Genomic DNA, 72089 nt, shown 5'->3' with positions numbered 1-72089 from the left:
CAGTAGGATTCAATTCAGCTAGAAAACTTAACTTTTGACACACAGCTCAGGTATGCAAAAGAAACGTATATTCATGCACCCCACAGTCTGAGAAGCCCAAAAAACAGTCAATTTTTTCAAATCTGAGCTTTCCCTGAGCAGATAGAACAAAGTGCATCTCAGAATGGGCAGTACGGCTCAATTCAGCCAGAAAACTTAACTTTTGACACACAGCTCAGGTATGCAAAACAAACGTATATTCATGCACCGCACAGTCTGAGAAGCCCAAAAAACAGTCAATTTTTTCAAATCTGAGCTTTTCCTGAGGAGATAGAACAAAGTGCATCTCAGAATAGGCAGTAGGACTCAATTCAGCCAGAAAACTAAACTTTTGACCCAAGCTCAGATTTTCAAAAGAAACACATGTTCATGTTACGCAAAGTATGAAAACACCTAAAACACACAATTCTCAAATCTGAACTTTACCTGAGGATCTGTATCTCAGAATAGGCAGTAGGATTCAATTCAGCTAGAAAACTAAACTTTTGACACACAGCTCAGGTATGCAAAAGAAACGTATATTCATGCACCCCACAGTCTGAGAAGCCCAAAAAACAGTCAATTTTTTCAAATCTGAGCTTTCCCTGAGGAGATAGACCAAAGTGCATCTCAGAATGGGCAGTAGGGCTCAATTCAGCCAGAAAACTTAACTTTTGACCCAAGCTCAGATTTTCAAAACAAACACATGTTCATGTTACGCAAAGTATGAAAACAGCAAAAACACACAATTCTCAAATCTGAACTTTACCTGAGGATCTGTATATCAGAATAGGCAGTAGGACTCAATTCAGCCAGAAAACTTAGCTTTTGACACACAGCTCAGGTATGCAAAAGAAACGTATATTCATGCACCCCACAGTCTGAGAAGCCCAAAATACAGTCAATTTTTTCAAATCTGAGCTTTCCCTGAGGAGATAGACCAAAGTGCATCTCAGAATGGGCAGTAGGGCTCAATTCAGCCAGAAAACTTAACTTTTGACACACAGCTCAGATATGCAAAACAAACATATATTCATGCACCCCACAGTCTGAGAAGCCCAAAAAACAGTCAATTTTTTCAAATCTGAGCTTTCCCTGAGATAGACCAAAGTGCATCTCAGAATGGGCAGTAGGCCTCAATTCAGCCAGAAAACTTAACTTTTGACACACAGCTCAGATATGCAAAACAAACATATATTCATGTACCCGACACTCTGAAAAGCCCAAAAAACAGTCATTTTTTTCAAATCTGAGCTTTCCCTGAGCAGATAGACCAAAGTGAATCTCAGAAATGGCAGTAGGGCTCAATTCAGCCAGAAAACTTAACTTTTGACCCAAGCTCAGATTTTCAAAAGAAACACATGTTCATGTTACGCAAAGTATGAAAACACCAAAAACACACAATTCTCAAATCTGAACTTTACCTGAGGATCTGTATCTCAGAATAGGCAGTAGGATTCAATTCAGCCAGAAAACTAAACTTTTGACCCAAGCTCAGATTTTCAAAAGAAACACATGTTCATGTTACGCAAAGTATGAAAACAGCAAAAACACACAATTCTCAAATCTGAACTTTACCTGAGGATCTGTATCTCAGAATAGGCAGTAGGATTCAATTCAGCTAGAAAACTTAACTTTTGACACACAGCTCAGGTATGCAAAAGAAACGTATATTCATGCACCCCACAGTCTGAGAAGCCCAAAAAACAGTAAATTTTTTCAAATCTGAGCTTTCTCTGAGCAGATAGAACAAAGTGCATCTCAGAATGGGCAGTACGGCTCAATTCAGCCAGAAAACTTAACTTTTGACACACAGCTCAGGTATGCAAAACAAACGTATATTCATGCACCGCACAGTCTGAGAAGCCCAAAAAACAGTCAATTTTTTCAAATCTGAGCTTTTCCTGAGGAGATAGAACAAAGTGCATCTCAGAATAGGCAGTAGGACTCAATTCAGCCAGAAAACTAAACTTTTGACCCAAGCTCAGATTTTCAAAAGAAACACATGTTCATGTTACGCAAAGTATGAAAACACCTAAAACACACAATTCTCAAATCTGAACTTTACCTGAGGATCTGTATCTCAGAATAGGCAGTAGGATTCAATTCAGCTAGAAAACTAAACTTTTGACACACAGCTCAGGTATGCAAAAGAAACGTATATTCATGCACCCCACAGTCTGAGAAGCCCAAAAAACAGTCAATTTTTTCAAATCTGAGCTTTCCCTGAGGAGATAGACCAAAGTGCATCTCAGAATGGGCAGTAGGGCTCAATTCAGCCAGAAAACTTAACTTTTGACCCAAGCTCAGATTTTCAAAACAAACACATGTTCATGTTACGCAAAGTATGAAAACAGCAAAAACACACAATTCTCAAATCTGAACTTTACCTGAGGATCTGTATATCAGAATAGGCAGTAGGACTCAATTCAGCCAGAAAACTTAGCTTTTGACACACAGCTCAGGTATGCAAAAGAAACGTATATTCATGCACCCCACAGTCTGAGAAGCCCAAAATACAGTCAATTTTTTCAAATCTGAGCTTTCCCTGAGGAGATAGACCAAAGTGCATCTCAGAATGGGCAGTAGGGCTCAATTCAGCCAGAAAACTTAACTTTTGACACACAGCTCAGATATGCAAAACAAACATATATTCATGCACCCCACAGTCTGAGAAGCCCAAAAAACAGTCAATTTTTTCAAATCTGAGCTTTCCCTGAGATAGACCAAAGTGCATCTCAGAATGGGCAGTAGGCCTCAATTCAGCCAGAAAACTTAACTTTTGACACACAGCTCAGATATGCAAAACAAACATATATTCATGTACCCGACACTCTGAAAAGCCCAAAAAACAGTCATTTTTTTCAAATCTGAGCTTTCCCTGAGCAGATAGACCAAAGTGAATCTCAGAAATGGCAGTAGGGCTCAATTCAGCCAGAAAACTTAACTTTTGACCCAAGCTCAGATTTTCAAAAGAAACACATGTTCATGTTACGCAAAGTATGAAAACACCAAAAACACACAATTCTCAAATCTGAACTTTACCTGAGGATCTGTATCTCAGAATAGGCAGTAGGATTCAATTCAGCCAGAAAACTAAACTTTTGACCCAAGCTCAGATTTTCAAAAGAAACACATGTTCATGTTACGCAAAGTATGAAAACAGCAAAAACACACAATTCTCAAATCTGAACTTTACCTGAGGATCTGTATCTCAGAATAGGCAGTAGGATTCAATTCAGCTAGAAAACTTAACTTTTGACACACAGCTCAGGTATGCAAAAGAAACGTATATTCATGCACCCCACAGTCTGAGAAGCCCAAAAAACAGTCAATTTTTTCAAATCTGAGCTTTCCCTGAGCAGATAGAACAAAGTGCATCTCAGAATGGGCAGTACGGCTCAATTCAGCCAGAAAACTTAACTTTTGACACACAGCTCAGGTATGCAAAACAAACGTATATTCATGCACCGCACAGTCTGAGAAGCCCAAAAAACAGTCAATTTTTTCAAATCTGAGCTTTTCCTGAGGAGATAGAACAAAGTGCATCTCAGAATAGGCAGTAGGACTCAATTCAGCCAGAAAACTAAACTTTTGACCCAAGCTCAGATTTTCAAAAGAAACACATGTTCATGTTACGCAAAGTATGAAAACACCTAAAACACACAATTCTCAAATCTGAACTTTACCTGAGGATCTGTATCTCAGAATAGGCAGTAGGATTCAATTCAGCTAGAAAACTAAACTTTTGACACACAGCTAAGGTATGCAAAAGAAACGTATATTCATGCACCCCACAGTCTGAGAAGCCCAAAAAACAGTCAATTTTTTCAAATCTGAGCTTTCCCTGAGGAGATAGAACAAAGTGCATCTCAGAATAGGCAGTAGGACTCAATTCAGCCAGAAAACTTAACTTTTGACCCAAGCTCAGATTTTCAAAAGAAACACATGTTCATGTTACGCAAAGTATGAAAACACCAAAAACACACAATTCTCAAATCTGAACTTTACCTGAGGATCTGTATCTCAGAATAGGCAGTAGGATTCAATTCAGCTAGAAAACTTAACTTTTGACACACAGCTCAGGTATGCAAAAGAAACGTATATTCATGCACCCCACAGTCTGAGAAGCCCAAAAAACAGTCAATTTTTTCAAATCTGAGCTTTCCCTGAGCAGATAAAACAAAGTGCATCTCAGAATGGGCAGTACGGCTCAATTCAGCCAGAAAACTTAACTTTTGACAAACAGCTCAGGTATGCAAAACAAACGTATATTCATGCACCCCACAGTCTGAGAAGCCCAAAAAACAGTCAATTTTTTCAAATCTGAGCTTTTCCTGAGGAGATAGAACAAAGTGCATCTCAGAATAGGCAGTAGGACTCAATTCAGCCAGAAAACTAAACTTTTGACCCAAGCTCAGATTTTCAAAAGAAACACATGTTCATGTTACGCAAAGTATGAAAACACCTAAAACACACAATTCTCAAATCTGAACTTTACCTGAGGATCTGTATCTCAGAATAGGCAGTAGGATTCAATTCAGCTAGAAAACTTAACTTTTGACACACAGCTCAGGTATGCAAAAGAAACGTATATTCATGCACCCCACAGTCTGAGAAGCCCAAAAAACAGTCAATTTTTTCAAATCTGAGCTTTCCCTGAGGAGATAGACCAAAGTGCATCTCAGAAAGGGCAGTAGGGCTCAATTCAGCCAGAAAACTTAACTTTTGACACACAGCTCAGATATGCAAACCAAATATATATTCATGTACCCCACAGTCTGAGAAGCCCAAAAAATAGTCAATTTTTTCAAATCTGAGCTTTCCCTGAGGAGATAAACCAAAGTGAATCTCAGAAAGGGCAGTAGGGCTCAATTCTGCCAGAAAACTTAACTTTTGACCCAAGCTCAGATTTTCAAAAGAAACACATGTTCATGTTACGCAAAGTATGAAAACAGCAAAAACACACAATTCTCAAATCTGAACTTTACCTGAGGATCTATATCTCAGAATAGGCAGTAGGACTCAATTCAGCCAGAAAACTTAACTTTTGACACACAGCTCAGGTATGCAAAACAAACGTATATTCATGCACCCCACAATCTGAAAAGCCCAAAAAACAGTCAATTTTTTCAAATCTGAGCTTTCCCTGAGGAGATAACCAAAGTGAATCTCAGAAAGGACAGTAGGGCTCAATTCAGCCAGAAAACTTAACTTTTGACACACAGCTCAGATATGCAAACCAAACATATATTCATGTACCCCACAGTCTGAGAAGCCCAAAAAACAGTCAATTTTTTCAAATCTGAGCTTTCCCTGAGGAGATAGACCAAAGTGAACCTCAGAAAGGGCAGTAGGGCTCAATTCAGCCAGAAAACTTAACTTTTGACCAAAGCTCAGATTTTCAAAAGAAACAGATGTTCATGTTACGCAAAGTATGAAAACAGCAAAAACACACAATTCTAAAATCTGAACTTTACCTGAGGATCTGTATATCAGAATAGGCAGTATTACTCAATTCAGCCAGAAAACTTAACTTTTGACACACAGCTCAGGTATGCAAAACAAACGTATATTCATGCACCCCACAGTCTGAGAAGCCCAAAAAACAGTCAATTTTTTCAAACCTGAGCTTTCCCTGAGGAGATAGACCAAAGTGCATCTCAGAATGGGCAGTAGGGCTCAATTCAGCCAGAAAACTTAACTTTTGACACAAAGCTCAGATATGCAAAACAAACATATATTCATGTATCCGACACTCTGAAAAGCCCAAAAAACAGTCATTTTTTTCAAATCTGAGCTTTCCCTGAGCAGATAGAACAAAGTGCATCTCAGAATGGGCAGTACGGCTCAATTCAGCCAGAAAACTTAACTTTTGACACACAGCTCAGGTATGCAAAACAAACGTATATTCATGCACCCCACAGTCTGAGAAGCCCAAAAAACAGTCAATTTTTTCAAATCTGAGCTTTTCCTGAGGAGATAGAACAAAGTGAATCTCAGAATAGGCAGTAGGACTCAATTCAGCCAGAAAACTAAACTTTTGACCCAAGCTCAGATTTTCAAAAGAGACACATGTTCATGTTTCGCAAAGTATGGAAACACCGAAAACACACAATTCTCAAATCTGAACTTTACCTGAGGATCTGTATATCAGAATAGGCAGTAGGACTCAATTCAGCCAGAAAACTTTTGACACACAGCTCAGGTATGCAAAACAAACGTATATTCATGCACCCCACAGACTGAAAAGGCCAAAAAACAGTCAATTTTTTCAAATCTGAGCTTTCCCTGAGGAGATAGACCAAAGTGAATCTCAGAAAGGGCAGTAGGCCTCAATTCATCCAGAAAACTTAACTTTTGACACACAGCTCAGATATGCAAACCAAACATATATTCATGTACCCCACAGTCTGAGAAGCCCAAAAAACAGTCAATTTTTTCAAATCTGAGCTTTCCCTGAGGAGATAGAACAAAGTGCATCTCAGAATGGGCAGTATGGCTCAATTCAGCCAGAAAACTTAACTTTTGACACACAGCTCAGGTATGCAAAACAAACGTATATTCATGCAACCCACAGTCTGAGAAGCCCAAAAAACAGTCAATTTTTTCAAATCTGAGCTTTCCCTGAGGAGATAGAACAAACTGCATCTCAGAATGGGCAGTATGGCTCAATTCAGCCAGAAATCTTAACTTTTGACACACAGCTCAGATATGCAAAACAAACATATATTCATGTACCCCACAGTCTGAGAAGCCCAAAAAACAGTCAATTTTTTCAAATCTGAGCTTTCCCTGAGGAGATAGACCAAAGTGAATCTCAGAAAGGGCAGTAGGGCTCAATTCAGCGGAAAAACTTAACTTTTGACCCAAGCTCAGATTTTCAAAAGAAACAGATGTTCATGTTACGCAAAGTATGAAAACACCTAAAACACACAATTCTCAAATCTGAACTTTACCTGAGGATCTGTATCTCAGAATAGGCAGTAGGATTCAATTCAGTTAGAAAACTTAACTTTTGACACACAGCTCAGGTATGCAAAAGAAACGTATATTCATGCACCCCACAGTCTGAGAAGCCCAAAATACAGTCAATTTTTTCAAATCTGAGCTTTCCCTGAGGAGATAGACCAAAGTGCATCTCAGAATGGGCAGTAGGGCTCAATTCAGCCAGAAAACTTAACTTTTGACACACAGCTCAGATATGCAAAACAAACATATATTCATGCACCCCACAGTCTGAGAAGCCCAAAAAACAGTCAATTTTTTCAAATCTGAGCTTTCCCTGAGATAGACCAAAGTGCATCTCAGAATGGGCAGTAGGCCTCAATTCAGCCAGAAAACTTAACTTTTGACACACAGCTCAGATATGCAAAACAAACATATATTCATGTACCCGACACTCTGAAAAGCCCAAAAAACAGTCATTTTTTTCAAATCTGAGCTTTCCCTGAGCAGATAGACCAAAGTGAATCTCAGAAATGGCAGTAGGGCTCAATTCAGCCAGAAAACTTAACTTTTGACCCAAGCTCAGATTTTCAAAAGAAACACATGTTCATGTTACGCAAAGTATGAAAACACCAAAAACACACAATTCTCAAATCTGAACTTTACCTGAGGATCTGTATCTCAGAATAGGCAGTAGGATTCAATTCAGCCAGAAAACTTAACTTTTGACCCAAGCTCAGATTTTCAAAAGAAACAGATGTTCATGTTACGCAAAGTATGAAAACACCTAAAACACACAATTCTCAAATCTGAACTTTACCTGAGGATCTGTATCTCAGAATAGGCAGTAGGATTCAATTCAGCTAGAAAACTTAACTTTTGACACACAGCTCAGGTATGCAAAAGAAACGTATATTCATGCACCCCACAGTCTGAGAAGCCCAAAAAACAGTCAATTTTTTCAAATCTGAGCTTTCCCTGAGGAGATAGTCCAAAGTGCATCTCAGAATGGGCAGTAGGGCTCAATTCAGCCAGAAAACTTAACTTTTGACACACAGCTCAGATATGCAAAACAAACATATATTCATGCACCCCACAGTCTGAGAAGCCCAAAAAACAGTCAATTTTTTCAAATCTGAGCTTTCCCTGAGATAGACCAAAGTGCATCTCAGAATGGGCAGTAGGCCTCAATTCAGCCAGAAAACTTAACTTTTGACACACAGCTCAGATATGCAAAACAAACATATATTCATGTACCCGACACTCTGAAAAGCCCAAAAAACAGTCATTTTTTTCAAATCTGAGCTTTCCCTGAGCAGATAGACCAAAGTGAATCTCAGAAATGGCAGTAGGGCTCAATTCAGCCAGAAAACTTAACTTTTGACCCAAGCTCAGATTTTCAAAAGAAACACATGTTCATGTTACGCAAAGTATGAAAACACCAAAAACACACAATTCTCAAATCTGAACTTTACCTGAGGATCTGTATCTCAGAATAGGCAGTAGGATTGAATTCAGCTAGAAAACTTAACTTTTGACACACAGCTCAGGTATGCAAAAGAAACGTATATTCATGCACCCCACAGTCTGAGAAGCCCAAAAAACAGTCAATTTTTTCAAATCTGAGCTTTCCCTGAGGAGATAACCAAAGTGAATCTCAGAAAGGACAGTAGGGCTCAATTCAGCCAGAAAACTTAACTTTTGACACAAAGCTCAGATATGCAAACCAAACATATATTCATGTACCCCACAGTCTGAGAAGCCCAAAAAACAGTCAATTTTTTCAAATCTGAGCTTTCCCTGAGGAGATAGACCAAAGTGAATCTCAGAAAGGGCAGTAGGGCTCAATTCAGCCAGAAAACTTAACTTTTGACCCAAGCTCAGATTTTCAAAAGAAACAGATGTTCATGTTACGCAAAGTATGAAAACACCTAAAACACACAATTCTCAAATCTGAACTTTACCTGAGGATCTGTATCTCAGAATAGGCAGTAGGATTCAATTCAGCTAGAAAACTTAACTTTTGACACACAGCTCAGGTATGCAAAACAAACGTATATTCATGCACCCCACAGTCTGAGAAGCCCAAAAAACAGTCAATTTTTTCAAATCTGAGCTTTCCCTGAGGAGATAGAACAAAGTGCATCTCAGAATGGGCAGTACGGCTCAATTCAGCCAGAAAACTTAACTTTTGACACACAGCTCAGGTATGCAAAACAAACGTATATTCATGCACCCCACAGTCTGAGAAGCCCCAAAAACAGTCAATTTTTTCAAACCTGAGCTTTCCCTGAGGAGATAGAACAAAGTGCATCTCAGAATGGGCAGTAGGGCTCAATTCAGCCAGAAATCTTAACTTTTGACAAACAGCTCAGATATGCAAAACAAACATATATTCATGTACCCCACAGTCTGAGAAGCCCAAAAAACAGTCAATTTTTTCAAATCTGAGCTTTCCCTGAGGAGATAGACCAAAGTGAATCTCAGAAAGGGCAGTAGGGCTCAATTCAGCCAGAAAACTTAACTTTTGACCCAAGCTCAGATTTTCAAAAGAAACAGATGTTCATGTTACGCAAAGTATGAAAACACCTAAAACACGCAATTCTCAAATCTGAACTTTACCTGAGGATCTGTATATCAGAATAGGCAGTAGGACTCAATTCAGCCAGAAAACTTAACTTTTGACCCAAGCTCAGATTTTCAAAAGAAACACATGTTCATGTTTCGCAAAGTATGAAAACACCAAAAACACACAATTCTCAAATCTGAACTTTACCTGAGGATAAGTATATCAGAATAGGCAGTAGGACTCAATTCAGCCAGAAAACTTTTGACACACAGCTCAGATATGCAAACCAAACATATATTCATGTACCCCACAGTCTGAGAAGCCCAAAAAACAGTCAATTTTTTCAAATCTGAGCTTTCCCTGAGCAGATAGAACAAAGTGCATCTCAGAATGGGCAGTACGGCTCAATTCAGCCAGAAAACTTAACTTTTGACACACAGCTCAGGTATGCAAAACAAACGTATATTCATGCACCCCACAGTCTGAGAAGCCCAAAAAACAGTCAATTTTTTCAAATCTGAGCTTTTCCTGCGGAGATAGAACAAAGTGCATCTCAGAATGGGCAGTATGGCTCAATTCAGCCAGAAAACTTAACTTTTGACACACAGCTCAGGTATGCAAAACAAACGTATATTCATGCACCCCACAGTCTGAGAAGCCCAAAAAACAGTCAATTTTTTCAAATCTGAGCTTTCCCTGAGGAGATAGAACAAACTGCATCTCAGAATGGGCAGTATGGCTCAATTCAGCCAGAAATCTTAACTTTTGACACACAGCTCAGATATGCAAAACAAACATATATTCATGTACCCCACAGTCTGAGAAGCCCAAAAAACAGTCAATTTTTTCAAATCTGAGCTTTCCCTGAGGAGATAGACCAAAGTGAATCTCAGAAAGGGCAGTAGGGCTCAATTCAGCGGAAAAACTTAACTTTTGACCCAAGCTCAGATTTTCAAAAGAAACAGATGTTCATGTTACGCAAAGTATGAAAACACCTAAAACACACAATTCTCAAATCTGAACTTTACCTGAGGATCTGTATATCAGAATAGGCAGTAGGATTCAATTCAGCTAGAAAACTTAACTTTTGACACACAGCTCAGGTATGCAAAACAAACGTATATTCATGCACCCCACAATCTGAGAAGCCCAAAAAACAGTCAATTTTTTCAAATCTGAGCTTTCCCTGAGGAGATAGTCCAAAGTGCATCTCAGAATGGGCAGTAGGGCTCAATTCAGCCAGAAAACTTAACTTTTGACACACAGCTCAGATATGCAAAACAAACATATATTCATGCACCCCACAGTCTGAGAAGCCCAAAAAACAGTCAATTTTTTCAAATCTGAGCTTTCCCTGAGATAGACCAAAGTGCATCTCAGAATGGGCAGTAGGCCTCAATTCAGCCAGAAAACTTAACTTTTGACACACAGCTCAGATATGCAAAACAAACATATATTCATGTACCCGACACTCTGAAAAGCCCAAAAAACAGTCATTTTTTTCAAATCTGAGCTTTCCCTGAGCAGATAGACCAAAGTGAATCTCAGAAATGGCAGTAGGGCTCAATTCAGCCAGAAAACTTAACTTTTGACCCAAGCTCAGATTTTCAAAAGAAACACATGTTCATGTTACGCAAAGTATGAAAACACCAAAAACACACAATTCTCAAATCTGAACTTTACCTGAGGATCTGTATCTCAGAATAGGCAGTAGGATTGAATTCAGCTAGAAAACTTAACTTTTGACACACAGCTCAGGTATGCAAAAGAAACGTATATTCATGCACCCCACAGTCTGAGAAGCCCAAAAAACAGTCAATTTTTTCAAATCTGAGCTTTCCCTGAGGAGATAACCAAAGTGAATCTCAGAAAGGACAGTAGGGCTCAATTCAGCCAGAAAACTTAACTTTTGACACAAAGCTCAGATATGCAAACCAAACATATATTCATGTACCCCACAGTCTGAGAAGCCCAAAAAACAGTCAATTTTTTCAAATCTGAGCTTTCCCTGAGGAGATAGACCAAAGTGAATCTCAGAAAGGGCAGTAGGGCTCAATTCAGCCAGAAAACTTAACATTTGACCCAAGCTCAGATTTTCAAAAGAAACAGATGTTCATGTTACGCAAAGTATGAAAACACCTAAAACACACAATTCTCAAATCTGAACTTTACCTGAGGATCTGTATCTCAGAATAGGCAGTAGGATTCAATTCAGCTAGAAAACTTAACTTTTGACACACAGCTCAGGTATGCAAAACAAACGTATATTCATGCACCCCACAGTCTGAGAAGCCCAAAAAACAGTCAATTTTTTCAAATCTGAGCTTTCCCTGAGGAGATAGAACAAAGTGCATCTCAGAATGGGCAGTACGGCTCAATTCAGCCAGAAAACTTAACTTTTGACACACAGCTCAGGTATGCAAAACAAACGTATATTCATGCACCCCACAGTCTGAGAAGCCCCAAAAACAGTCAATTTTTTCAAACCTGAGCTTTCCCTGAGGAGATAGAACAAAGTGCATCTCAGAATGGGCAGTAGGGCTCAATTCAGCCAGAAATCTTAACTTTTGACAAACAGCTCAGATATGCAAAACAAACATATATTCATGTACCCCACAGTCTGAGAAGCCCAAAAAACAGTCAATTTTTTCAAATCTGAGCTTTCCCTGAGGAGATAGACCAAAGTGAATCTCAGAAAGGGCAGTAGGGCTCAATTCAGCCAGAAAACTTAACTTTTGACCCAAGCTCAGATTTTCAAAAGAAACAGATGTTCATGTTACGCAAAGTATGAAAACACCTAAAACACGCAATTCTCAAATCTGAACTTTACCTGAGGATCTGTATATCAGAATAGGCAGTAGGACTCAATTCAGCCAGAAAACTTAACTTTTGACCCAAGCTCAGATTTTCAAAAGAAACACATGTTCATGTTTCGCAAAGTATGAAAACACCAAAAACACACAATTCTCAAATCTGAACTTTACCTGAGGATAAGTATATCAGAATAGGCAGTAGGACTCAATTCAGCCAGAAAACTTTTGACACACAGCTCAGATATGCAAACCAAACATATATTCATGTACCCCACAGTCTGAGAAGCCCAAAAAACAGTCAATTTTTTCAAATCTGAGCTTTCCCTGAGCAGATAGAACAAAGTGCATCTCAGAATGGGCAGTACGGCTCAATTCAGCCAGAAAACTTAACTTTTGACACACAGCTCAGGTATGCAAAACAAACGTATATTCATGCACCCCACAGTCTGAGAAGCCCAAAAAACAGTCAATTTTTTCAAATCTGAGCTTTTCCTGCGGAGATAGAACAAAGTGCATCTCAGAATGGGCAGTATGGCTCAATTCAGCCAGAAAACTTAACTTTTGACACACAGCTCAGGTATGCAAAACAAACGTATATTCATGCACCCCACAGTCTGAGAAGCCCAAAAAACAGTCAATTTTTTCAAATCTGAGCTTTCCCTGAGGAGATAGAACAAACTGCATCTCAGAATGGGCAGTATGGCTCAATTCAGCCAGAAATCTTAACTTTTGACACACAGCTCAGATATGCAAAACAAACATATATTCATGTACCCCACAGTCTGAGAAGCCCAAAAAACAGTCAATTTTTTCAAATCTGAGCTTTCCCTGAGGAGATAGACCAAAGTGAATCTCAGAAAGGGCAGTAGGGCTCAATTCAGCGGAAAAACTTAACTTTTGACCCAAGCTCAGATTTTCAAAAGAAACAGATGTTCATGTTACGCAAAGTATGAAAACACCTAAAACACACAATTCTCAAATCTGAACTTTACCTGAGGATCTGTATATCAGAATAGGCAGTAGGATTCAATTCAGCTAGAAAACTTAACTTTTGACACACAGCTCAGGTATGCAAAACAAACGTATATTCATGCACCCCACAATCTGAGAAGCCCAAAAAACAGTCAATTTTTTCAAATCTGAGCTTTCCCTGAGGAGATAACCAAAGTGAATCTCAGAAAGGACAGTAGGGCACAATTCAGCCAGAAAATTTAACTTTTGACACACAGCTCAGATATGCAAACCAAACATATATTCATGTACCCCACAGTCTGAGAAGCCCAAAAAACAGTCAATTTTTTCAAATCTGAGCTTTCCCTGAGGAGATAGACCAAAGTGAATCTCAGAAAGGGCAGTAGGGCTCAATTCAGCCAGAAAACTTAACTTTTGACCCAAGCTCAGATTTTCAAAAGAAACAGATGTTCATGTTACGCAAAGTATGAAAACACCAAAAACACATAATTCTCAAATCTGAACTTTACCTGACCATCTGTATATCAGAATAGGCAGTAGGACTCAATTCAGCCAGAAAACTTAACTTTTGACACACAGCTCAGGTATGCAAAACAAACGTATATTCATGCACCCCACAGTCTGAGAAGCCCAAAAAACAGTCAATTTTTTCAAATCTGAGCTTTCCCTGAGGAGATAGACCAAAGTGCATCTCAGAATGGGCAGTAGGCCTCTATTCAGACAGAAAACTTAACTTTTGACACACAGCTCAGATATGCAAAACAAACGTATATTCATGTACCCCACAGTCTGAGAAGCCCAAAAAACAGTCATTTTTTTCAAATCTGAGCTTTCCCTGAGCAGATAGAACAAAGTGCATCTCAGAATGGGCAGTACGGCTCAATTCAGCCAGAAAACTTAATTTTTGACACACAGCTCAGGTATGCAAAACAAACGTATATTCATGCACCCCACAGTCTGAGAAGCCCAAAAAACAGTCAATTTTTTCAAATCTGAGCTTTTCCTGAGGAGATAGAACAAAGTGCATCTCAGAATAGGCAGTAGGACTCAATTCAGCCAGAAAACTAAACTTTTGACCCAAACTCAGATTTTCAAAAGAAACACATGTTCATGTTACTCAAAGTATGAAAACACCAAAAACACACAATTCTCAAATCTGAACTTTACCTGAGGATCGGTATATCAGAATAGGCAGTAGGACTCAATTCAGCCAGAAAACTTTTGACACACAGCTCAGGTATGCAAAAGAAACGTATATTCCTGCACCCCACAGTCTGAGAAGCCCAAAAAACAGTCAATTTTTTCAAATCTGAGCTTTCCCTGAGGAGATAGACCAAAGTGAATCTCAGAATGGGCAGTATGGCTCAATTCAGCCAGAAATCTTAACTTTTGACACACAGCTCAGATATGCAAAACAAACATATATTCATGTACCCCACAGTCTGAGAAGCCCAAAAAACAGTCAATTTTTTCAAATCTGAGCTTTCCCTGAGGAGATAGACCAAAGTGAATCTCAGAAAGGGCAGTAGGGCTCAATTCAGCGGAAAAACTTAACTTTTGACCCAAGCTCAGATTTTCAAAAGAAACAGATGTTCATGTTACGCAAAGTATGAAAACACCTAAAACACACAATTCTCAAATCTGAACTTTACCTGAGGATCTGTATATCAGAATAGGCAGTAGGATTCAATTCAGCTAGAAAACTTAACTTTTGACACACAGCTCAGGTATGCAAAACAAACGTATATTCATGCACCCCACAATCTGAGAAGCCCAAAAAACAGTCAATTTTTTCAAATCTGAGCTTTCCCTGAGGAGATAACCAAAGTGAATCTCAGAAAGGACAGTAGGGCTCAATTCAGCCAGAAAACTTAACTTTTGACACACAGCTCAGATATGCAAACCAAACATATATTCATGTACCCCACAGTCTGAGAAGCCCAAAAAACAGTCAATTTTTTCAAATCTGAGCTTTCCCTGAGGAGATAGACCAAAGTGAATCTCAGAAAGGGCAGTAGGGCTCAATTCAGCCAGAAAACTTAACTTTTGACCCAAGCTCAGATTTTCAAAAGAAACAGATGTTCATGTTACGCAAAGTATGAAAACACCAAAAACACATAATTCTCAAATCTGAACTTTACCTGACCATCTGTATATCAGAATAGGCAGTAGGACTCAATTCAGCCAGAAAACTTAACTTTTGACACACAGCTCAGGTATGCAAAACAAACGTATATTCATGCACCCCACAGTCTGAGAAGCCCAAAAAACAGTCAATTTTTTCAAATCTGAGCTTTCCCTGAGGAGATAGACCAAAGTGCATCTCAGAATGGGCAGTAGGCCTCTATTCAGACAGAAAACTTAACTTTTGACACACAGCTCAGATATGCAAAACAAACGTATATTCATGTACCCCAAAGTCTGAGAAGCCCAAAAAACAGTCATTTTTTTCAAATCTGAGCTTTCCCTGAGCAGATAGAACAAAGTGCATCTCAGAATGGGCAGTACGGCTCAATTCAGCCAGAAAACTTAACTTTTGACACACAGCTCAGGTATGCAAAACAAACGTATATTCATGCACCCCACAGTCTGAGAAGCCCAAAAAACAGTCAATTTTTTCAAATCTGAGCTTTTCCTGAGGAGATAGAACAAAGTGCATCTCAGAATAGGCAGTAGGACTCAATTCAGCCAGAAAACTAAACTTTTGACCCAAACTCAGATTTTCAAAAGAAACACATGTTCATGTTACGCAAAGTATGAAAACACCAAAAACACACAATTCTCAAATCTGAACTTTACCTGAGGATCGGTATATCAGAATAGGCAGTAGGACTCAATTCAGCCAGAAAACTTTTGACACACAGCTCAGGTATGCAAAAGAAACGTATATTCCTGCACCCCACAGTCTGAGAAGCCCAAAAAACAGTCAATTTTTTCAAATCTGAGCTTTCCCTGAGGAGATAGACCAAAGTGAATCTCAGAAAGGGCAGTAGGGCTCAATTCAGCCAGAAAACTTAACTTTTGACCCAAGCTCAGATTTTCAAAAGAAACAGATGTTCATGTTACGCAAAGTATGAAAACAGCAAAAACACACAATTCTAAAATCTGAACTTTACCTGAGGATCTGTATATCAGAATAGGCAGTATTACTCAATTCAGCCAGAAAACTTAACTTTTGACACACAGCTCAGGTATGCAAAACAAACGTATATTCATGCACCCCACAGTCTGAGAAGCCCAAAAAACAGTCAATTTTTTCAAACCTGAGCTTTCCCTGAGGAGATAGACCAAAGTGCATCTCAGAATGGGCAGTAGGGCTCAATTCAGCCAGAAAACTTAACTTTTGACACACAGCTCAGGTATGCAAAACAAACGTATATTCATGCACCCCACAGTCTGAGAAGCCCAAAAAACAGTCAATTTTTTCAAACCTGAGCTTTCCCTGAGGAGATAGACCAAAGTGCATCTCAGAATGGGCAGTAGGGCTCAATTCAGCCAGAAAACTGAACTTTTGACACACAGCTCAGGTATGCAAAACAAACGTATATTCATGCACCCCACAGTCTGAGAAGCCCAAAAAACAGTCAATTTTTTCAAATCTGAGCTTTCCCTGAGGAGATAGAACAAAGTGCATCTCAGAATGGGCAGTACGGCTCAATTCAGCCAGAAAACTTAACTTTTGACACACAGCTCAGGTATGCAAAACAAACGTATATTCATGCACCCCACAGTCTGAGAAGCCCAAAAAACAGTCAATTTTTTCAAATCTGAGCTTTCCCTGAGGAGATAGAACAAAGTGCATCTCAGAATGGGCAGTATGGCTCAATTCAGCCAGAAATCTTAACTTTTGACACACAGCTCAGATATGCAAAACAAACATATATTCATGTACCCCACAGTCTGAGAAGCCCAATAAACAGTCAATTTTTTCAAATCTGAGCTTTCCCTGAGGAGATAGACCAAAGTGAATCTCAGAAAGGGCAGTAGGGCTCAATTCAGCCAGAAAACTTAACTTTTCACCCAAGCTCAGATTTTCAAAAGAAACAGATGTTCATGTTACGCAAAGTATGAAAACACCTAAAACACGCAATTCTCAAATCTGAACTTTACCTGAGGATCTGTATATTAGAATAGGCAGTAGGACTCAATTCAGCCAGAAAACTTTTGACACACAGCTCAGGTATGCAAAACAAACGTATATTCATGCACCCCACAGTCTGAGAAGCCCAAAAAACAGTCAATTTTTTCAAATCTGAGCTTTCCCTGAGCAGATAGACCAAAGTGAATCTCAGAAAGGGCAGTAGGGCTCAATTCAGCCAGAAAACTTAACTTTTGACACACAGCTCAGATATGCAAACCAAACATATATTCATGTACCCCACAGTCTGAGAAGCCCAAAAAACAGTCAATTTTTTCAAATCTGAGCTTTCCCTGAGGAGATAAACCAAAGTGAATCTCAGAAAGGGCAGTAGGGCTAAATTCTGCCAGAAAACTTAACTTTTGACCCAAGCTCAGATTTTCAAAAGAAACACATGTTCATGTTACGCAAAGTATGAAAACAGCAAAAACACACAATTCTCAAATCTGAACTTTACCTGAGGATCTGTATATCAGAATAGGCAGTAGGACTCAATTCAGCTAGAAAACTTTTGACACACAGCTCAGATATGCAAAACAAACATATATTCGTGTACCCCACAATCTGAGAAGCCCAAAAAACAGTCAATTTTTTCAAATCTGAGCTTTCCCTGAGGAGATAGACCAAAGTGAATCTCAGAAAAGGCAGTATAGCTCAATTCAGCCAGAAAACTTAACTTTTGACCCAAGCTCAGATTTTGAAAAGAAACACATGTTCATGTTACGCAAAGTATGAAAACACCTAAAACACGCAATTCTCAAATCTGAACTTTACCTGAGGATCTGTATATCAGAATAGGCAGTAGGACTCAATTCAGCCAGAAAACTTAACTTTTGACCCAAGCTCAGATTTTCAAAAGAAACACATGTTCATGTTTCGCAAAGTATGAAAACACCAAAAACACACAATTCTCAAATCTGAACTTTACCTGAGGATAAGTATATCAGAATAGGCAGTAGGACTCAATTCAGCCATAAAACTTTTGACACACAGCTCAGGTATGCAAAACAAACGTATATTCATGCACCCCACAGTCTGAGAAGCCCAAAAAACAGTCAATTTTTTCAAATCTGAGCTTTCCCTGAGGAGATAGACCAAAGTAAATCTCAGAAAGGGCAGTAGGGCTCAATTCAGCCAGAAAACTTAACTTTTGACACACAGCTCAGATATGCAAACCAAACATATATTCATGTACCCCACAGTCTGAGAAGCCCAAAAAACAGTCAATTTTTTCAAATCTGAGCTTTCCCTGAGGAGATAAACCAAAGTGAATCTCAGAAAGGGCAGTAGGGCTCAATTCAGCCAGAAAACTTAACTTTTGACCCAAGCTCAGATTTTCAAAACAAACACATGTTCATGTTACGCAAAGTATGGAAACACCTAAAACACACAATTCTCAAATCTGAACTTTACCTGAGGATCTGTATCTCAGAATAGGCAGTAGGATTCAATTCAGCTAGAAAACTTAACTTTTGACACACAGCTCAGGTATGCAAAACAAACGTATATTCATGAACCCCACAGTCTGAGAAGCCCAAAAAACAGTCAATTTTTTCAAATCTGAGCTTTCCCTGAGGAGATAGACCAAAGTGCATCTCAGAATGGGCAGTAGGGCTCAATTCAGCCAGAAAACGTAACTTTTGACACACAGCTCAGATATTCAAAACAAATATATATTCATGCACCCCACAGTCTGAGAAGCCCAAAAAACAGTCAATTTTTTCAAATCTGAGCTTTCCCTGAGGAGATAGAACAAACTGCATCTCAGAATGGGCAGTATGGCTCAATTCAGCCAGAAATCTTAACTTTTGACACACAGCTCAGATATGCAAAACAAACATATATTCATGTACCCCACAGTCTGAGAAGCCCAAAAAACAGTCAATTTTTTCAAATCTGAGCTTTCCCTGAGGAGATAGACCAAAGTGAATCTCAGAAAGGGCAGTAGGGCTCAATTCAGCGGAAAAACTTAACTTTTGACCCAAGCTCAGATTTTCAAAAGAAACAGATGTTCATGTTACGCAAAGTATGAAAACACCTAAAACACACAATTCTCAAATCTGAACTTTACCTGAGGATCTGTATATCAGAATAGGCAGTAGGATTCAATTCAGCTAGAAAACTTAACTTTTGACACACAGCTCAGGTATGCAAAACAAACGTATATTCATGCACCCCACAATCTGAGAAGCCCAAAAAACAGTCAATTTTTTCAAATCTGAGCTTTCCCTGAGGAGATAACCAAAGTGAATCTCAGAAAGGACAGTAGGGCTCAATTCAGCCAGAAAACTTAACTTTTGACACACAGCTCAGATATGCAAACCAAACATATATTCATGTACCCCACAGTCTGAGAAGCCCAAAAAACAGTCAATTTTTTCAAATCTGAGCTTTCCCTGAGGAGATAGACCAAAGTGAATCTCAGAAAGGGCAGTAGGGCTCAATTCAGCCAGAAAACTTAACTTTTGACCCAAGCTCAGATTTTCAAAAGAAACAGATGTTCATGTTACGCAAAGTATGAAAACACCAAAAACACATAATTCTCAAATCTGAACTTTACCTGACCATCTGTATATCAGAATAGGCAGTAGGACTCAATTCAGCCAGAAAACTTAACTTTTGACACACAGCTCAGGTATGCAAAACAAACGTATATTCATGCACCCCACAGTCTGAGAAGCCCAAAAAACAGTCAATTTTTTCAAACCTGAGCTTTCCCTGAGGAGATAGACCAAAGTGCATCTCAGAATGGGCAGTAGGCCTCTATTCAGACAGAAAACTTAACTTTTGACACACAGCTCAGATATGCAAAACAAACGTATATTCATGTACCCCACAGTCTGAGAAGCCCAAAAAACAGTCATTTTTTTCAAATCTGAGCTTTCCCTGAGCAGATAGAACAAAGTGCATCTCAGAATGGGCAGTACGGCTCAATTCAGCCAGAAAACTTAACTTTTGACACACAGCTCAGGTATGCAAAACAAACATATATTCATGCACCCCACAGTCTGAGAAGCCCAAAAAACAGTCAATTTTTTCAAATCTGAGCTTTTCCTGAGGAGATAGAACAAAGTGCATCTCAGAATAGGCAGTAGGACTCAATTCAGCCAGAAAACTAAACTTTTGACCCAAACTCAGATTTTCAAAAGAAACACATGTTCATGTTACGCAAAGTATGAAAACAGCAAAAACACACAATTCTAAAATCTGAACTTTACCTGAGGATCGGTATATCAGAATAGGCAATAGGACTCAATTCAGCCAGAAAACTTTTGACACACAGCTCAGGTATGCAAAAGAAACGTATATTCCTGCACCCCACAGTCTGAGAAGCCCAAAAAACAGTCAATTTTTTCAAATCTGAGCTTTCCCTGAGGAGATAGACCAAAGTGAATCTCAGAAAGGGCAGTAGGGCTCAATTCAGCCAGAAAACTTAACTTTTGACCCAAGCTCAGATTTTCAAAAGAAACAGATGTTCATGTTACGCAAAGTATGAAAACAGCAAAAACACACAATTCTAAAATCTGAACTTTACCTGAGGATCTGTATATCAGAATAGGCAGTATTACTCAATTCAGCCAGAAAACTTAACTTTTGACACACAGCTCAGGTATGCAAAACAAACGTATATTCATGCACCCCACAGTCTGAGAAGCCCAAAAAACAGTCAATTTTTTCAAACCTGAGCTTTCCCTGAGGAGATAGACCAAAGTGCATCTCAGAATGGGCAGTAGGGCTCAATTCAGCCAGAAAACTTAACTTTTGACACACAGCTCAGGTATGCAAAACAAACGTATATTCATGCACCCCACAGTCTGAGAAGCCCAAAAAACAGTCAATTTTTTCAAACCTGAGCTTTCCCTGAGGAGATAGACCAAAGTGCATCTCAGAATGGGCAGTAGGGCTCAATTCAGCCAGAAAACTTAACTTTTGACACACAGCTCAGGTATGCAAAACAAACGTATATTCATGCACCCCACAGTCTGAGAAGCCCAAAAAACAGTCAATTTTTTCAAATCTGAGCTTTCCCTGAGGAGATAGAACAAAGTGCATCTCAGAATGGGCAGTACGGCTCAATTCAGCCAGAAAACTTAACTTTTGACACACAGCTCAGGTATGCAAAACAAACGTATATTCATGCACCCCACAGTCTGAGAAGCCCAAAAAACAGTCAATTTTTTCAAATCTGAGCTTTCCCTGAGGAGATAGAACAAAGTGCATCTCAGAATGGGCAGTATGGCTCAATTCAGCCAGAAATCTTAACTTTTGACCCAAGCTCAGATTTTCAAAAGAAACAGATGTTCATGTTACGCAAAGTATGAAAACACCTAAAACACGCAATTCTCAAATCTGAACTTTACCTGAGGATCTGGATATCAGAATAGGCAGTAGGACTCAATTCAGCCAGAAAACTTTTGACACACAGCTCAGGTATGCAAAACAAACGTATATTCATGCACCCCACAGTGTGAGAAGCCCAAAAAACAGTCAATTTTTTCAAATCTGAGCTTTCCCTGAGCAGATAGACCAAAGTGAATATCAGAAAGGGCAGTAGGGCTCAATTCAGCCAGAAAACTTAACTTTTGACACACAGCTCAGATATGCAAACCAAACATATATTCATGTACCCCACAGTCTGAGAAGCCCAAAAAACAGTCAATTTTTTCAAATCTGAGCTTTCCCTGAGGAGATAAACCAAAGTGAATCTCAGAAAGGGCAGTAGGGCTCAATTCTGCCAGAAAACTTAACTTTTGACCCAAGCTCAGATTTTCAAAAGAAACACATGTTCATGTTACGCAAAGTATGAAAACAGCAAAAACACACAATTCTCAAATCTGAACTTTACCTGATCATCTGTATATCAGAATAGGCAGTAGGACTCAATTCAGCCAGAAAACTTAACTTTTGACACACAGCTCAGGTATGCAAAACAAACGTATATTCATGCACCCCACAGTCTGAGAAGCCCAAAAAACAGTCAATTTTTTCAAATCTGAGCTTTCCCTGAGGAGATAGACCAAAGTGCATCTCAGAATGGGCAGTAGGCCTCTATTCAGACAGAAAACTTAACTTTTGACACACAGCTCAGATATGCAAAACAAACGTATATTCATGTACCCCACAGTCTGAGAAGCCCAAAAAACAGTCATTTTTTTCAAATCTGAGCTTTCCCTGAGCAGATAGAACAAAGTGCATCTCAGAATGGGCAGTACGGCTCAATTCAGCCAGAAAACTTAACTTTTGACACACAGCTCAGGTATGCAAAACAAACGTATATTCATGCACCCCACAGTCTGAGAAGCCCAAAAAACAGTCAATTTTTTCAAATCTGAGCTTTTCCTGAGGAGATAGAACAAAGTGCATCTCAGAATAGGCAGTAGGACTCAATTCAGCCAGAAAACTAAACTTTTGACCCAAGCTCAGATTTTCAAAAGAAACACATGTTCATGTTACGCAAAGTATGAAAACACCTAAAACACACAATTCTCAAATCTGAACTTTACCTGAGGATCTGTATCTCAGAATAGGCAGTAGGATTCAATTCAGCTAGAAAACTTAACTTTTGACACACAGCTCAGGTATGCAAAAGAAACGTATATTCATGCACCCCACAGTCTGAGAAGCCCAAAAAGCAGTCAATTTTTTCAAATCTGAGCTTTCCCTGAGGAGATAGACCAAAGTGCATCTCAGAATGGGCAGAAGGGCTCAATTCAGCCAGAAAACTTAACTTTTGACACACAGCTCAGATATGCAAAACAAACATATATTCATGCACCCCACAGTCTGAGAAGCCCAAAAAACAGTCAATTTTTTCAAATCTGAGCTTTCCCTGAGGAGATAGACCAAAGTGCATCTCAGAAAGGGCAGTAGGGCTCAATTCAGCCAGAAAACTTAACTTTTGACACACAGCTCAGATATGCAAACCAAATATATATTCATGTACCCCACAGTCTGAGAAGCCCAAAAAATAGTCAATTTTTTCAAATCTGAGGTTTTCCTGAGGAGATAAACCAAAGTGAATCTCAGAAAGGGCAGTAGGGCTCAATTCTGCCAGAAAACTTAACTTTTGACCCAAGCTCAGATTTTCAAAACAAACACATGTTCATGTTACGCAAAGTATGAAAACAGCAAAAACACACGATTCTCAAATCTGAACTTTACCTGAGGATCTATATCTCAGAATAGGCAGTAGGACTCAATTCAGCCAGAAAACTTAACTTTTGACACACAGCTCAGGTATGCAAAACAAACGTATATTCATGCACCCCACAATCTGAGAAGCCCAAAAAACAGTCAATTTTTTCAAATCTGAGCTTTCCCTGAGGAGATAACCAAAGTGAATCTCAGAAAGGACAGTAGGGCTCAATTCAGCCAGAAAACTTAACTTTTGACACACAGCTCAGATATGCAAACCAAACATATATTCATGTACCCCACAGTCTGAGAAGCCCAAAAAACAGTCAATTTTTTCAAATCTGAGCTTTCCCTGAGGAGATAGACCAAGGTGAATCTCAGAAAGGGCAGTAGGGCTCAATTCAGCCAGAAAACTTAACTTTTGACCCAAGCTCAGATTTTCAAAAGAAACAGATGTTCATGTTACGCAAAGTATGAAAACACCTAAAACACACAATTCTCAAATCTGAACTTTACCTGAGGATCTGTATCTCAGAATAGGCAGTAGGATTCAATTCAGCTAGAAAACTTAACTTTTGACACACAGCTCAGGTATGCAAAACAAACGTATATTCATGCACCCCACAATCTGAGAAGCCCAAAAAACAGTCAATTTTTTCAAATCTGAGCTTTCCCTGAGGAGATAACCAAAGTGAATCTCAGAAAGGACAGTAGGGCTCAATTCAGCCAGAAAACTTAACTTTTGACACACAGCTCAGATATGCAAACCAAACATATATTCATGTACCCCACAGTCTGAGAAGCCCAAAAAACAGTCAATTTTTTCAAATCTGAGCTTTCCCTGAGGAGATAGACCAAGGTGAATCTCAGAAAGGGCAGTAGGGCTCAATTCAGCCAGAAAACTTAACTTTTGACCCAAGCTCAGATTTTCAAAAGAAACAGATGTTCATGTTACGCAAAGTATGAAAACACCTAAAACACGCAATTCTCAAATCTGAACTTTACCTGAGGATCTGGATATCAGAATAGGCAGTAGGACTCAATTCAGCCAGAAAACTTTTGACACACAGCTCAGGTATGCAAAACAAACGTATATTCATGCACCCCACAGTGTGAGAAGCCCAAAAAACAGTCAATTTTTTCAAATCTGAGCTTTCCCTGAGCAGATAGACCAAAGTGAATATCAGAAAGGGCAGTAGGGCTCAATTCAGCCAGAAAACTTAACTTTTGACACACAGCTCAGATATGCAAACCAAACATATATTCATGTACCCCACAGTCTGAGAAGCCCAAAAAACAGTCAATTTTTTCAAATCTGAGCTTTCCCTGAGGAGAGAAACCAAAGTGAATCTCAGAAAGGGCAGTAGGGCTCAATTCTGCCAGAAAACTTAACTTTTGACCCAAGCTCAGATTTTCAAAAGAAACACATGTTCATGTTACGCAAAGTATGAAAACAGCAAAAACACACAATTCTCAAATCTGAACTTTACCTGATCATCTGTATATCAGAATAGGCAGTAGGACTCAATTCAGCCAGAAAACTTAACTTTTGACACACAGCTCAGGTATGCAAAACAAACGTATATTCATGCACCCCACAGTCTGAGAAGCCCAAAAAACAGTCAATTTTTTCAAATCTGAGCTTTCCCTGAGGAGATAGACCAAAGTGCATCTCAGAATGGGCAGTAGGCCTCTATTCAGACAGAAAACTTAACTTTTGACACACAGCTCAGATATGCAAAACAAACGTATATTCATGTACCCCACAGTCTGAGAAGCCCAAAAAACAGTCATTTTTTTCAAATCTGAGCTTTCCCTGAGCAGATAGAACAAAGTGCATCTCAGAATGGGCAGTACGGCTCAATTCAGCCAGAAAACTTAACTTTTGACACACAGCTCAGGTATGCAAAACAAACGTATATTCATGCACCCCACAGTCTGAGAAGCCCAAAAAACAGTCAATTTTTTCAAATCTGAGCTTTTCCTGAGGAGATAGAACAAAGTGCATCTCAGAATAGGCAGTAGGACTCAATTCAGCCAGAAAACTAAACTTTTGACCCAAGCTCAGATTTTCAAAAGAAACACATGTTCATGTTACGCAAAGTATGAAAACACCTAAAACACACAATTCTCAAATCTGAACTTTACCTGAGGATCTGTATCTCAGAATAGGCAGTAGGATTCAATTCAGCTAGAAAACTTAACTTTTGACACACAGCTCAGGTATGCAAAAGAAACGTATATTCATGCACCCCACAGTCTGAGAAGCCCAAAAAGCAGTCAATTTTTTCAAATCTGAGCTTTCCCTGAGGAGATAGACCAAAGTGCATCTCAGAATGGGCAGAAGGGCTCAATTCAGCCAGAAAACTTAACTTTTGACACACAGCTCAGATATGCAAAACAAACATATATTCATGCACCCCACAGTCTGAGAAGCCCAAAAAACAGTCAATTTTTTCAAATCTGAGCTTTCCCTGAGGAGATAGACCAAAGTGCATCTCAGAAAGGGCAGTAGGGCTCAATTCAGCCAGAAAACTTAACTTTTGACACACAGCTCAGATATGCAAACCAAATATATATTCATGTACCCCACAGTCTGAGAAGCCCAAAAAATAGTCAATTTTTTCAAATCTGAGGTTTTCCTGAGGAGATAAACCAAAGTGAATCTCAGAAAGGGCAGTAGGGCTCAATTCTGCCAGAAAACTTAACTTTTGACCCAAGCTCAGATTTTCAAAACAAACACATGTTCATGTTACGCAAAGTATGAAAACAGCAAAAACACACGATTCTCAAATCTGAACTTTACCTGAGGATCTATATCTCAGAATAGGCAGTAGGACTCAATTCAGCCAGAAAACTTAACTTTTGACACACAGCTCAGGTATGCAAAACAAACGTATATTCATGCACCCCACAATCTGAGAAGCCCAAAAAACAGTCAATTTTTTCAAATCTGAGCTTTCCCTGAGGAGATAACCAAAGTGAATCTCAGAAAGGACAGTAGGGCTCAATTCAGCCAGAAAACTTAACTTTTGACACACAGCTCAGATATGCAAACCAAACATATATTCATGTACCCCACAGTCTGAGAAGCCCAAAAAACAGTCAATTTTTTCAAATCTGAGCTTTCCCTGAGGAGATAGACCAAGGTGAATCTCAGAAAGGGCAGTAGGGCTCAATTCAGCCAGAAAACTTAACTTTTGACCCAAGCTCAGATTTTCAAAAGAAACAGATGTTCATGTTACGCAAAGTATGAAAACACCTAAAACACACAATTCTCAAATCTGAACTTTACCTGAGGATCTGTATCTCAGAATAGGCAGTAGGATTCAATTCAGCTAGAAAACTTAACTTTTGACACACAGCTCAGGTATGCAAAACAAACGTATATTCATGCACCCCACAATCTGAGAAGCCCAAAAAACAGTCAATTTTTTCAACTCTGAGCTTTCCCTGAGGAGATAACCAAAGTGAATCTCAGAAAGGACAGTAGGGCACAATTCAGCCAGAAAACTTAACTTTTGACACACAGCTCAGATATGCAAACCAAACATATATTCATGTACCCCACAGTCTGAGAAGCCCAAAAAACAGTCAATTTTTTCAAATCTGAGCTTTCCCTGAGCAGATAGAACAAAGTGCATCTCAGAATGGGCAGTACGGCTCAATTCAGCCAGAAAACTTAACTTTTGACACACAGCTCAGGTATGCAAAACAAACGTATATTCATGCACCCCACAGTCTGAGAAGCCCAAAAAACAGTCAATTTTTTCAAATCTGAGCTTTTCCTGAGGAGATAGAACAAAGTGCATCTCAGAATGGGCAGTATGGCTCAATTCAGCCAGAAAACTTAACTTTTGACACACAGCTCAGGTATGCAAAACAAACGTATATTCATGCACCCCACAGTCTGAGAAGCCCAAAAAACAGTCAATTTTTTCAAATCTGAGCTTTCCCTGAGGAGATAGAACAAACTGCATCTCAGAATGGGCAGTATGGCTCAATTCAGCCAGAAATCTTAACTTTTGACACACAGCTCAGATATGCAAAACAAACATATATTCATGTACCCCACAGTCTGAGAAGCCCAAAAAACAGTCAATTTTTTCAAATCTGAGCTTTCCCTGAGGAGATAGACCAAAGTGAATCTCAGAAAGGGCAGTAGGGCTCAATTCAGCGGAAAAACTTAACTTTTGACCCAAGCTCAGATTTTCAAAAGAAACAGATGTTCATGTTACGCAAAGTATGAAAACACCTAAAACACACAATTCTCAAATCTGAACTTTACCTGAGGATCTGTATATCAGAATAGGCAGTAGGATTCAATTCAGCTAGAAAACTTAACTTTTGACACACAGCTCAGGTATGCAAAACAAACGTATATTCATGCACCCCACAATCTGAGAAGCCCAAAAAACAGTCAATTTTTTCAAATCTGAGCTTTCCCTGAGGAGATAACCAAAGTGAATCTCAGAAAGGAGAGTAGGGCACAATTCAGCCAGAAAACTTAACTTTTGACACACAGCTCAGATATGCAAACCAAACATATATTCATGTACCCCACAGTCTGAGAAGCCCAAAAAACAGTCAATTTTTTCAAATCTGAGCTTTCCCTGAGGAGATAGAACAAAGTGAATCTCAAAAAGGGCAGTAGGGCTCAATTCAGCCAGAAAACTTAACTTTTGACCCAAGCTCAGATTTTCAAAAGAAACAGATGTTCATGTTACGCAAAGTATGAAAACACCAAAAACACATAATTCTCAAATCTGAACTTTACCTGACCATCTGTATATCAGAATAGGCAGTAGGACTCAATTCAGCCAGAAAACTTAACTTTTGACACACAGCTCAGGTATGCAAAACAAACGTATATTCATGCACCCCACAGTCTGAGAAGCCCAAAAAACAGTCAATTTTTTCAAATCTGAGCTTTCCCTGAGGAGATAGACCAAAGTGCATCTCAGAATGGGCAGTAGGCCTCTATTCAGACAGAAAACTTAACTTTTGACACACAGCTCAGATATGCAAAACAAACGTATATTCATGTACCCCACAGTCTGAGAAGCCCAAAAAACAGTCATTTTTTTCAAATCTGAGCTTTCCCTGAGCAGATAGAACAAAGTGCATCTCAGAATGGGCAGTACGGCTCAATTCAGCCAGAAAACTTAATTTTTGACACACAGCTCAGGTATGCAAAACAAACGTATATTCATGCACCCCACAGTCTGAGAAGCCCAAAAAACAGTCAATTTTTTCAAATCTGAGCTTTTCCTGAGGAGATAGAACAAAGTGCATCTCAGAATAGGCAGTAGGACTCAATTCAGCCAGAAAACTAAACTTTTGACCCAAACTCAGATTTTCAAAAGAAACACATGTTCATGTTACGCAAAGTATGAAAACACCAAAAACACACAATTCTCAAATCTGAACTTTACCTGAGGATCGGTATATCAGAATAGGCAGTAGGACTCAATTCAGCCAGAAAACTTTTGACACACAGCTCAGGTATGCAAAAGAAACGTATATTCCTGCACCCCACAGTCTGAGAAGCCCAAAAAACAGTCAATTTTTTCAAATCTGAGCTTTCCCTGAGGAGATAGACCAAAGTGAATCTCAGAATGGGCAGTATGGCTCAATTCAGCCAGAAATCTTAACTTTTGACACACAGCTCAGATATGCAAAACAAACATATATTCATGTACCCCACAGTCTGAGAAGCCCAAAAAACAGTCAATTTTTTCAAATCTGAGCTTTCCCTGAGGAGATAGACCAAAGTGAATCTCAGAAAGGGCAGTAGGGCTCAATTCAGCGGAAAAACTTAACTTTTGACCCAAGCTCAGATTTTCAAAAGAAACAGATGTTCATGTTACGCAAAGTATGAAAACACCTAAAACACACAATTCTCAAATCTGAACTTTACCTGAGGATCTGTATATCAGAATAGGCAGTAGGATTCAATTCAGCTAGAAAACTTAACTTTTGACACACAGCTCAGGTATGCAAAACAAACGTATATTCATGCACCCCACAATCTGAGAAGCCCAAAAAACAGTCAATTTTTTCAAATCTGAGCTTTCCCTGAGGAGATAACCAAAGTGAATCTCAGAAAGGACAGTAGGGCTCAATTCAGCCAGAAAACTTAACTTTTGACACACAGCTCAGATATGCAAACCAAACATATATTCATGTACCCCACAGTCTGAGAAGCCCAAAAAACAGTCAATTTTTTCAAATCTGAGCTTTCCCTGAGGAGATAGACCAAAGTGAATCTCAGAAAGGGCAGTAGGGCTCAATTCAGCCAGAAAACTTAACTTTTGACCCAAGCTCAGATTTTCAAAAGAAACAGATGTTCATGTTACGCAAAGTATGAAAACACCAAAAACACATAATTCTCAAATCTGAACTTTACCTGACCATCTGTATATCAGAATAGGCAGTAGGACTCAATTCAGCCAGAAAACTTAACTTTTGACACACAGCTCAGGTATGCAAAACAAACGTATATTCATGCACCCCAAAGTCTGAGAAGCCCAAAAAACAGTCATTTTTTTCAAATCTGAGCTTTCCCTGAGCAGATAGAACAAAGTGCATCTCAGAATGGGCAGTACGGCTCAATTCAGCCAGAAAACTTAACTTTTGACACACAGCTCAGGTATGCAAAACAAACGTATATTCATGCACCCCACAGTCTGAGAAGCCCAAAAAACATTCAATTTTTTCAAATCTGAGCTTTTCCTGAGGAGATAGAACAAAGTGCATCTCAGAATAGGCAGTAGGACTCAATTCAGCCAGAAAACTAAACTTTTGACCCAAACTCAGATTTTCAAAAGAAACACATGTTCATGTTACGCAAAGTATGAAAACACCAAAAACACACAATTCTCAAATCTGAACTTTACCTGAGGATCGGTATATCAGAATAGGCAGTAGGACTCAATTCAGCCAGAAAACTTTTGACACACAGCTCAGGTATGCAAAAGAAACGTATATTCCTGCACCCCACAGTCTGAGAAGCCCAAAAAACAGTCAATTTTTTCAAATCTGAGCTTTCCCTGAGGAGATAGACCAAAGTGAATCTCAGAAAGGGCAGTAGGGCTCAATTCAGCCAGAAAACTTAACTTTTGACCCAAGCTCAGATTTTCAAAAGAAACAGATGTTCATGTTACGCAAAGTATGAAAACAGCAAAAACACACAATTCTAAAATCTGAACTTTACCTGAGGATCTGTATATCAGAATAGGCAGTATTACTCAATTCAGCCAGAAAACTTAACTTTTGACACACAGCTCAGGTATGCAAAACAAACGTATATTCATGCACCCCACAGTCTGAGAAGCCCAAAAAACAGTCAATTTTTTCAAACCTGAGCTTTCCCTGAGGAGATAGACCAAAGTGCATCTCAGAATGGGCAGTAGGGCTCAATTCAGCCAGAAAACTGAACTTTTGACACACAGCTCAGGTATGCAAAACAAACGTATATTCATGCACCCCACAGTCTGAGAAGCCCAAAAAACAGTCAATTTTTTCAAATCTGAGCTTTCCCTGAGGAGATAGAACAAAGTGCATCTCAGAATGGGCAGTACGGCTCAATTCAGCCAGAAAACTTAACTTTTGACACACAGCTCAGGTATGCAAAACAAACGTATATTCATGCACCCCACAGTCTGAGAAGCCCCAAAAACAGTCAATTTTTTCAAATCTGAGCTTTCCCTGAGGAGATAGAACAAAGTGCATCTCAGAATGGGCAGTATGGCTCAATTCAGCCAGAAATCTTAACTTTTGACACACAGCTCAGATATGCAAAACAAACATATATTCATGTACCCCACAGTCTGAGAAGCCCAATAAACAGTCAATTTTTTCAAATCTGAGCTTTCCCTGAGGAGATAGACCAAAGTGAATCTCAGAAAGGGCAGTAGGGCTCAATTCAGCCAGAAAACTTAACTTTTCACCCAAGCTCAGATTTCCAAAAGAAACAGATGTTCATGTTACGCAAAGTATGAAAACACCTAAAACACGCAATTCTCAAATCTGAACTTTACCTGAGGATCTGTATATCAGAATAGGCAGTAGGACTCAATTCAGCCAGAAAACTTTTGACACACAGCTCAGGTATGCAAAACAAACGTATATTCATGCACCCCACAGTCTGAGAAGCCCAAAAAACAGTCAATTTTTTCAAATCTGAGCTTTCCCTGAGCAGATAGACCAAAGTGAATCTCAGAAAGGGCAGTAGGGCTCAATTCAGCCAGAAAACTTAACTTTTGACACACAGCTCAGATATGCAAACCAAACATATATTCATGTACCCCACAGTCTGAGAAGCCCAAAAAACAGTCAATTTTTTCAAATCTGAGCTTTCCCTGAGGAGATAAACCAAAGTGAATCTCAGAAAGGGCAGTAGGGCTAAATTCTGCCAGAAAACTTAACTTTTGACCCAAGCTCAGATTTTCAAAAGAAACACAAGTTCATGTTACGCAAAGTATGAAAACAGCAAAAACACACAATTCTCAAATCTGAACTTTACCTGAGGATCTGTATATCAGAATAGGCAGTAGGACTCAATTCAGCTAGAAAACTTTTGACACACAGCTCAGATATGCAAAACAAACATATATTCGTGTACCCCACAATCTGAGAAGCCCAAAAAACAGTCAATTTTTTCAAATCTGAGCTTTCCCTGAGGAGATAGACCAAAGTGAATCTCAGAAAGGGCAGTATAGCTCAATTCAGCCAGAAAACTTAACTTTTGACCCAAGCTCAGATTTTGAAAAGAAACACATGTTCATGTTACGCAAAGTATGAAAACACCTAAAACACGCAATCCTCAAATCTGAACTTTACCTGAGGATCTGTATATCAGAATAGGCAGTAGGACTCAATTCAGCCAGAAAACTTAACTTTTGACCCAAGCTCAGATTTTCAAAAGAAACACATGTTCATGTTTCGCAAAGTATGAAAACACCAAAAACACACAATTCTCAAATCTGAACTTTACCTGAGGATAAGTATATCAGAATAGGCAGTAGGACTCAATTCAGCCAGAAAACTTTTGACACACAGCTCAGGTATGCAAAACAAACGTATATTCATGCACCCCACAGTCTGAGAAGCCCAAAAAACAGTCAATTTTTTCAAATCTGAGCTTTCCCTGAGGAGATAGACCAAAGTGAATCTCAGAAAGGGCAGTAGGGCTCAATTCAGCCAGAAAACTTAACTTTTGACACACAGCTCAGATATGCAAACCAAACATATTTTCATGTACCCCACAGTCTGAGAAGCCCAAAAAACAGTCAATTTTTTCAAATCTGAGCTTTCCCTGAGGAGATAAACCAAAGTGAATCTCAGAAAGGGCAGTAGGGCTCAATTCAGCCAGAAAACTTAACTTTTGACCCAAGCTCAGATTTTCAAAACAAACACATGTTCATGTTACGCAAAGTATGGAAACACCTAAAACACACAATTCTCAAATCTGAACTTTACCTGAGGATCTGTATCTCAGAATAGGCAGTAGGATTCAATTCAGCTAGAAAACTTAACTTTTGACACACAGCTCAGGTATGCAAAACAAACGTATATTCATGCACCCCACAGTCTGAGAAGCCCAAAAAACAGTCAATTTTTTCAAATCTGAGCTTTCCCTGAGGAGATAGACCAAAGTGCATCTCAGAATGGGCAGTAGGGCTCAATTCAGCCAGAAAACTTAACTTTTGACACACAGCTCAGATATTCAAAACAAATATATATTCATGCACCCCACAGTCTGAGAAGCCCAAAAAACAGTCAATTTTTTCAAATCTGAGCTTTCCCTGAGGAGATAGAACAAACTGCATCTCAGAATGGGCAGTATGGCTCAATTCAGCCAGAAATCTTAACTTTTGACACACAGCTCAGATATGCGAAACAAACATATATTCATGTACCCCACAGTCTGAGAAGCCCAAAAAACAGTCAATTTTTTCAAATCTGAGCTTTCCCTGAGGAGATAGACCAAAGTGAATCTCAGAAAGGGCAGTAGGGCTCAATTCAGCGGAAAAACTTAACTTTTGACCCAAGCTCAGATTTTCAAAAGAAACAGATGTTCATGTTACGCAAAGTATGAAAACACCAAAAACACATAATTCTCAAATCTGAACTTTACCTGACCATCTGTATATCAGAATAGGCAGTAGGACTCAATTCAGCCAGAAAACTTAACTTTTGACACACAGCTCAGGTATGCAAAACAAACGTATATTCATGCACCCCACAGTCTGAGAAGCCCAAAAAACAGTCAATTTTTTCAAACCTGAGCTTTCCCTGAGGAGATAGACCAAAGTGCATCTCAGAATGGGCAGTAGGCCTCTATTCAGACAGAAAACTTAACTTTTGACACACAGCTCAGATATGCAAAACAAACGTATATTCATGTACCCCACAGTCTGAGAAGCCCAAAAAACAGTCATTTTTTTCAAATCTGAGCTTTCCCTGAGCAGATAGAACAAAGTGCATCTCAGAATGGGCAGTACGGCTCAATTCAGCCAGAAAACTTAACTTTTGACACACAGCTCAGGTATGCAAAACAAACATATATTCATGCACCCCACAGTCTGAGAAGCCCAAAAAACAGTCAATTTTTTCAAATCTGAGCTTTTCCTGAGGAGATAGAACAAAGTGCATCTCAGAATAGGCAGTAGGACTCAATTCAGCCAGAAAACTAAACTTTTGACCCAAACTCAGATTTTCAAAAGAAACACATGTTCATGTTACGCAAAGTATGAAAACACCAAAAACACACAATTCTCAAATCTGAACTTTACCTGAGGATCGGTATATCAGAATAGGCAGTAGGACTCATTTCAGCCAGAAAACTTTTGACACACAGCTCAGGTATGCAAAAGAAACGTATATTCCTGCACCCCACAGTCTGAGAAGCCCAAAAAACAGTCAATTTTTTCAAATCTGAGCTTTCCCTGAGGAGATAGACCAAAGTGAATCTCAGAAAGGGCAGTAGGGCTCAATTCAGCCAGAAAACTTAACTTTTGACCCAAGCTCAGATTTTCAAAAGAAACAGATGTTCATGTTACGCAAAGTATGAAAACAGCAAAAACACACAATTCTAAAATCTGAACTTTACCTGAGGATCTGTATATCAGAATAGGCAGTATTACTCAATTCAGCCAGAAAACTTAACTTTTGACACACAGCTCAGGTATGCAAAACAAACGTATATTCATGCACCCCACAGTCTGGGAAGCCCAAAAAACAGTCAATTTTTTCAAACCTGAGCTTTCCCTGAGGAGATAGACCAAAGTGCATCTCAGAATGGGCAGTAGGGCTCAATTCAGCCAGAAAACTTAACTTTTGACACACAGCTCAGGTATGCAAAACAAACGTATATTCATGCACCCCACAGTCTGAGAAGCCCAAAAAACAGTCAATTTTTTCAAACCTGAGCTTTCCCTGAGGAGATAGACCAAAGTGCATCTCAGAATGGGCAGTAGGGCTCAATTCAGCCAGAAAACTTAACTTTTGACACACAGCTCAGGTATGCAAAACAAACGTATATTCATGCACCCCACAGTCTGAGAAGCCCAAAAAACAGTCAATTTTTTCAAATCTGAGCTTTCCCTGAGGAGATAGAACAAAGTGCATCTCAGAATGGGCAGTATGGCTCAATTCAGCCAGAAATCTTAACTTTTGACACACAGCTCAGATATGCAAAACAAACATATATTCATGTACCCCACAGTCTGAGAAGCCCAATAAACAGTCAATTTTTTCAAATCTGAGCTTTCCCTGAGGAGATAGACCAAAGTGAATCTCAGAAAGGGCAGTAGGGCTCAATTCAGCCAGAAAACTTAACTTTTGACCCAAGCTCAGATTTTCAAAAGAAACAGATGTTCATGTTACGCAAAGTATGAAAACACCTAAAACACGCAATTCTCAAATCTGAACTTTACCTGAGGATCTGTATATCAGAATAGGCAGTAGGACTCAATTCAGCCAGAAAACTTTTGACACACAGCTCAGGTATGCAAAACAAACGTATATTCATGCACCCCACAGTCTGAGAAGCCCAAAAAACAGTCAATTTTTTCAAATCTGAGCTTTCCCTGAGCAGATAGACCAAAGTGAATATCAGAAAGGGCAGTAGGGCTCAATTCAGCCAGAAAACTTAACTTTTGACACACAGCTCAGATATGCAAACCAAACATATATTCATGTACCCCACAGTCTGAGAAGCCCAAAAAACAGTCAATTTTTTCAAATCTGAGCTTTCCCTGAGGAGATAAACCAAAGTGAATCTCAGAAAGGGCAGTAGGGCTCAATTCTGCCAGAAAACTTAACTTTTGACCCAAGCTCAGATTTTCAAAAGAAACACATGTTCATGTTACACAAAGTATGAAAACAGCAAAAACACACAATTCTCAAATCTGAACTTTACCTGATCATCTGTATATCAGAATAGGCAGTAGGACTCAATTCAGCCAGAAAACTTAACTTTTGACACACAGCTCAGGTATGCAAAACAAACGTATATTCATGCACCCCACAGTCTGAGAAGCCCAAAAAACAGTCAATTTTTTCAAATCTGAGCTTTCCCTGAGGAGATAGACCAAAGTGAATCTCAGAATGGGCAGTAGGCCTCTATTCAGACAGAAAACTTAACTTTTGACACACAGCTCAGATATGCAAAACAAACGTATATTCATGTACCCCACAGTCTGAGAAGCCCAAAAAACAGTCATTTTTTTCAAATCTGAGCTTTCCCTGAGCAGATAGAACAAAGTGCATCTCAGAATGGGCAGTACGGCTCAATTCAGCCAGAAAACTTAACTTTTGACACACAGCTCAGGTATGCAAAACAAACGTATATTCATGCACCCCACAGTCTGAGAAGCCCAAAAAACAGTCAATTTTTTCAAATCTGAGCTTTTCCTGAGGAGATAGAACAAAGTGCATCTCAGAATAGGCAGTAGGACTCAATTCAGCCAGAAAACTAAACTTTTGTCCCAAGCTCAGATTTTCAAAAGAAACACATGTTCATGTTACGCAAAGTATGAAAACACCTAAAACACACAATTCTCAAATCTGAACTTTACCTGAGGATCTGTATCTCAGAATAGGCAGTAGGATTCAATTCAGCTAGAAAACTTAACTTTTGACACACAGCTCAGGTATGCAAAAGAAACGTATATTCATGCACCCCACAGTCTGAGAAGCCCAAAAAACAGTCAATTTTTTCAAATCTGAGCTTTCCCTGAGGAGATAGACCAAAGTGCATCTCAGAATGGGCAGTAGGGCTCAATTCAGCCAGAAAACTTAACTTTTGACACACAGCTCAGATATGCAAAACAAACATATATTCATGCACCCCACAGTCTGAGAAGCCCAAAAAACAGTCAATTTTTTCAAATCTGAGCTTTCCCTGAGGAGATAGACCAAAGTGCATCTCAGAAAGGGCAGTAGGGCTCAATTCAGCCAGAAAACTTAACTTTTGACACACAGCTCAGATATGCAAACCAAATATATATTCATGTACCCCACAGTCTGAGAAGCCCAAAAAATAGTCAATTTTTTCAAATCTGAGGTTTTCCTGAGGAGATAAACCAAAGTGAATCTCAGAAAGGGCAGTAGGGCTCAATTCTGCCAGAAAACTTAACTTTTGACCCAAGCTCAGATTTTCAAAACAAACACATGTTCACGTTACGCAAAGTATGAAAACAGCAAAAACACACGATTCTCAAATCTGAACTTTACCTGAGGATCTATATCTCAGAATAGGCAGTAGGACTCAATTCAGCCAGAAAACTTAACTTTTGACACACAGCTCAGGTATGCAAAACAAACGTATATTCATGCACCCCACAATCTGAGAAGCCCAAAAAACAGTCAATTTTTTCAAATCTGAGCTTTCCCTGAGGAGATAACCAAAGTGAATCTCAGAAAGTACAGTAGGGCTCAATTCAGCCAGAAAACTTAACTTTTGACACACAGCTCAGGTATGCAAAACAAACGTATATTCATGCACCCCACAGTCTGAGAAGCCCAAAAAACAGTCAATTTTTTCAAATCTGAGCTTTCCCTGAGGAGATAGACCAAAGTGCATCTCAGAATGGGCAGTAGGGCTCAATTCAGCCAGAAAACTTAACTTTTGACACACAGCTCAGATATGCAAAACAAACATATATTCATGCACCCCAGAGTCTGAGAAGCCCAAAAAACAGTCAATTTTTTCAAATCTGAGCTTTCCCTCAGATAGACCAAAGTGCATCTCAGAATGGGCAGTAGGCCTCAATTCAGCCAGAAAACTTAACTTTTGACACACAGCTCAGATATGCAAAACAAACATATATTCATGTACCCGACACTCTGAAAAGCCCAAAAAACAGTCATTTTTTTCAAATCTGAGCTTTCCCTGAGCAGATAGACCAAAGTGAATCTCAGAAATGGCAGTAGGGCTCAATTCAGCCAGAAAACTTAACTTTTGACCCAAGCTCAGATTTTCAAAAGAAACACATGTTCATGTTACGCAAAGTATGAAAACACCAAAAACACACAATTCTCAAATCTGAACTTTACCTGAGGATCTGTATCTCAGAATAGGCAGTAGGATTCAATTCAGCTAGAAAACTTAACTTTTGACACACAGCTCAGGTATGCAAAAGAAACATATATTCATGCACCCCACAGTCTGAGATGCCCAAAAAACAGTCAATTTTTTCAAATCTGAGCTTTCCCTGAGCAGATAGAACAAAGTGCATCTCAGAATGGGCAGTACGGCTCAATTCAGCCAGAAAACTTAACTTTTGACACACAGCTAAGGTATGCAAAACAAACGTATATTCATGCACCCCACAGTCTGAGAAGCCCAAAAAACAGTCAATTTTTTCAAATCTGAGCTTTCCCTGAGAAGATAGACCAAAGTGAATCTCAGAAAGGGCAGTAGGGCTCAATTCAGCGGAAAAACTTAACTTTTGACCCAAGCTCAGATTTTCAAAAGAAACAGATGTTCATGTTACGCAAAGTATGAAAACACCTAAAACACACAATTCTCAAATCTGAACTTTACCTGAGGATCTGTATCTCAGAATAGGCAGTAGGATTCAATTCAGCTAGAAAACTTAACTTTTGACACACAGCTCAGGTATGCAAAACAAACGTATATTCATGCACCCCACAGTCTGAGAAGCCCAAAAAACAGTCAATTTTTTCAAATCTGAGCTTTCCCTGAGGAGATAGACCAAAGTCCATCACAGAATGGGCAGTAGGGCTCAATTCAGCCAGAAAACTTAACTTTTGACACACAGCTCAGATATGCAAAACAAATATATATTCATGCACCCCACAGTCTGAGAAGCCCAAAAAACAGTCAATTTTTTCAAATCTGAGCTTTCCCTGAGATAGACCAAAGTGCATCTCAGAATGGGCAGTAGGCCTCAATGCAGCCAGAAAACTTAACTTTTGACACAAAGCTCAGATATGCAAAACAAACATATATTCATGTACCCGACACTCTGAAAAGCCCAAAAAACAGTCATTTTTTTCAAATCTGAGCTTTCCCTGAGCAGATAGAACAAAGTGCATCTCAGAATGGGCAGTACGGCTCAATTCAGCCAGAAAACTTAACTTTTGACACACAGCTCAGGTATGCAAAACAAACGTATATTCATGCACCCCACAGTCTGAGAAGCCCAAAAAACAGTCAATTTTTTCAAATCTGAGCTTTTCCTGAGGAGATAGAACAAAGTGCATCTCAGAATAGGCAGTAGGACTCAATTCAGCCAGAAAACTAAACTTTTGACCCAAGCTCAGATTTTCAAAAGAGACACATGTTCATGTTTCGCAAAGTATGGAAACACCGAAAACACACAATTCTCAAATCTGAACTTTACCTGAGGATCTGTATATCAGAATAGGCAGTAGGACTCAATTCAGCCAGAAAACTTTTGACACACAGCTCAGGTATGCAAAACAAACGTATATTCATGCACCCCACAGACTGAGAAGGCCAAAAAACAGTCAATTTTTTCAAATCTGAGCTTTCCCTGAGGAGATAGACCAAAGTGAATCTCAGAAAGGGCAGTAGGCCTCAATTCATCCAGAAAACTTAACTTTTGACACACAGCTCAGATATGCAAACCAAACATATATTCATGTACCCCACAGTCTGAGAAGCCCAAAAAACAGTCAATTTTTTCAAATCTGAGCTTTCCCTGAGGAGATAGAACAAAGTGCATCTCAGAATGGGCAGTATGGCTCAATTCAGCCAGAAAACTTAACTTTTGACACACAGCTCAGGTATGCAAAACAAACGTATATTCATGCACCCCACAGTCTGAGAAGCCCAAAAAACAGTCAATTTTTTCAAATCTGAGCTTTCCCTGAGGAGATAGAAAAAACTGCATCTCAGAATGGGCAGTATGGCTCAATTCAACCAGAAATCTTAACTTTTGACACACAGCTCAGATATGCAAAACAAACATATATTCATGTACCCCACAGTCTGAGAAGCCCAAAAAACAGTCAATTTTTTCAAATCTGAGCTTTCCCTGAGGAGATAGACCAAAGTGAATCTCAGAAAGGGCAGTAGGGCTCAATTCAGCGGAAAAACTTAACTTTTGACCCAAGCTCAGATTTTCAAAGGAAACAGATGTTCATGTTACGCAAAGTATGAAAACACCTAAAACACACAATTCTCAAATCTGAACTTTACCTGAGGATCTGTATCTCAGAATAGGACGTAGGATTCAATTCAGCTAGAAAACTTAACTTTTGACACACAGCTCAGGTATGCAAAAGAAACGTATATTCATGCACCCCACAGTCTGAGAAGCCCAAAAAACAGTCAATTTTTTCAAATCTGAGCTTTCCCTGAGATAGACCAAAGTGCATCTCAGAATGGGCAGTAGGCCTCAATTCAGCCAGAAAACTTAACTTTTGACACACAGCTCAGATATGCAAAACAAACATATATTCATGTACCCGACACTCTGAAAAGCCCAAAAAACAGTCATTTTTTTCAAATCTGAGCTTTCCCTGAGCAGATAGACCAAAGTGAATCTCAGAAATGGCAGTAGGGCTCAATTCAGCCAGAAAACTTAACTTTTGACCCAAGCTCAGATTTTAAAAAAGAAACACATGTTCATGTTACGCAAAGTATGAAAACACCAAAAACACACAATTCTCAAATCTGAACTTTACCTGAGGATCTGTATCTCAGAATAGGCAGTAGGATTGAATTCAGCTAGAAAACTTAACTTTTGACACACAGCTCAGGTATGCAAAAGAAACATATATTCATGCACCCCACAGTCTGAGATGCCCAAAAAACAGTCAATTTTTTCAAATCTGAGCTTTCCCTGAGCAGATAGAACAAAGTGCATCTCAGAATGGGCAGTACGGCTCAATTCAGCCAGAAAACTTAACTTTTGACACACAGCTCAGGTATGCAAAACAAACGTATATTCATGCACCCCACAGTCTGAGAAGCCCAAAAAACAGTCAATTTTTTCAAATCTGAGCTTTCCCTGAGGAGATAGACCAAAGTGAATCTCAGAAAGGGCAGTAGGGCTCAATTCAGCGGAAAAACTTAACTTTTGACCCAAGCTCAGATTTTCAAAAGAAACAGATGTTCATGTTACGCAAAGTATGAAAACACCTAAAACACACAATTCTCAAATCTGAACTTTACCTGAGGATCTGTATCTCAGAATAGGCAGTAGGATTCAATTCAGCTAGAAAACTTAACTTTTGACACACAGCTCAGGTATGCAAAACAAACGTATATTCATGCACCCCACAGTCTGAGAAGCCCAAAAAACAGTCAATTTTTTCAAATCTGAGCTTTCCCTGAGGAGATAGACCAAAGTGCATCACAGAATGGGCAGTAGGGCTCAATTCAGCCAGAAAACTTAACTTTTGACACACAGCTCAGATATGCAAAACAAATATATATTCATGCACCCCACAGTCTGAGAAGCCCAAAAAACAGTCAATTTTTTCAAATCTGAGCTTTCCCTGAGATAGACCAAAGTGCATCTCAGAATGGGCAGTAGGCCTCAATGCAGCCAGAAAACTTAACTTTTGACACAAAGCTCAGATATGCAAAACAAACATATATTCATGTACCCGACACTCTGAAAAGCCCAAAAAACAGTCATTTTTTTCAAATCTGAGCTTTCCCTGAGCAGATAGAACAAAGTGCATCTCAGAATGGGCAGTACGGCTCAATTCAGCCAGAAAACTTAACTTTTGACACACAGCTCAGGTATGCAAAACAAACGTATATTCATGCACCCCACAGTCTGAGAAGCCCAAAAAACAGTCAATTTTTTCAAATCTGAGCTTTTCCTGAGGAGATAGAACAAAGTGCATCTCAGAATAGGCAGTAGGACTCAATTCAGCCAGAAAACTAAACTTTTGACCCAAGCTCAGATTTTCAAAAGAGACACATGTTCATGTTTCGCAAAGTATGGAAACACCGAAAACACACAATTCTCAAATCTGAACTTTACCTGAGGATCTGTATATCAGAATAGGCAGTAGGACTCAATTCAGCCAGAAAACTTTTGACACACAGCTCAGGTATGCAAAACAAACGTATATTCATGCACCCCACAGACTGAGAAGGCCAAAAAACAGTCAATTTTTTCAAATCTGAGCTTTCCCTGAGGAGATAGACCAAAGTGAATCTCAGAAAGGGCAGTAGGCCTCAATTCATCCAGAAAACTTAACTTTTGACACACAGCTCAGATATGCAAACCAAACATATATTCATGTACCCCACAGTCTGAGAAGCCCAAAAAACAGTCAATTTTTTCAAATCTGAGCTTTCCCTGAGGAGATAGAACAAAGTGCATCTCAGAATGGGCAGTATGGCTCAATTCAGCCAGAAAACTTAACTTTTGACACACAGCTCAGGTATGCAAAACAAACGTATATTCATGCACCCCACAGTCTGAGAAGCCCAAAAAACAGTCAATTTTTTCAAATCTGAGCTTTCCCTGAGGAGATAGAAAAAACTGCATCTCAGAATGGGCAGTATGGCTCAATTCAACCAGAAATCTTAACTTTTGACACACAGCTCAGATATGCAAAACAAACATATATTCATGTACCCCACAGTCTGAGAAGCCCAAAAAACAGTCAATTTTTTCAAATCTGAGCTTTCCCTGAGGAGATAGACCAAAGTGAATCTCAGAAAGGGCAGTAGGGCTCAATTCAGCGGAAAAACTTAACTTTTGACCCAAGCTCAGATTTTCAAAGGAAACAGATGTTCATGTTACGCAAAGTATGAAAACACCTAAAACACACAATTCTCAAATCTGAACTTTACCTGAGGATCTGTATCTCAGAATAGGACGTAGGATTCAATTCAGCTAGAAAACTTAACTTTTGACACACAGCTCAGGTATGCAAAAGAAACGTATATTCATGCACCCCACAGTCTGAGAAGCCCAAAAAACAGTCAATTTTTTCAAATCTGAGCTTTCCCTGAGGAGATAGACCAAAGTGCATCTCAGAATGGGCAGTAGGGCTCAATTCAGCCAGAAAACTTAACTTTTGACACACAGCTCAGATATGCAAAACAAACATATATTCATGCACCCCACAGTCTGAGAAGCCCAAAAAACAGTCAATTTTTTCAAATCTGAGCTTTCCCTGAGATAGACCAAAGTGCATCTCAGAATGGGCAGTAGGCCTCAATTCAGCCAGAAAACTTAACTTTTGACACACAGCTCAGATATGCAAAACAAACATATATTCATGTACCCGACACTCTGAAAAGCCCAAAAAACAGTCATTTTTTTCAAATCTGAGCTTTCCCTGAGCAGATAGACCAAAGTGAATCTCAGAAATGGCAGTAGGGCTCAATTCAGCCAGAAAACTTAACTTTTGACCCAAGCTCAGATTTTAAAAAAGAAACACATGTTCATGTTACGCAAAGTATGAAAACACCAAAAACACACAATTCTCAAATCTGAACTTTACCTGAGGATCTGTATCTCAGAATAGGCAGTAGGATTGAATTCAGCTAGAAAACTTAACTTTTGACACACAGCTCAGGTATGCAAAAGAAACATATATTCATGCACCCCACAGTCTGAGATGCCCAAAAAACAGTCAATTTTTTCAAATCTGAGCTTTCCCTGAGCAGATAGAACAAAGTGCATCTCAGAATGGGCAGTACGGCTCAATTCAGCCAGAAAACTTAACTTTTGACACACAGCTCAGGTATGCAAAACAAACGTATATTCATGCACCCCACAGTCTGAGAAGCCCAAAAAACAGTCAATTTTTTCAAATCTGAGCTTTCCCTGAGGAGATAGACCAAAGTGAATCTCAGAAAGGGCAGTAGGGCTCAATTCAGCGGAAAAACTTAACTTTTGACCCAAGCTCAGATTTTCAAAAGAAACAGATGTTCATGTTACGCAAAGTATGAAAACACCTAAAACACACAATTCTCAAATCTGAACTTTACCTGAGGATCTGTATCTCAGAATAGGCAGTAGGATTCAATTCAGCTAGAAAACTTAACTTTTGACACACAGCTCAGGTATGCAAAAGAAACGTATATTCATGCACCCCACAGTCTGAGAAGCCCAAAAAACAGTCAATTTTTTCAAATCTGAGCTTTCCCTGAGGAGATAGACCAAAGTGCATCTCAGAATGGGCAGTAGGGCTCAATTCAGCCAGAAAACTTAACTTTTGACACACAGCTCAGATATGCAAAACAAACATATATTCATGCACCCCACAGTCTGAGAAGCCCAAAAAACAGTCAATTTTTTCAAATCTGAGCTTTCCCTGAGCAGATAGAACAAAGTGCATCTCAGAATGGGCAGTACGGCTCAATTCAGCCAGAAAACTTAACTTTTGACACACAGCTCAGGTATGCAAAACAAACGTATATTCATGCACCCCACAGTCTGAGAAGCCCAAAAAACAGTCAATTTTTTCAAATCTGAGCTTTTCCTGAGGAGATAGAACAAAGTGCATCTCAGAATAGGCAGTAGGACTCAATTCAGCCAGAAAACTAAACTTTTGACCCAAGCTCAGATTTTCAAAAGAAACACATGTTCATGTTACGCAAAGTATGAAAACACCTAAAACACACAATTCTCAAATCTGAACTTTACCTGAGGATCTCTATCTCAGAATAGGCAGTAGGATTCAATTCAGCTAGAAAACTTAACTTTTGACACACAGCTCAGGTATGCAAAAGAAACGTATATTCATGCACCCCACAGTCTGAGAAGCCCAAAAAACAGTCAATTTTTTCAAATCTGAGCTTTCCCTGAGGAGATAGACCAAAGTGCATCTCAGAATGGGCAGTAGGGCTCAATTCAGCCAGAAAACTTAACTTTTGACACACAGCTCAGATATGCAAAACAAACATATATTCATGCACCCCACAGTCTGAGAAGCCCAAAAAACAGTCAATTTTTTCAAATCTGAGCTTTCCCTGAGATAGACCAAAGTGCATCTCAGAAAGGGCAGTAGGGCTCAATTCAGCCAGAAAACTTAACTTTTGACACACAGCTCAGATATACAAACCAAATATATATTCATGTACCCCACAGTCTGAGAAGCCCAAAAAACAGTCAATTTTTTCAAATCTGAGCTTTCCCTGAGGAGATAAACCAAAGTGAATCTCAGAAAGGGCAGTAGGGCTCAATTCTGCCAGAAAACTTAACTTTTGACCCAAGCTCAGATTTTCAAAAGAAACACATGTTCATGTTACGCAAAGTATGGAAACACCGAAAACACACAATTCTCAAATCTGAACTTTACCTGAGGATCTGTATATCAGAATAGGCAGTAGGACTCAATTCAGCCAGAAAACTTTTGACACACAGCTCAGGTATGCAAAACAAACGTATATTCATGCACCCCACAGACTGAGAAGGCCAAAAAACAGTCAATTTTTTCAAATCTGAGCTTTCCCTGAGGAGATAGACCAAAGTGAATCTCAGAAAGGGCAGTAGGCCTCAATTCATCCAGAAAACTTAACTTTTGACACACAGCTCAGATATGCAAACCAAACATATATTCATGTACCCCACAGTCTGAGAAGCCCAAAAAACAGTCAATTTTTTCAAATCTGAGCTTTCCCTGAGGAGATAGAACAAAGTGCATCTCAGAATGGGCAGTATGGCTCAATTCAGCCAGAAAACTTAACTTTTGACACACAGCTCAGGTATGCAAAACAAACGTATATTCATGCACCCCACAGTCTGAGAAGCCCAAAAAACAGTCAATTTTTTCAAATCTGAGCTTTCCCTGAGGAGATAGAAAAAACTGCATCTCAGAATGGGCAGTATGGCTCAATTCAACCAGAAATCTTAACTTTTGACACACAGCTCAGATATGCAAAACAAACATATATTCATGTACCCCACAGTCTGAGAAGCCCAAAAAACAGTCAATTTTTTCAAATCTGAGCTTTCCCTGAGGAGATAGACCAAAGTGAATCTCAGAAAGGGCAGTAGGGCTCAATTCAGCGGAAAAACTTAACTTTTGACCCAAGCTCAGATTTTCAAAAGAAACAGATGTTCATGTTACGCAAAGTATGAAAACACCTAAAACACACAATTCTCAAATCTGAACTTTACCTGAGGATCTGTATCTCAGAATAGGATGTAGGATTCAATTCAGCTAGAAAACTTAACTTTTGACACACAGCTCAGGTATGCAAAAGAAACGTATATTCATGCACCCCACAGTCTGAGAAGCCCAAAAAACAGTCAATTTTTTCAAATCTGAGCTTTCCCTGAGGAGATAGACCAAAGTGCATCTCAGAATGGGCAGTAGGGCTCAATTCAGCCAGAAAACTTAACTTTTGACACACAGCTCAGATATGCAAAACAAACATATATTCATGCACCCCACAGTCTGAGAAGCCCAAAAAACAGTCAATTTTTTCAAATCTGAGCTTTCCCTGAGATAGACCAAAGTACATCTCAGAATGGGCAGTAGGCCTCAATTCAGCCAGAAAACTTAACTTTTGACACACAGCTCAGATATGCAAAACAAACATATATTCATGTACCCGACACTCTGAAAAGCCCAAAAAACAGTCATTTTTTTCAAATCTGAGCTTTCCCTGAGCAGATAGACCAAAGTGAATCTCAGAAATGGCAGTAGGGCTCAATTCAGCCAGAAAACTTAACTTTTGACCCAAGCTCAGATTTTAAAAAAGAAACACATGTTCATGTTACGCAAAGTATGAAAACACCAAAAACACACAATTCTCAAATCTGAACTTTACCTGAGGATCTGTATCTCAGAATAGGCAGTAGGATTCAATTCAGCTAGAAAACTTAACTTTTGACACACAGCTCAGGTATGCAAAAGAAACATATATTCATGCACCCCACAGTCTGAGATGCCCAAAAAACAGTCAATTTTTTCAAATCTGAGCTTTCCCTGAGCAGATAGAACAAAGTGCATCTCAGAATGGGCAGTACGGCTCAATTCAGCCAGAAAACTTAACTTTTGACACACAGCTCAGGTATGCAAAACAAACGTATATTCATGCACCCCACAGTCTGAGAAGCCCAAAAAACAGTCAATTTTTTCAAATCTGAGCTTTCCCTGAGGAGATAGACCAAAGTGAATCTCAGAAAGGGCAGTAGGGCTCAATTCAGCCAGAAAACTTAACTTTTGACCCAAGCTCAGATTTTCAAAAGAAACACATGTTCATGTTACGCAAAGTATGAAAACACCAAAAACACACAATTCTCAAATCTGAACTTTACCTGAGGATCTGTATCTCAGAATAGGCAGTAGGATTCAATTCAGCTAGAAAACTTAACTTTTGACACACAGCTCAGGTATGCAAAAGAAACATATATTCATGCACCCCACAGTCTGAGAAGCCCAAAAAACAGTCAATTTTTTCAAATCTGAGCTTTCCCTGAGCAGATAGAACAAAGTGCATCTCAGAATGGGCAGTACGGCTCAATTCAGCCAGAAAACTTAACTTTTGACACACAGCTCAGGTATGCAAAACAAACGTATATTCATGCACCCCACAGTCTGAGAAGCCCAAAAAACAGTCAATTTTTTCAAATCTGAGCTTTTCCTGAGGAGATAGAACAAAGTGCATCTCAGAATAGGCAGTAGGACTCAATTCAGCCAGAAAACTAAACTTTTGACCCAAGCTCAGATTTTCAAAAGAAACACATGTTCATGTTACGCAAAGTATGAAAACACCTAAAACACACAATTCTCAAATCTGAACTTTACCTGAGGATCTCTATCTCAGAATAGGCAGTAGGATTCAATTCAGCTAGAAAACTTAACTTTTGACACACAGCTCAGGTATGCAAAAGAAACGTATATTCATGCACCCCACAGTCTGAGAAGCCCAAAAAACAGTCAATTTTTTCAAATCTGAGCTTTCCCTGAGGAGATAGACCAAAGTGCATCTCAGAATGGGCAGTAGGGCTCAATTCAGCCAGAAAACTTAACTTTTGACACACAGCTCAGATATGCAAAACAAACATATATTCATGCACCCCACAGTCTGAGAAGCCCAAAAAACAGTCAATTTTTTCAAATCTGAGCTTTCCCTGAGATAGACCAAAGTGCATCTCAGAAAGGGCAGTAGGGCTCAATTCAGCCAGAAAACTTAACTTTTGACACACAGCTCAGATATACAAACCAAATATATATTCATGTACCCCACAGTCTGAGAAGCCCAAAAAATAGTCAATTTTTTCAAATCTGAGCTTTCCCTGAGGAGATAAACCAAAGTGAATCTCAGAAAGGGCAGTAGGGCTCAATTCTGCCAGAAAACTTAACTTTTGACCCAAGCTCAGATTTTCAAAAGAAACACATGTTCATGTTACGCAAAGTATGAAAACAGCAAAAACACACAATTCTCAAATCTGAACTTTACCTGAGGATCTATATCTCAGAATAGGCAGTAGGACTCAATTCAGCCAGAAAACTTAACTTTTGACACACAGCTCAGGTATGCAAAACAAACGTATATTCATGCACCCCACAATCTGAGAAGCCCAAAAAACAGTCAATTTTTTCAAATCTGAGCTTTCCCTGAGGAGATAACCAAAGTGAATCTCAGAAAGGACAGTAGGGCTCAATTCAGCCAGAAAACTTAACTTTTGACACACAGCTCAGATATGCAAACCAAACATATATTCATGTACCCCACAGTCTGAGAAGCCCAAAAAACAGTCAATTTTTTCAAATCTGAGCTTTCCCTGAGCAGATAGACCAAAGTGAATCTCAGAAAGGGCAGTAGGGCTCAATTCAGCCAGAAAACTTAACTTTTGACCCAAGCTCAGATTTTCAAAAGAAACAGATGTTCATGTTACGCAAAGTATGAAAACACCTAAAACACACAATTCTCAAATCTGAACTTTACCTGAGGATCTGTATCTCAGAATAGGCAGTAGGATTCAATTCAGCTAGAAAACTTAACTTTTGACACACAGCTCAGGTATGCAAAACAAACGTATATTCATGCACCCCACAGTCTGAGAAGCCCAAAAAACAGTCAATTTTTTCAAATCTGAGCTTTCCCTGAGGAGATAGAACAAAGTGCATCTCAGAATGGGCAGTACGGCTCAATTCAGCCAGAAAACTTAACTTTTGACACACAGCTCAGGTATGCAAAACAAACGTATATTCATGCACCCCACAGTCTGAGAAGCCCCAAAAACAGTCAATTTTTTCAAATCTGAGCTTTCCCTGAGCAGATAGAACAAAGTGCATCTGAGAATGGGCAGTATGGCTCAATTCAGCCAGAAATCTTAACTTTTGACACACAGCTCAGATATGCAAAACAAACATATATTCATGTACCCCACAGTCTGAGAAGCCCAAAAAACAGTCAATTTTTTCAAATCTGAGCTTTCCCTGAGGTGATAGACCAAAGTGAATCTCAGAAAGGGCAGTAGGGCTCAATTCAGCCAGAAAACTTAACTTTTGACCCAAGCTCAGATTTTCAAAAGAAACAGATGTTCATGTTACGCAAAGTATGAAAACACCTAAAACACGCAATTCTCAAATCTGAACTTAACTGAGGATCTGTATCTCAGAATAGGCAGTAGGATTCAATTCAGCTAGAAAACTTAACTTTTGACACACAGCTCAGGTATGCAAAACAAACGTATATTCATGCACCCCACAGTCTGAGAAGCCCCAAAAACAGTCAATTTTTTCAAATCTGAGCTTTCCCTGAGGAGATAGAACAAAGTGCATCTCAGAATGGGCAGTACGGCTCAATTCAGCCAGAAAACTTAACTTTTGACACACAGCTCAGGTATGGAAAACAAACGTATATTCATGCACCCCACAGTCTGAGAAGCCCCAAAAACAGTCAATTTTTTCAAATCTGAGCTTTCCCTGAGGAGATAGAACAAAGTGCATCTCAGAATGGGCAGTATGGCTCAATTCAGCCAGAAATCTTAACTTTTGACACACAGCTCAGATATGCAAAACAAACATATATTCATGTACCCCACAGTCTGAGAAGCCCAAAAAACAGTCAATTTTTTCAAATCTGAGCTTTCCCTGAGGAGATAGACCAAAGTGAATCTCAGAAAGGGCAGTAGGGCTCAATTCAGCCAGAAAACTTAACTTTTGACCCAAGCTCAGATTTTCAAAAGAAACAGATGTTCATGTTACGCAAAGTATGAAAACACCTAAAACACGCAATTCTCAAATCTGAACTTTACCTGAGGATCTGTATATCAGAATAGGCAGTAGGACTCAATTCAGCCAGAAAACTTAACTTTTGACCCAAGCTCAGATTTTCAAAAGAAACACATGTTCATGTTTCGCAAAGTAAGAAAACACCAAAAACACACAATTCTCAAATCTGAACTTTACCTGAGGATCTGTATATCAGAATAGGCAGTAGGACTCAATTCAGCCAGAAAACTTTTGACACACAGCTCAGGTATGCAAAACAAACGTATATTCATGCACCCCACAGTCTGAGAAGCCCAAAAAACAGTCAATTTTTTCAAATCTGAGCTTTCCCTGAGGAGATAGACCAAAGTGAATCTCAGAAAGGGCAGTAGGGCTCAATTCAGCCAGAAAACTTAACTTTTGACACACAGCTCAGATATGCAAACCAAACATATATTCATGTACCCCACAGTCTGAGAAGCCCAAAAAACAGTCAATTTTTTCAAATCTGAGCTTTCCCTGAGGAGATAAACCAAAGTGAATCTCAGAAAGGGCAGTAGGGCTCAATTCTGCCAGAAAACTTAACTTTTGACCCAAGCTCAGATTTTCAAAAGAAACACATGTTCATGTTACGCAAAGTATGAAAACAGCAAAAACACACAATTCTCAAATCTGAACTTTACCTGAGGATCTGTATATCAGAATAGGCAGTAGGACTCAATTCAGCTAGAAAACTTTTGACACACAGCTCAGATATGCAAAACAAACATATATTCGTGTACCCCACAATCTGAGAAGCCCAAAAAACAGTCAATTTTTTCAAATCTGAGCTTTCCCTGAGGAGATAGACCAAAGTGAATCTCAGAAAGGGCAGTATAGCTCAATTCAGCCAGAAAACTTAACTTTTGACCCAAGCTCAGATTTTGAAAAGAAACACATGTTCATGTTACGCAAAGTATGAAAACACCAAAAACACATAATTCTCAAATCTGAACTTTACCTGACCATCTGTATATCAGAATAGGCAGTAGGACTCAATTCAGCCAGAAAACTTAACTTTTGACACACAGCTCAGGTATGCAAAACAAACGTATATTCATGCACCCCCCAGTCTGAGAAGCCCAAAAAACAGTCAATTTTTTCAAATCTGAGCTTTCCCTGAGGAGATAGACCAAAGTGCATCTCAGAATGGGCAGTAGGCCTCTATTCAGACAGAAAACTTAACTTTTGACACACAGCTCAGATATGCAAAACAAACGTATATTCATGTACCCCACAGTCTGAGAAGCCCAAAAAACAGTCATTTTTTTCAAATCTGAGCTTTCCCTGAGCAGATAGAACAAAGTGCATCTCAGAATGGGCAGTACGGCTCAATTCAGCCAGAAAACTTAACTTTTGACACACAGCTCAGGTATGCAAAACAAACGTATATTCATGCACCCCACAGTCTGAGAAGCCCAAAAAACAGTCAATTTTTTCAAATCTGAGCTTTTCCTGAGGAGATAGAACAAAGTGCATCTCAGAATAGGCAGTAGGACTCAATTCAGCCAGAAAACTAAACTTTTGACTCAAGCTCAGATTTTCAAAAGAAACACATGTTCATGTTACGCAAAGTATGAAAACACCTAAAACACACAATTCTCAAATCTGAACTTTACCTGAGGATCTGTATCTCAGAATAGGCAGTAGGATTCAATTCAGCTAGAAAACTTAACTTTTGACACACAGCTCAGGTATGCAAAAGAAACGTATATTCATGCACCCCACAGTCTGAGAAGCCCAAAAAACAGTCAATTTTTTCAAATCTGAGCTTTCCCTGAGGAGATAGACCAAAGTGCATCTCAGAATGGGCAGTAGGCCTCAATTCAGCCAGAAAACTTAACTTTTGACACACAGCTCAGATATGCAAAACAAACATATATTCATGCACCCCACAGTCTGAGAAGCCCAAAAAACAGTCAATTTTTTCAAATCTGAGCTTTCTCTGAGATAGACCAAAGTGCATCTCAGAATGGGCAGTAGGCCTCAATTCAGCCAGAAAACGTAACTTTTGACACACAGCTCAGATATGCAAAACAAACATATATTCATGTACCCGACACTCTGAAAAGCCCAAAAAACAGTCATTTTTTTCAAATCTGAGCTTTCCCTGAGCAGATAGACCAAAGTGAATCTCAGAAATGGCAGTAGGGCTCAATTCAGCCAGAAAACTTAACTTTTGACCCAAGCTCAGATTTTCAAAAGAAACACATGTTCATGTTACGCAAAGTATGAAAACAGCAAAAACACGCAATTCTCAAATCTGAACTTTACCTGAGGATCTGTATATCAGAATAGGCAGTAGGACTCAATTCAGCCAGAAAACTTAACTTTTGACCCAAGCTCAGATTTTCAAAAGAAACACATGTTCATGTTTCGCAAAGTATGAAAACACCAAAAACACACAATTCTCAAATCTGAACTTTACCTGAGGATCTGTATATCAGAATAGGCAGTAGGACTCAATTCAGCCAGAAAACTTTTGACACACAGCTCAGGTATGCAAAACAAACGTATATTCATGCACCCCACAGTCTGAGAAGCCCAAAAAACAGTCAATTTTTTCAAATCTGAGCTTTCCCTGAGGAGATAGACCAAAGTGAATCTCAGAAAGGGCAGTAGGGCTCAATTCAGCCAGAAAACTTAACTTTTGACACACAGCTCAGATATGCAAACCAAACATATATTCATGTACCCCACAGTCTGAGAAGCCCAAAAAACAGTCATTTTTTTCAAATCTGAGCTTTCCCTGAGGAGATAAACCAAAGTGAATCTCAGAAAGGGCAGTAGGGCTCAATTCTGCCAGAAAACTTAACTTTTGACCCAAGCTCAGATTTTCAAAAGAAACACATGTTCATGTTACGCAAAGTATGAAAACAGCAAAAACACACAATTCTCAAATCTGAACTTTACCTGAGGATCTGTATATCAGAATAGGCAGTAGGACTCAATTCAGCTAGAAAACTTTTGACACACAGCTCAGATATGCAAAACAAACATATATTCGTGTACCCCACAATCTGAGAAGCCCAAAAAACAGTCAATTTTTTCAAATCTGAGCTTTCCCTGAGGAGATAGACCAAAGTGAATCTCAGAAAGGGCAGTATAGCTCAATTCAGCCAGAAAACTTAACTTTTGACCCAAGCTCAGATTTTGAAAAGAAACACATGTTCATGTTACGCAAAGTATGAAAACACCAAAAACACATAATTCTCAAATCTGAACTTTACCTGACCATCTGTATATCAGAATAGGCAGTAGGACTCAATTCAGCCAGAAAACTTAACTTTTGACACACAGCTCAGGTATGCAAAACAAACGTATATTCATGCACCCCACAGTCTGAGAAGCCCAAAAAACAGTCAATTTTTTTCAAATCTGAGCTTTCCCTGAGGAGATAGACCAAAGTGCATCTCAGAATGGGCAGTAGGCCTCAATTCAGCCAGAAAACTTAACTTTTGACACACAGCTCAGATATGCAAAACAAACATATATTCATGCACCCCACAGTCTGAGAAGCCCAAAAAACAGTCAATTTTTTCAAATCTGAGCTTTCCCTGAGATAGACCAAAGTGCATCTCAGAATGGGCAGTAGGCCTCAATTCAGCCAGAAAACTTAACTTTTGACACACAGCTCAGATATGCAAAACAAACATATATTCATGTACCCGACACTCTGAAAAGCCCAAAAAACAGTCATTTTTTTCAAATCTGAGCTTTCCCTGAGCAGATAGACCAAAGTGAATCTCAGAAATGGCAGTAGGGCTCAATTCAGCCAGAAAACTTAACTTTTGACCCAAGCTCAGATTTTCAAAAGAAACACATGTTCATGTTACGCAAAGTATGAAAACACCAAAAACACACAATTCTCAAATCTGAACTTTACCTGAGGATCTGTATATCAGAATAGGCAGTAGGACTCAATTCAGCCAGAAAACTTTTGACACACAGCTCAGGTATGCAAAAGAAACGTATATTCCTGCACCCCACAGTCTGAGAAGCCCAAAAAACAGTCAATTTTTTCAAATCTGAGCTTTCCCTGAGGAGATAGACCAAAGTGAATCTCAGAAAGGGCAGTAGGGCTCAATTCAGCCAGAAAACTTAACTTTTGACCCAAGCTCAGATTTTCAAAAGAAACAGATGTTCATGTTACGCAAAGTATGAAAACAGCAAAAACACAAAATTCTAAAATCTGAACTTTACCTGAGGATCTGTATATCAGAATAGGCAGTAGGGCTCAATTCAGCCAGAAAACTTAACTTTTGACACACAGCTCAGGTATGCAAAACAAACATATATTCATGCACCCCACAGTCTGAGAAGCCCAAAAAACAGTCAATTTTTTCAAACCTGAGCTTTCCCTGAGGAGATAGACCAAAGTGCATCTCAGAATGGGCAGTAGGGCTCAATTCAGCCAGAAAACTTAACTTTTGACACACAGCTCAGGTATGCAAAACAAACGTATATTCATGCACCCCACAGTCTGAGAAGCCCAAAAAACAGTCAATTTTTTCAAACCTGAGCTTTCCCTGAGGAGATAGACCAAAGTGCATCTCAGAATGGGCAGTAGGGCTCAATTCAGCCAGAAAACTTCACTTTTGACACACAGCTCAGGTATGCAAAACAAACGTATATTCATGCACCCCACAGTCTGAGAAGCCCAAAAAACAGTCAATTTTTTCAAATCTGAGCTTTCCCTGAGGAGATAGACCAAAGTGAATCTCAGAAAGGGCAGTAGGGCTCAATTCAGCCAGAAAACTTAACTTTTGACCCAAGCTCAGATTTTCAAAAGAAACAGATGTTCATGTTACGCAAAGTATGAAAACACCTAAAACACGCAATTCTCAAATCTGAACTTTACCTGAGGATCTGTATATCAGAATAGGCAGTAGGACTCAATTCAGCCAGAAAACTTTTGACACACAGCTCAGGTATGCAAAACAAACGTATATTCATGCACCCCACAGTCTGAGAAGCCCAAAAAACAGTCAATTTTTTCAAATCTGAGCTTTCCCTGAGGAGATAGACCAAAGTGAATCTCAGAAAGGGCAGTAGGGCTCAATTCAGCCAGAAAACTTAACTTTTGACACACAGCTCAGATATGCAAACCAAACATATATTCATGTACCCCACAGTCTGAGAAGCCCAAAAAACAGTCAATTTTTTCAAATCTGAGCTTTCCCTGAGGAGATAAACCAAAGTGAATCTCAGAAAGGGCAGTAGGGCTCAATTCTGCCAGAAAACTTAACTTTTGACCCAAGCTCAGATTTTCAAAAGAAACACATGTTCATGTTACGCAAAGTATGAAAACAGCAAAAACACACAATTCTCAAATCTGAACTTTACCTGAGGATCTGTATATCAGAATAGGCAGTAGGACTCAATTCAGCTAGAAAACTTTTGACACACAGCTCAGATATGCAAAACAAACATATATTCGTGTACCCCACAATCTGAGAAGCCCAAAAAACAGTCAATTTTTTCAAATCTGAGCTTTCCCTGAGGAGATAGACCAAAGTGAATCTCAGAAAGGGCAGTATAGCTCAATTCAGCCAGAAAACTTAACTTTTGACCCAAGCTCAGATTTTGAAAAGAAACACATGTTCATGTTACGCAAAGTATGAAAACACCAAAAACACATAATTCTCAAATCTGAACTTTACCTGACCATCTGTATATCAGAATAGGCAGTAGGACTCAATTCAGCCAGAAAACTTAACTTTTGACACACAGCTCAGGTATGCAAAACAAACGTATATTCATGCACCCCACAGTCTGAGAAGCCCAAAAAACAGTCAATTTTTTCAAATCTGAGCTTTCCCTGAGGAGATAGACCAAAGTGCATCTCAGAATGGGCAGTAGGCCTCTATTCAGACAGAAAACTTAACTTTTGACACACAGCTCAGATATGCAAAACAAACGTATATTCATGTACCCCACAGTCTGAGAAGCCCAAAAAACAGTCATTTTTTTCAAATCTGAGCTTTCCCTGAGCAGATAGAACAAAGTGCATCTCAGAATGGGCAGTACGGCTCAATTCAGCCAGAAAACTTAACTTTTGACACACAGCTCAGGTATGCAAAACAAACGTATATTCATGCACCCCACAGTCTGAGAAGCCCAAAAAACAGTCAATTTTTTCAAATCTGAGCTTTTCCTGAGGAGATAGAACAAAGTGCATCTCAGAATAGGCAGTAGGACTCAATTCAGCCAGAAAACTAAACTTTTGACCGAAGCTCAGATTTTCAAAAGAAACACATGTTCATGTTACGCAAAGTATGAAAACACCTAAAACACACAATTCTCAAATCTGAACTTTACCTGAGGATCTGTATCTCAGAATAGGCAGTAGGATTCAATTCAGCTAGAAAACTTAACTTTTGACACACAGCTCAGGTATGCAAAAGAAACGTATATTCATGCACCCCACAGTCTGAGAAGCCCAAAAAACAGTCAATTTTTTCAAATCTGAGCTTTCCCTGAGGAGATAGACCAAAGTGCATCTCAGAATGGGCAGTAGGGCTCAATTCAGCCAGAAAACTTAACTTTTGACACACAGCTCAGATATGCAAAACAAACATATATTCATGCACCCCACAGTCTGAGAAGCCCAAAAAACAGTCAATTTTTTCAAATCTGAGCTTTCCCTGAGATAGACCAAAGTGCATCTCAGAAAGGGCAGTAGGGCTCAATTCAGCCAGAAAACTGAACTTTTGACACACAGCTCAGATATGCAAACCAAATATATATTCATGTACCCCACAGTCTGAGAAGCCCAAAAAATAGTCAATTTTTTCAAATCTGAGCTTTCCCTGAGGAGATAAACCAAAGTGAATCTCAGAAAGGGCAGTAGGGCTCAATTCTGCCAGAAAACTTAACTTTTGACCCAAGCTCAGATTTTCAAAAGAAACACATGTTCATGTTACGCAAAGTATGAAAACAGCAAAAACACACAATTCTCAAATCTGAACTTTACCTGAGGATCTATATCTCAGAATAGGCAGTAGGACTCAATTCAGCCAGAAAACTTAACTTTTGACACACAGCTCAGGTATGCAAAACAAACGTATATTCATGCACCCCACAATCTGAGAAGCCCAAAAAACAGTCAATTATTTCAAATCTGAGCTTTCCCTGAGGAGATAACCAAAGTGAATCTCAGAAAGGACAGTAGGGCTCAATTCAGCCAGAAAACTTAACTTTTGACACACAGCTCAGATATGCAAACCAAACATATATTCATGTACCCCACAGTCTGAGAAGCCCAAAAAACAGTCAATTTTTTCAAATCTGAGCTTTCCCTGAGGAGATAGACCAAAGTGAATCTCAGAAAGGGCAGTAGGGCTCAATTCAGCCAGAAAACTCAACTTTTGACCCAAGCTCAGATTTTCAAAAGAAACACATGTTCATGTTACGCAAAGTATGAAAACACCAAAAACACATAATTCTCAAATCTGAACTTTACCTGACCATGTGTATATCAGAATAGGCAGTAGGACTCAATTCAGCCAGAAAACTTAACTTTTGACACACAGCTCAGGTATGCAAAACAAACGTATATTCATGCACCCCACAGTCTGAGAAGCCCAAAAAACAGTCAATTTTTTCAAATCTGAGCTTTCCCTGAGGAGATAGACCAAAGTGCATCTCAGAATGGGCAGTAGGCCTCTATTCAGACAGAAAACTTAACTTTTGACACACAGCTCAGATATGCAAAACAAACGTATATTCATGTACCCCACAGTCTGAGAAGCCCAAAAAACAGTCATTTTTTTCAAATCTGAGCTTTCCCTGAGCAGATAGAACAAAGTGCATCTCAGAATGGGCAGTACGGCTCAATTCAGCCAGAAAACTTAACTTTTGACACACAGCTCAGGTATGCAAAACAAACGTATATTCATGCACCCCACAGTCTGAGAAGCCCAAAAAACAGTCAATTTTTTCAAATCTGAGCTTTTCCTGAGGAGATAGAACAAAGTGCATCTCAGAATAGGCAGTAGGACTCAATTCAGCCAGAAAACTAAACTTTTGACCCAAGCTCAGATTTTCAAAAGAAACACATGTTCATGTTACGCAAAGTATGAAAACACCTAAAACACACAATTCTCAAATCTGAACTTTACCTGAGGATCTGTATCTCAGAATAGGCAGTAGGATTCAATTCAGCTAGAAAACTTAACTTTTGACACACAGCTCAGGAATGCAAAAGAAACGTATATTCATGCACCCCACAGTCTGAGAGGCCCAAAAAACAGTCAATTTTTTCAAATCTGAGCTTTCCCTGAGGAGATAGACCAAAGTGCATCTCAGAATGGGCAGTAGGGCTCAATTCAGCCAGAAAACTTAACTTTTGACACACAGCTCAGATATGCAAAACAAATATATATTCATGCACCCCACAGTCTGAGAAGCCCAAAAAACAGTCAATTTTTTCAAATCTGAGCTTTCCCTGAGATAGACCAAAGTGCATCGCAGAATGGGCAGTAGGCCTCAATTCAGCCAGAAAACTTAACTTTTGACACAAAGCTCAGATATGCAAAACAAACATATATTCATGTACCCGACACTCTGAAAAGCCCAAAAAACAGTCATTTTTTTCAAATCTGAGCTTTCCCTGAGCAGATAGAACAAAGTGCATCTCAGAATGGGCAGTACGGCTCAATTCAGCCAGAAAACTTAACTTTTGACACACAGCTCAGGTATGCAAAACAAACGTATATTCATGCACCCCACAGTCTGAGAAGCCCAAAAAACAGTCAATTTTTTCAAATCTGAGCTTTCCCTGAGATAGACCAAAGTGCATCTCAGAATGGGCAGTAGGCCTCAATTCAGCCAGAAAACTTAACTTTTGACAAACAGCTCAGATATGCAAAACAAACATATATTCATGTACCCCACAGTCTGAGAAGCCCAAAAAACAGTCAATTTTTTCAAATCTGAGCTTTCCCTGAGGAGATAGACCAAAGTGAATCTCAGAAAGGGCAGTAGGGCTAAATTCAGCCAGAAAACTTAACTTTTGACCCAAGCTCAGATTTTCAAAAGAAACAGATGTTCATGTTACGCAAAGTATGAAAACACCTAAAACACGCAATTCTCAAATCTGAACTTTACCTGAGGATCTGTATATCAGAATAGGCAGTAGGACTCAATTCAGCCAGAAAACTTAACTTTTGACCCAAGCTCAGATTTTCAAAAGAAACGCATGTTCATGTTTCGCAAAGTATGAAAACACCAAAAACACACAATTCTCAAATCTGAACTTTACCTGAGGATCTGTATATCAGAATAGGCAGTAGGACTCAATTCAGCCAGAAAACTTTTGACACACAGCTCAGGTATGCAAAACAAACGTATATTCATGCACCCCACAGTCTGAGAAGCCCAAAAAACAGTCAATTTTTTCAAATCTGAGCTTTCCCTGAGGAGATAGACCAAAGTGAATCTCAGAAAGGGTAGTAGGGCTCAATTCAGCCAGAAAACTTAACTTTTGACACACAGCTCAGATATGCAAACCAAACATATATTCATGTACCCCACAGTCTGAGAAGCCCAAAAAACAGTCAATTTTTTCAAATCTGAGCTTTCCCTGAGGAGATAAACCAAAGTGAATCTCAGAAAGGGCAGTAGGGCTCAATTCTGCCAGAAAACTTAACTTTTGACCCAAGCTCAGATTTTCAAAAGAAACACATGTTCATGTTACGCAAAGTATGAAAACAGCAAAAACACACAATTCTCAAATCTGAACTTTACCTGACCATCTGTATATCAGAATAGGCAGTAGGACTCAATTCAGCCAGAAAACTTAACTTTTGACACACAGCTCAGGTATGCAAAACAAACGTATATTCATGCACCCCACAGTCTGAGAAGCCCAAAAAACAGTCAATTTTTTCAAATCTGAGCTTTCCCTGAGGAGATAGACGAAAGTGCATCTCAGAATGGGCAGTAGGCCTCTATTCAGACAGAAAACTTAACTTTTGACACACAGCTCAGATATGCAAAACAAACGTATATTCATGTACCCCACAGTCTGAGAAGCCCAAAAAACAGTCATTTTTTTCGAATCTGAGCTTTCCCTGAGCAGATAGAACAAAGTGCATCTCAGAATGGGCAGTACGGCTCAATTCAGCCAGAAAACTTAACTTTTGACACACAGCTCAGGTATGCAAAACAAACGTATATTCATGCACCCCACAGTCTGAGAAGCCCAAAAAACAGTCAATTTTTTCAAATCTGAGCTTTTCCTGAGGAGATAGAACAAAGTGCATCTCAGAATAGGCAGTAGGACTCAATTCAGCCAGAAAACTAAACTTTTGACCCAAGCTCAGATTTTCAAAAGAAACACATGTTCATGTTACGCAAAGTATGAAAACACCTAAAACACACAATTCTCAAATCTGAACTTTACCTGAGGATCTGTATCTCAGAATAGGCAGTAGGATTCAATTCAGCTAGAAAACTTAACTTTTGACACACAGCTCAGGTATGCAAAAGAAACGTATATTCATGCACCCCACAGTCTGAGAAGCCCAAAAAACAGTCAATTTTTTCAAATCTGAGCTTTCCCTGAGGAGATAGACCAAAGTGAATCTCAGAAAGGGCAGTAGGGCTCAATTCAGCCAGAAAACTTAACTTTTGACACACAGCTCAGATATGCAAACCAAACATATATTCATGTACCCCACAGTCTGAGAAGCCCAAAAAACAGTCAATTTTTTCAAATCTGAGCTTTCCCTGAGGAGATAAACCAAAGTGAATCTCAGAAAGGGCAGTAGGGCTCAATTCTGCCAGAAAACTTAACTTTTGACCCAAGCTCAGATTTTCAAAAGAAACACATGTTCATGTTACGCAAAGTATGAAAACAGCAAAAACACACAATTCTCAAATCTGAACTTTACCTGACCATCTGTATATCAGAATAGGCAGTAGGACTCAATTCAGCCAGAAAACTTAACTTTTGACACACAGCTCAGGTATGCAAAACAAACGTATATTCATGCACCCCACAGTCTGAGAAGCCCAAAAAACAGTCAATTTTTTCAAATCTGAGCTTTCCCTGAGGAGATAGACGAAAGTGCATCTCAGAATGGGCAGTAGGCCTCTATTCAGACAGAAAACTTAACTTTTGACACACAGCTCAGATATGCAAAACAAACGTATATTCATGTACCCCACAGTCTGAGAAGCCCAAAAAACAGTCATTTTTTTCGAATCTGAGCTTTCCCTGAGCAGATAGAACAAAGTGCATCTCAGAATGGGCAGTACGGCTCAATTCAGCCAGAAAACTTAACTTTTGACACACAGCTCAGGTATGCAAAACAAACGTATATTCATGCACCCCACAGTCTGAGAAGCCCAAAAAACAGTCAATTTTTTCAAATCTGAGCTTTTCCTGAGGAGATAGAACAAAGTGCATCTCAGAATAGGCAGTAGGACTCAATTCAGCCAGAAAACTAAACTTTTGACCCAAGCTCAGATTTTCAAAAGAAACACATGTTCATGTTACGCAAAGTATGAAAACACCTAAAACACACAATTCTCAAATCTGAACTTTACCTGAGGATCTGTATCTCAGAATAGGCAGTAGGATTCAATTCAGCTAGAAAACTTAACTTTTGACACACAGCTCAGGTATGCAAAAGAAACGTATATTCATGCACCCCACAGTCTGAGAAGCCCAAAAAACAGTCAATTTTTTCAAATCTGAGCTTTCCCTGAGGAGATAGACCAAAGTGCATTTCAGAATGGGCAGTAGGGCTCAATTCAGCCAGAAAACTTAACTTTTGACACACAGCTCAGATATGCAAAACAAACATATATTCATGCACCCCACAGTCTGAAAAGCCCAAAAAACAGTCATTTTTTTCAAATCTGAGCTTTCCCTGAGCAGATAGACCAAAGTGAATCTCAGAAATGGCAGTAGGGCTCAATTCAGCCAGAAAACTTAACTTTTGACCCAAGCTCAGATTTTCAAAAGAAACACATGTTCATGTTACGCAAAGTATGAAAACACCAAAAACACACAATTCTCAAATCTGAACTTTACCTGAGGATCTGTATATCAGAATAGTCAGTAGGACTCAATTCAGCCAGAAAACTTTTGACACACAGCTCAGGTATGCAAAAGAAACGTATATTCCTGCACCCCACAGTCTGAGAAGCCCAAAAAACAGTCAATTTTTTCAAATCTGAGCTTTCCCTGAGGAGATAGACCAAAGTGAATCTCAGAATGGGCAGTACGGCTCAATTCAGCCAGAAAACTTAACTTTTGACACACAGCTCAGGTATGCAAAACAAACGTATATTCATGCACCCCACAGTCTGAGAAGCCCAAAAAACAGTCAATTTTTTCAAATCTGAGCTTTCCCTGAGATAGACCAAAGTGCATCTCAGAATGGGCAGTAGGCCTCAATTCAGCCAGAAAACTTAACTTTTGACAAACAGCTCAGATATGCAAAACAAACATATATTCATGTACCCCACAGTCTGAGAAGCCCAAAAAACAGTCAATTTTTTCAAATCTGAGCTTTCCCTGAGGAGATAGACCAAAGTGAATCTCAGAAAGGGCAGTAGGGCTAAATTCAGCCAGAAAACTTAACTTTTGACCCAAGCTCAGATTTTCAAAAGAAACAGATGTTCATGTTACGCAAAGTATGAAAACACCTAAAACACGCAATTCTCAAATCTGAACTTTACCTGAGGATCTGTATATCAGAATAGGCAGTAGGACTCAATTCAGCCAGAAAACTTAACTTTTGACCCAAGCTCAGATTTTCAAAAGAAACACATGTTCATGTTTCGCAAAGTATGAAAACACCAAAAACACACAATTCTCAAATCTGAACTTTACCTGAGGATCTGTATATCAGAATAGGCAGTAGGACTCAATTCAGCCAGAAAACTTTTGACACACAGCTCAGGTATGCAAAACAAACGTATATTCATGCACCCCACAGTCTGAGAAGCCCAAAAAACAGTCAATTTTTTCAAATCTGAGCTTTCCCTGAGGAGATAGACCAAAGTGAATCTCAGAAAGGGCAGTAGGGCTCAATTCAGCCAGAAAACTTAACTTTTGACACACAGCTCAGATATGCAAACCAAACATATATTCATGTACCCCACAGTCTGAGAAGCCCAAAAAACAGTCAATTTTTTCAAATCTGAGCTTTCCCTGAGGAGATAAACCAAAGTGAATCTCAGAAAGGGCAGTAGGGCTCAATTCTGCCAGAAAACTTAACTTTTGACCCAAGCTCAGATTTTCAAAAGAAACACATGTTCATGTTACGCAAAGTATGAAAACAGCAAAAACACACAATTCTCAAATCTGAACTTTACCTGACCATCTGTATATCAGAATAGGCAGTAGGACTCAATTCAGCCAGAAAACTTAACTTTTGACACACAGCTCAGGTATGCAAAACAAACGTATATTCATGCACCCCACAGTCTGAGAAGCCCAAAAAACAGTCAATTTTTTCAAATCTGAGCTTTCCCTGAGGAGATAGACGAAAGTGCATCTCAGAATGGGCAGTAGGCCTCTATTCAGACAGAAAACTTAACTTTTGACACACAGCTCAGATATGCAAAACAAACGTATATTCATGTACCCCACAGTCTGAGAAGCCCAAAAAACAGTCATTTTTTTCGAATCTGAGCTTTCCCTGAGCAGATAGAACAAAGTGCATCTCAGAATGGGCAGTACGGCTCAATTCAGCCAGAAAACTTAACTTTTGACACACAGCTCAGGTATGCAAAACAAACGTATATTCATGCACCCCACAGTCTGAGAAGCCCAAAAAACAGTCAATTTTTTCAAATCTGAGCTTTTCCTGAGGAGATAGAACAAAGTGCATCTCAGAATAGGCAGTAGGACTCAATTCAGCCAGAAAACTAAACTTTTGACCCAAGCTCAGATTTTCAAAAGAAACACATGTTCATGTTACGCAAAGTATGAAAACACCTAAAACACACAATTCTCAAATCTGAACTTTACCTGAGGATCTGTATCTCAGAATAGGCAGTAGGATTCAATTCAGCTAGAAAACTTAACTTTTGACACACAGCTCAGGTATGCAAAAGAAACGTACATTCATGCACCCCACAGTCTGAGAAGCCCAAAAAACAGTCAATTTTTTCAAATCTGAGCTTTCCCTGAGGAGATAGACCAAAGTGCATTTCAGAATGGGCAGTAGGGCTCAATTCAGCCAGAAAACTTAACTTTTGACACACAGCTCAGATATGCAAAACAAACATATATTCATGCACCCCACAGTCTGAAAAGCCCAAAAAACAGTCATTTTTTTCAAATCTGAGCTTTCCCTGAGCAGATAGACCAAAGTGAATCTCAGAAATGGCAGTAGGGCTCAATTCAGCCAGAAAACTTAACTTTTGACCCAAGCTCAGATTTTCAAAAGAAACACATGTTCATGTTACGCAAAGTATGAAAACACCAAAAACACACAATTCTCAAATCTGAACTTTACCTGAGGATCTGTATATCAGAATAGGCAGTAGGACTCAATTCAGCCAGAAAACTTTTGACACACAGCTCAGGTATGCAAAAGAAACGTATATTCCTGCACCCCACAGTCTGAGAAGCCCAAAAAACAGTCAATTTTTTCAAATCTGAGCTTTCCCTGAGGAGATAGACCAAAGTGAATCTCAGAAAGGGCAGTAGGGCTCAATTCAGCCAGAAAACTTAACTTTTGACCCAAGCTCAGATTTTCAAAAGAAACAGATGTTCATGTTACGCAAAGTATGAAAACAGCAAAAACACACAATTCTCAAATCTGAACTTTACCTGAGGATCTGTATATCAGAATAGGCAGTATTACTCAATTCAGCCAGAAAACTTAACTTTTGACACACAGCTCAGGTATGCAAAACAAACGTATATTCATGCACCCCACAGTCTGAGAAGCCCAAAAAACAGTCAATTTTTTCAAACCTGAGCTTTCCCTGAGGAGATAGACCAAAGTGCATCTCAGAATGGGCAGTAGGGCTCAATTCAGCCAGAAAACTTAACTTTTGACACACAGCTCAGGTATGCAAAACAAACATATATTCATGCACCCCACAGTCTGAGAAGCCCAAAAAACAGTCAATTTTTTCAAACCTGAGCTTTCCCTGAGGAGATAGACCAAAGTGCATCTCAGAATGGGCAGTAGGGCTCAATTCAGCCAGAAAACTTAACTTTTGACACACAGCTCAGGTATGCAAAACAAACGTATATTCATGCACCCCACAGTCTGAGAAGCCAAAAAAACAGTCAATTTTTTCAAATCTGAGCTTTCCCTGAGGAGATAGAACAAAGTGCATCTCAGAATGGGCAGTACGGCTCAATTCAGCCAGAAAACTTAACTTTTGACACACAGCTCATGTATGCAAAACAAACGTATATTCATGCACCCCACAGTCTGAGAAGCCCCAAAAACAGTCAATTTGTTCAAATCTGAGCTTTCCCTGAGGAGATAGAACAAAGTGCATCTCAGAATGGGCAGTAGGCCTCAATTCAGCCAGAAAACTTAACTTTTGACAAACAGCTCAGATATGCAAAACAAACATATATTCATGTACCCCACAGTCTGAGAAGCCCAAAAAACAGTCAATTTTTTCAAATCTGAGCTTTCCCTGAGGAGATAGACCAAAGTGAATCTCAGAAAGGGCAGTAGGGCTCAATTCAGCCAGAAAACTTAACTTTTGACCCAAGCTCAGATTTTCAAAAGAAACAGATGTTCATGTTACGCAAAGTATGAAAACACCTAAAACACGCAATTCTCAAATCTGAACTTTACCTGAGGATCTGTATATCAGAATAGGCAGTAGGACTCAATTCAGCCAGAAAACTTTTGACACACAGCTCAGGTATGCAAAACAAACGTATATTCATGCACCCCACAGTCTGAGAAGCCCAAAAAACAGTCAATTTTTTCAAATCTGAGCTTTCCCTGAGGAGATAGACCAAAGTGAATCTCAGAAAGGGCAGTAGGGCTCAATTCAGCCAGAAAACTTAACTTTTGACACACAGCTCAGATATGCAAACCAAACATATATTCATGTACCCCACAGTCTGAGAAGCCCAAAAAACAGTCAATTTTTTCAAATCTGAGCTTTCCCTGAGGAGATAAACCAAAGTGAATCTCAGAAAGGGCAGTAGGGCTCAATTCTGCCAGAAAACTTAACTTTTGACCCAAGCTCAGATTTTCAAAAGAAACACATGTTCATGTTACGCAAAGTATGAAAACAGCAAAAACACACAATTCTCAAATCTGAACTTTACCTGAGGATCTGTATATCAGAATAGGCAGTAGGACTCAATTCAGCTAGAAAACTTTTGACACACAGCTCAGATATGCAAAACAAACATATATTCGTGTACCCCACAATCTGAGAAGCCCAAAAAACAGTCAATTTTTTCAAATCTGAGCTTTCCCTGAGGAGATAGACCAAAGTGAATCTCAGAAAGGGCAGTATAGCTCAATTCTGCCAGAAAACTTAACTTTTGACCCAAGCTCAGATTTTCAAAAGAAACACATGTTCATGTTACGCAAAGTATGAAAACAGCAAAAACACACAATTCTCAAATCTGAACTTTACCTGACCATCTGTATATCAGAATAGGCAGTAGGACTCAATTCAGCCAGAAAACTTAACTTTTGACACACAGCTCAGGTATGCAAAACAAACGTATATTCATGCACCCCACAGTCTGAGAAGCCCAAAAAACAGTCAATTTTTTCAAATCTGAGCTTTCCCTGAGGAGATAGACGAAAGTGCATCTCAGAATGGGCAGTAGGCCTCTATTCAGACAGAAAACTTAACTTTTGACACACAGCTCAGATATGCAAAACAAACGTATATTCATGTACCCCACAGTCTGAGAAGCCCAAAAAACAGTCATTTTTTTCGAATCTGAGCTTTCCCTGAGCAGATAGAACAAAGTGCATCTCAGAATGGGCAGTACGGCTCAATTCAGCCAGAAAACTTAACTTTTGACACACAGCTCAGGTATGCAAAACAAACGTATATTCATGCACCCCACAGTCTGAGAAGCCCAAAAAACAGTCAATTTTTTCAAATCTGAGCTTTTCCTGAGGAGATAGAACAAAGTGCATCTCAGAATAGGCAGTAGGACTCAATTCAGCCAGAAAACTAAACTTTTGACCCAAGCTCAGATTTTCAAAAGAAACACATGTTCATGTTACGCAAAGTATGAAAACACCTAAAACACACAATTCTCAAATCTGAACTTTACCTGAGGATCTGTATCTCAGAATAGGCAGTAGGATTCAATTCAGCTAGAAAACTTAACTTTTGACACACAGCTCAGGTATGCAAAAGAAACGTACATTCATGCACCCCACAGTCTGAGAAGCCCAAAAAACAGTCAATTTTTTCAAATCTGAGCTTTCCCTGAGGAGATAGACCAAAGTGCATTTCAGAATGGGCAGTAGGGCTCAATTCAGCCAGAAAACTTAACTTTTGACACACAGCTCAGATATGCAAAACAAACATATATTCATGCACCCCACAGTCTGAAAAGCCCAAAAAACAGTCATTTTTTTCAAATCTGAGCTTTCCCTGAGCAGATAGACCAAAGTGAATCTCAGAAATGGCAGTAGGGCTCAATTCAGCCAGAAAACTTAACTTTTGACCCAAGCTCAGATTTTCAAAAGAAACACATGTTCATGTTACGCAAAGTATGAAAACACCAAAAACACACAATTCTCAAATCTGAACTTTACCTGAGGATCTGTATATCAGAATAGGCAGTAGGACTCAATTCAGCCAGAAAACTTTTGACACACAGCTCAGGTATGCAAAAGAAACGTATATTCCTGCACCCCACAGTCTGAGAAGCCCAAAAAACAGTCAATTTTTTCAAATCTGAGCTTTCCCTGAGGAGATAGACCAAAGTGAATCTCAGAAAGGGCAGTAGGGCTAAATTCAGCCAGAAAACTTAACTTTTGACCCAAGCTCAGATTTTCAAAAGAAACAGATGTTCATGTTACGCAAAGTATGAAAACAGCAAAAACACACAATTCTAAAATCTGAACTTTACCTGAGGATCTGTATATCAGAATAGGCAGTATTACTCAATTCAGCCAGAAAACTTAACTTTTGACACACAGCTCAGGTATGCAAAACAAACGTATATTCATGCACCCCACAGTCTAAGAAGCCCAAAAAACAGTCAATTTTTTCAAACCTGAGCTTTCCCTGAGGAGATAGACCAAAGTGCATCTCAGAATGGGCAGTAGGGCTCAATTCAGCCAGAAAACTTAACTTTTGACACACAGCTCAGGTATGCAAAACAAACATATATTCATGCACCCCACAGTCTGAGAAGCCCAAAAAACAGTCAATTTTTTCAAACCTGAGCTTTCCCTGAGGAGATAGACCAAAGTGCATCTCAGAATGGGCAGTAGGGCTCAATTCAGCCAGAAAACTTAACTTTTGACACACAGCTCAGGTATGCAAAACAAACGTATATTCATGCACCCCACAGTCTGAGAAGCCAAAAAAACAGTCAATTTTTTCAAATCTGAGCTTTCCCTGAGGAGATAGAACAAAGTGCATCTCAGAATGGGCAGTACGGCTCAATTCAGCCAGAAAACTTAACTTTTGACACACAGCTCATGTATGCAAAACAAACGTATATTCATGCACCCCACAGTCTGAGAAGCCCCAAAAACAGTCAATTTGTTCAAATCTGAGCTTTCCCTGAGGAGATAGAACAAAGTGCATCTCAGAATGGGCAGTAGGCCTCAATTCAGCCAGAAAACTTAACTTTTGACAAACAGCTCAGATATGCAAAACAAACATATATTCATGTACCCCACAGTCTGAGAAGCCCAAAAAACAGTCAATTTTTTCAAATCTGAGCTTTCCCTGAGGAGATAGACCAAAGTGAATCTCAGAAAGGGCAGTAGGGCTCAATTCAGCCAGAAAACTTAACTTTTGACCCAAGCTCAGATTTTCAAAAGAAACAGATGTTCATGTTACGCAAAGTATGAAAACACCTAAAACACGCAATTCTCAAATCTGAACTTTACCTGAGGATCTGTATATCAGAATAGGCAGTAGGACTCAATTCAGCCAGAAAACTTTTGACACACAGCTCAGGTATGCAAAACAAACGTATATTCATGCACCCCACAGTCTGAGAAGCCCAAAAAACAGTCAATTTTTTCAAATCTGAGCTTTCCCTGAGGAGATAGACCAAAGTGAATCTCAGAAAGGGCAGTAGGGCTCAATTCAGCCAGAAAACTTAACTTTTGACACACAGCTCAGATATGCAAACCAAACATATATTCATGTACCCCACAGTCTGAGAAGCCCAAAAAACAGTCAATTTTTTCAAATCTGAGCTTTCCCTGAGGAGATAAACCAAAGTGAATCTCAGAAAGGGCAGTAGGGCTCAATTCTGCCAGAAAACTTAACTTTTGACCCAAGCTCAGATTTTCAAAAGAAACACATGTTCATGTTACGCAAAGTATGAAAACAGCAAAAACACACAATTCTCAAATCTGAACTTTACCTGAGGATCTGTATATCAGAATAGGCAGTAGGACTCAATTCAGCTAGAAAACTTTTGACACACAGCTCAGATATGCAAAACAAACAAATATTCGTGTACCCCACAATCTGAGAAGCCCAAAAAACAGTCAATTTTTTCAAATCTGAGCTTTCCCTGAGGAGATAGACCAAAGTGAATCTCAGAAAGGGCAGTATAGCTCAATTCAGCCAGAAAACTTAACTTTTGACCCAAGCTCAGATTTTGAAAAGAAACACATGTTCATGTTACGCAAAGTATGAAAACACCAAAAACACATAATTCTCAAATCTGAACTTTACCTGACCATCTGTATATCAGAATAGGCAGTAGGACTCAATTCAGCCAGAAAACTTAACTTTTGACACACAGCTCAGGTATGCAAAACAAACGTATATTCATGCACCCCACAGTCTGAGAAGCCCAAAAAACAGTCAATTTTTTCAAATCTGAGCTTTCCCTGAGGAGATAGACCAAAGTGCATCTCAGAATGGGCAGTAGGCCTCTATTCAGACAGAAAACTTAACTTTTGACACACAGCTCAGATATGCAAAACAAACGTATATTCATGTACCCCACAGTCTGAGAAGCCCAAAAAACAGTCATTTTTTTCAAATCTGAGCTTTCCCTGAGCAGATAGAACAAAGTGCATCTCAGAATGGGCAGTACGGCTCAATTCAGCCAGAAAACTTAACTTTTGACACACAGCTCAGGTATGCAAAACAAACGTATATTCATGCACCCCACAGTCTGAGAAGCCCAAAAAACAGTCAATTTTTTCAAATCTGAGCTTTTCCTGAGGAGATAGAACAAAGTGCATCTCAGAATAGGCAGTAGGACTCAATTCAGGCAGAAAACTGAACTTTTGACAAACAGCTCAGATATGCAAAACAAACATATATTCATGTACCCCACAGTCTGAGAAGCCCAAAAAACAGTCAATTTTTTCAAATCTGAGCTTTCCCTGAGGAGATAGACCAAAGTGAATCTCAGAAAGGGCAGTAGGGCTCAATTCTGCCAGAAAACTTAACTTTTGACCCAAGCTCAGATTTTCAAAAGAAACACATGTTCATGTTACGCAAAGTATGAAAACAGCAAAAACACACAATTCTCAAATCTGAACTTTACCTGAGGATCTATATCTCAGAATAGGCAGTAGGACTCAATTCAGCCAGAAAACTTAACTTTTGACACACAGCTCAGGTATGCAAAACAAACGTATATTCATGCACCCCACAATCTGAGAAGCCCAAAAAACAGTCAATTATTTCAAATCTGAGCTTTCCCTGAGGAGATAACCAAAGTGAATCTCAGAAAGGACAGTAGGGCTCAATTCAGCCAGAAAACTTAACTTTTGACACACAGCTCAGATATGCAAACCAAACATATATTCATGTACCCCACAGTCTGAGAAGCCCAAAAAACAGTCAATTTTTTCAAATCTGAGCTTTCCCTGAGGAGATAGACCAAAGTGAATCTCAGAAAGGGCAGTAGGGCTCAATTCAGCCAGAAAACTCAACTTTTGACCCAAGCTCAGATTTTCAAAAGAAACACATGTTCATGTTACGCAAAGTATGAAAACACCAAAAACACATAATTCTCAAATCTGAACTTTACCTGACCATGTGTATATCAGAATAGGCAGTAGGACTCAATTCAGCCAGAAAACTTAACTTTTGACACACAGCTCAGGTATGCAAAACAAACGTATATTCATGCACCCCACAGTCTGAGAAGCCCAAAAAACAGTCAATTTTTTCAAATCTGAGCTTTCCCTGAGGAGATAGACCAAAGTGCATCTCAGAATGGGCAGTAGGCCTCTATTCAGACAGAAAACTTAACTTTTGACACACAGCTCAGATATGCAAAACAAACGTATATTCATGTACCCCACAGTCTGAGAAGCCCAAAAAACAGTCATTTTTTTCAAATCTGAGCTTTCCCTGAGCAGATAGAACAAAGTGCATCTCAGAATGGGCAGTACGGCTCAATTCAGCCAGAAAACTTAACTTTTGACACACAGCTCAGGTATGCAAAACAAACGTATATTCATGCACCCCACAGTCTGAGAAGCCCAAAAAACAGTCAATTTTTTCAAATCTGAGCTTTTCCTGAGGAGATAGAACAAAGTGCATCTCAGAATAGGCAGTAGGACTCAATTCAGCCAGAAAACTAAACTTTTGACCCAAGCTCAGATTTTCAAAAGAAACACATGTTCATGTTACGCAAAGTAAGAAAACACCTAAAACA

This window comes from Pantherophis guttatus, chromosome 13 (assembly GCF_059756535.1).
Source record: "Pantherophis guttatus breed Tessera chromosome 13, ASM5975653v1, whole genome shotgun sequence".
Classification (NCBI taxonomy): domain Eukaryota; kingdom Metazoa; phylum Chordata; class Lepidosauria; order Squamata; family Colubridae; genus Pantherophis; species Pantherophis guttatus.
Note: the sequence above shows the minus strand (reverse complement) of the source record.